This window comes from Paralichthys olivaceus, chromosome 1 (assembly GCF_024713975.1).
Source record: "Paralichthys olivaceus isolate ysfri-2021 chromosome 1, ASM2471397v2, whole genome shotgun sequence".
NCBI classification, from domain to species: domain Eukaryota; kingdom Metazoa; phylum Chordata; class Actinopteri; order Pleuronectiformes; family Paralichthyidae; genus Paralichthys; species Paralichthys olivaceus.
In genome coordinates this window covers 24,908,436-24,962,189 of record NC_091093.1, presented here as the reverse complement: position 1 = coordinate 24,962,189, position 53,754 = coordinate 24,908,436, and the positions used below count along the sequence as shown (strand labels likewise).

The window sequence follows — 53,754 nt, the reverse complement described above, 5'->3', positions numbered from 1 at the left end:
TTGTCAAAGTCATTCATTATTATCCATTCAGCCTTCACCTGACCCCTAATACCCTTGGCCATCTATCTCTTCACAAAACTTCCACATGTCTTCAGAGCTGTAAAATACAAACTTGACAGGCTCCAAGACTGATTCCCTCTCATGTTGGTCCAGGCCATCACTTGTTTCTTCCACCCAATGCTTTCCAAACAGCTGTGCAGCCTCCTCCTCCGTCCCTCATCTTCAGTGCATCGGGGAACGCCACCTTGGCAGAAAACACAAGCTGGTTTGCTTTAATCCCCTCCGCTGCCTTTTTGTTTTTTTACAGAAAAATCTACTGTCTCTCGTAGGGAAAATAAAAAGAGGAAAAAAGTTGTCTTTCTTCAGCATACTTTCTGAACCAACGGTATCACAATGTCTATTTACAGAAAACATAATATATTACAGTATATGTATTTATAATGGTCCTATATGTCATAGTACAAACACCAACTCAAATAAGATCAATTTAGAGCAAAGTCTGTTTAATTGTGAAAACGACATTTTCATCTACACCGAACAGCCTGAATAATAAACTTTTTATCTGTTATCTGGAGAACAGAACAGATGCACCAGCACAAATGTCATGTGTTTGAGACTATTATAAAAACATTCTATAATAAACAATCTTCTATATAGTCACCTACAGTAATATTATACAGGCACTACACTCTATAATACTGCACAGTCTTTTAATGTTGTTTGGTGTGATAGCGTTTCCCACCCACATGCTGCTTTTACACTGCCCTGCTGAATAACACACTGCAGCTGCCTTCATCAAACTATTTGATATAATCTCAAACATATTTCACATGTATGCTAGTTATTTACAACACATAACAATGTAAATAAAAAGGACAATAAGACACTAGCACTGTAGTGGACACATGTCCTTATATCTCTCTATGTGTATTGGACTTGTTTCTGTCAGGAGCTGTGTATGAATATAATCTGTTTGTCTGAACCATTCCTGATGTCAGTGGTTGCAGTTGATCGGCTAAACATGTTAAACTAAGGTGACGTTTATGATCAAAGTGGCTGATTTGGAATGTAAAATAAATAACCTCTAACCAAAAAACCCTTTCCAAAGAGATTTGATCGCCCCCTGCTGACTGGCTGAAGAATAGGTCATAAACTATGTTAGTGGATGGGACATGAACAAAATAAAGTCAATTTTGGTCATTTTCGGCCTCACACTGATGTATATCCACATTTTAATTTGTCCAGTAAGTTTTGCTTTAATTAGAAACGTCATGATTGACTTGCAGTGAGTTGATTATGTGTTGTGACAGGACCATGATTCATTCCCTGATCGCTCCGGCAAAGTTTCCAGCTCCAAATGACGTCAAAAGCGCAAGATCTGTATCTGGGATATTTTAGCTTCACTTTGTACAACGGGAGCAACTGGAGACACATTGTTCATCTCTATGAACACTCTTTGGTTTCACTGAAAAAAAAAGTTTTTGTATAAAGCCTCCACTGTTAACCCACACTGCACACACAATGATATGTTTTTCCATTACCGATCTCGACTTCACGACTTTCACTTTGCACTTTGTTCTCTGCAGCACTTGACGTGTTGAGTTTTAAAATCCAAAAGTGAAATGTGGCTAAAATAAAAAGCAAAGCCCCAAATGCAAACAGAGAAAGTGACTGCTGTGTGAATCACTTGTATGGATTACTGGAGTTGTGGTTGCAGGCAGCAGGAGAGGCCAGCGGGGGAGGCAGTGAGCGGGGAAAACTCCAGGCAGTCATGAGGCTCACCCCCTCACACACACTAATCAGCTGTCCTTCACTTCTGTATCAGTAAGGGCAATTAGTGAAAATATCAAGGAGACATAAAAGACTCATGATCAGAATTAGCCCCCCTCGAGTGAAAGGCCAGATAAAATTCCTTCTGGGGCAGAGCTCGTTTTGGATTCATCTGAAGTCCGTCTTAATCTTCTTTTAGCTACTGGCTTTAGTGGAGCCATAACCATAACACCCAGTCACTCCACTGCTCATTGGCTTCTGAGAGGAATGTCTGTGTCATGTGTTATGATAGAAGTAAACGAGAACCAGCGTTTTGTGATTTATTTTCATAAACCTCATTACAAAAGTCTGACAAGTTCATGGATTCATTAAGCGCTCACACACACACACACACTGCGCACACAACGAGGAGCGTATACGCAAGGGTTTCTCAAAACACGAACCAAAACAAATATCGTTTATTGAGTTTACATCTATTGCTTTCAACACTGAACATAATCTCAGTGGCATTTAAACGTTTATTTGCATCCACAAATAAATCTTCGGTCATGAGTGTTTGTCTAACTAGATCATTTATGCAGATGTCATGTGCAAGTCAATGCGAGGATTCGTGTGAGTGTGCGCAAATACTCGTCTAAGTCCATGTGATGTATCCATGTGGTTTTATTTTTGACAAGCAAAGCACTGCTCTTTGCCGTAGCCGTGCCTTTCAATCTCCGCTGTGCCGCCCTCTCTGTCTCATTGTAAGGATGGATGTGTTTTTAATGGTGTGGGTGGGAGAGGTAGAGCAGAGCTGGTGAACAGGAGCTGATGCTGGAAGAAGAACAGACGAGTTATCCCTGTGAATTCCTGAAGCAGGTAACTCGCCAGGAAGTTTCGTTCTCTGCCCCGTGTCAGGTGACTGGGTGATCACTTGGATATTTTGTCCTCTCACCTGGCTTTTCTCTATTTTGCTTTTCAGTGATTCCATTCATTATCTGTTGACCTTCATCTCACACTGCTCCGTGTCTCTAGCCGAGCATTTCTCTGGCATTACAAGAACTGCATAGAATTTCCACGCAATCGGGTCCAGGCTTTATCAGGAGTCTGCGTTTTACAGAATAACGTTGGAGTTTCTTCGGTCAGACACGTTCACACCAACACAGAGATCAGGACATGCCTTCATCACCAAAAGCTCTCAAATCTCGTTTATCAGTGCAGTGCCTGTCTGAAGGCATCTAAAGTTTTTACGTGTTTCATCGAAAGAAAAATTCTGGTATTTCTGAACCTGGGCCCTATGTTCATAAATGGGGCTGTTTAATTTAACTTATGAAAACCTTGAGAATTGACCCTCTGCTGGCAACCATGACATGGTGACTACAATGAAGTCTTATGGGGCAACTGCGTCAGTCCACAAAATGTCCACTAAAAGCTGTTATTTTTCATCAATAACAGGCTCGAATTGTTTTTATGGGTCTTTGCTAAGAGTCTGGGAACTGGTGGTGGTTTCTACAATTCTCAACCACGCAGAGGCTTGTTGTCCCTATTCTGCTTGTTGCCTCTTTGTCCTTGTTTGTATGAGCTTGTATACTCTGGCTCAAACAAGTAGGGACGCCTGTCAAAGTGAATCGACATTGTCCAGAAAAAGATTCAGCCACAACAGTTTCTCTTAGTTAAGTCCAAGCTCTCCGACTGTCTCACTCACTCACTTTCTCACTGAAGAGGTGTTTATCTGCAACACTGTTCGCAGGAATTTCGGGGACTTGCCGTGTAAGATTACAATGAAGACACTGTGTCGTCACTGCCAGCGTAAGTACCTTTCATTTACACTCCCACATTTATAAAGATAGAGCCCAGGTTGGAAAATCACTGGAATTCCCCTTGTAAGCCCTCCATCACCGGCACGGGAGGCCAGGAATTACCATAAATGGTGGAGAGTTTTGTATCCAGGGAGATGAACTGGAGTTTTTCGTGTGGAGAGCAGGTGTTGTCTGGCAGAAAGAGCCTGGTGCGTGTTGTATATGTGTACTTGTGCTTGGGTGCGTGTGTCCAACACATACCCTTGTGAGGCAACATGCATGCGAGAGACCAGGACACAGGCCAGAGGAAATAACTTTAAAAAACAGTTATGTCCTGAACTGGCGTGGTTTATGACCAAAGGTGTGCTGCTGCTGTCCACTTAAACAAAACAAACTGTATTACCTACAAGGGCAGCATGTGTTTCTGTTTACCTGTGACATCTGTTGTAGGGAATTAGTCATATAAAGCACATGGAACATTTACTTCACTGTCATTCTGCTTCACAACAAAGCAGGCAGAGTGAAGACATCGAGTGATATATCAAAACAATTACCAAATTACTCCCAAATGGACTACGCAATCAGTGTTTTTATTTTTAACCTGTGCATGATATTCATATCACATTAAATTAAAAAAGTAAAAGGTGAAAATTTGCACTTGTAATGTTGCTTTAAGTGTCCTCATCACACTGGTGAATAAATCTGTAACTTTCCACAGGTTACTTGTGTTATTTTGTTTTTTTTTACCAGAGGGTATTTAGCCAAAGAAATTGAATTACAGCAAAGATTGTTGGGTGTAGCTGCTGGTTGTGTTGAAACCCGCCTAACAAAGACTTGGAACATGTGCTTTACTGTACATAGTGTTGTATGTAGTGTGCTCACACTGTTTTGCAACATATTCCTAGTTGCACCAAGACAGCTGGTCCAAGACATGTTGCCCCTGTCTTGGAGCAACATGTCAAGCTGAGTGTTTGACACTTGTTTTCAGAATCTTTGGCTCATTCTCAAATAAACAGACAACCACAGAATGAAAACTGTCTGCTCCATCTTATCTTTTCAGTGAGTTTATGCCTTTTGCACTTCAGTGTTATGATATGACAGTGATATATATAGATGTGTGTGTGCCTGCCATAGTATATATGTATGTTCCTGCCATAGTATATATATATACATACATATAGAATTTCAGCTCTATTGACAGTGCAATCATGAGATGGGGAGAGAGAAGGGTGGAAACACCACTTTCATCACATCGACCATGGTCATTTCCAGTAATAAAGCTCTGAACACTTGTTTAATCAATCATTCACTTTTATTTTAATAATAATAATAATATTTTTTACTGATTGATCTTTAATGATTTCCAATAGAACACCAGATAGTTTAACTTTGGATATACAGAAATTATTCTGTGCATTTTGCAAAAAGAGGCATTTAGAAAGAACATGTCAACCTTCCCCGCAGCCTGCGTTCCTCTAAAACCATTTTCACTGAGCATGTCAGTGAGTGCAAGCGTCGGTTCTACAAGAACTGGTACAAGTCCAAGAAGAAGGCTTTCATCAAGTTTAGCAAACTAAAACAGAAATCCTGCTAGCAATTCTGCAGACTTAAGGATTTGAGTTTCAGGTTTTCACATGGTTGTGTTTCAGATTCCACTTTAGTGTGTAAACAATGGGTCAGGCCTTTAGTCTGGATACAATGATCTCTGAATTCACAAAATATGATTATCATTTTAAAATATCATTTCTCATAACAAATAAGGTTTAACTATTCCTCATTCAATGGGGACATTGGTGATCTTATTTTGCTCTGAAATACTAAGAGCAGTGATGCAATATTTGACACAACTGGTCCAAATATCTGCAATGTTCACATATTAGTCCTATAATTTTGCAAATGTGAATGAAATTGTAGATCAGAGTAGAGTTACTGTGGATTGTACCTCATTAATATGATGCTTTGGTAAAAAACATTCACAACTTGAATGAAAACAAACACTGTATTGAGAGTATGGGGGTCTGGCCATTGGTGCAATAATGTTATCTAGACGTTACTGACATTTAGATACTACATATGTTGTTTTAATGAATTTATTAATAGAACAAAAAATATCTCTATAAACTATATATGTCATTATTTCATCATATAGGATAGTACGAGTTAGTCCCCCTTCCACAGACTCCCAACCCCCCCACCTCCCCCCTAAATTATTTCAGCCTTGTACCCCTCGTATAGGAAAGCCTGGATTGCCTGTCTTCGGGGGCATGCTTTTCCCATTAGCCAAAGAGGACATTGTTCCCCTATTTGAGAAGATGACAGACTGAAAGGATGAAAACACTGAATAAACAGTTCTGTCCAAATGGAGGGATAGCATGAGTTTACAGATTAGTCCTTCCCACAGGGTGGAGGGGCCTGTTTCACAATGTGCTTTCACTCAGCCTGTATCTTGAGTTGCGTGAGAGATTTCCATATCTCACACACTCTTGTAAATCACAATTGAACAGTAGTAACTCAGAGAATGAACTCCAAATGCGTCTGCTTTTAATTTGGGTGCAGGGGTCCTGCCAAGGCTGGGCTCACAGACCACCCCTCAGTGCAGATTTACGGGCCTCATCACCTCATAGGGCTGCAGGAACACCTACCCCGCTCCTGTCACACACCTCACATCTTTGCAGCTGGGGGTGGGTGATGTAAAGCATGGTGCGTGTGGCTGCAGGAGTGGGGTCGCTCACATGGTGGGGTATTGAAATCCCATAAAAAAGATTATATAGATGGCATGCACGCACAAATGAGTTTAAAATTATTAACTATTTCATTTTCTCTTTCTTTATTTCACCTCCTTGTCTCTTTTTTTAATGTTGAAAAATATTGACTAGAAGCTGTTATTGACTTAATTACTGGATATTTTCTCATCTAAGACATAATGTGAACCACATACATGCATACCACTTCTTGGATGCACTGTGCGTTCTTCAAAATTCTGGCTCTATCTGATTTTACACATTCGTGCATGCTCACAGCTGTATCTTCCTTCTCCAGCCCACTACTGGACTAACTCAGAAATTAGACTCACGTTCGCTCTCTGGAGATTCAGATACTGCCCAGTTTAGGTCTATGTGATCCTGTAACATGAAATGTGTGCGTTAATCAGTTTCAGAGCTCATCAATATAGTTTTTGCTGTGTGATTTCGATATGGTTGCAGCACTCATCTCTACTAAACAGCAGAGTAGCTCTTCAGGCTATAAGTGAAAAAAAAAAAGCGAGAGTTTTAAGAAAAGTCTTGAATCCAGCTCGTTATCGTGCTTTGCATGTTCTAGAGGAAGACGGTCTTGGCTGCCATATCCCTGAAGGTGGTCTCACAGCTGTGGCCCGCACAGACAGCGAGCACAGTGCTGGATAAAACGTTTTTGGCAGAGGAGATGATGGCGTGGCAAGAAAGCATCAGGATGTACATCTGCAGGATGTGTAAGAACACATAAAAAAAAGACAGCAAGGGACGTGGTGGGGCAGGGTTAAGGGTTATCTTTCTGTTGGAGTTGTCAAATCAATTGCGTGGCTTGTTTGAAGATAATAAAAAATTGGGCAGAGCTGGATGAGACAGGGGAGATTCACCTTGTGGAAGTTCTATTCTGGTCATTTCAGGTGGACGCTCGTAAAACACAAAGTCTTTATCACCAGAGTATTGAAGCTTTTATGTTTGTTTATCTTTTAAAGGGACAGTGCACATCGTTTAACAAGCAAGCTTAAGTCCAGCATGCAAATGTGCCTGATTTAGCTGTAAAGGCCAGTTTTCATCTGCAGTCCCTCGTGGTTTGACGGTGAAAACCAAACAAATAACAAATACACGCATGTAAATAAAGCAGAGAAGGACACAGTCACAAGCAAAGGCATGTTACACACGGAAAGCACAAACACACTCATAACGACAATTGTATAAAGCAAAATAAACAAGAGGGGGGAAAAAATCTTATGTTCAAACAACAATTGGTGAGATTAGACCGAGAAAAAGCCAAACAATAGAAGCATAAAATAGGAGCTCCACACACCGATGACTAAAAGTCCCATTGACAGCAGAGTGTCCCTGTATAAAACTGCACTGAAAGGCTATGAAATCCACTTAAATAATCATGTGTGTCCTGGTGGCCAAACGGCTCACCCTGTTTTTTGTGCCATTTGGCATCTCTCTCCCTCCTCATTTCAGTCTCTTTTGGAGAACATGTAATAAGCAAACAATGGCCATAAAACAAACAAAACCCCCCATGATGCATTAACTCTTTTGCAGATGGATGCTGAGCTCTTAACCTTGTAATTGGTGTTTATGTGGGTCTAGTTTTACAGTTTAAACCGGCAGCTTACTTAGATTTAAAGACCAGTGCCATAACATGCTAGTATTTTCAACACTGATGCAATTGCTCTCTGGGGTGTGTGCCACTCCGTGTCCATACTGGACCGCTGATGCAATTACTTAGTAAAACAAATGAAAAAACAATAAAAATAAAGAATGAATCAACGTAGACAGTGAGTAGTGGTTGATAATTGTATCCTCTTCTCTCATCCTGATCCTACAGGATGTTTTTTTTAAAACTTGATATTAGTTTCACATCCACTCTGGTGGAGTCAGTCCTCTACGAGCGTGAGACCTCAGACATCCACGGTTTGTCATGGATTCATAGAAAGTAGCCCCATGTGTCTGGTGATTACATGCCCACCAGGGCCCTCGCAGGGATTACGTGTCATTGATCTGATTGAGACATTGGCTGTTTACAGAGCAGATTCCAAAGCACTGAAACATATTACCACTGCATTATAATATTTAATTTCACTTTCTCTGTTGTTCAGCAATGGAATTGTGGATCGCTAGACAAATATAAGGCAATTCCAAAACCACAACAATTGTTCGACCAGAGAAAAAATGGAGGCTGGTAGAATAAACATAGTTAGTGGTCAGGAGGAACCACGCACCAAAACCATGAGGGATGAGAGAAGAGTTTGTAGAAGCACCCAGAATGTGATGTTGTGTTTACTGATACACACAAAACTTTTAACGGCTGACCGGGTTAGGGTTAGAGGGTTAGGGTCTCATCATACAGACCTGGGTCACTCATGTAAATATTTGTCAAAGATGTATCTTCTCTTCTTGGCACGTGACCCCACTCCCCGCAAACAACGTCTGATTCCTCCATAGCTGTATTACATAAAGACAGCCAGTAATAAAACAAACTCACGCTCTGCTGGTGCGGCCATTAAGGGATGGGAGTCACATGAAAAAACATGACAGAAATTTCTAAGAACCTGAACAATCAGCTTACATTGGGCCTAAGTAGGAACAGAGGGTGGTGGACTCATGTTTGCTTTCCATTTTCAGCTCTGGCACAGATTCAGGCCACCTTGAAGAATCTGAAAACCATTATCCAGGACCGCTGGTCAAAAGTGCAGACTGTATAGGATATCACAGCACTGCGCCTCACAGAGAGACAGAGTGATGAGGATGAAGATGGAGGGGGAGAGAGGGGAGATGGGGCAAGGGAGGTATCATGGATGAGATGTCGTGCGAGAAGGGGAGAAATTGAGACTAATAGAAGTTCAACACGCCTTTCCTGCACTGACATCTCAATTACAGCCAGTCTGCCATGTCATTCGTGTGGATGTGTTTGGTTTCACAGAAACAAAGGCATCCTCACAAAGCGGTGTAATTCAGCATGGCCGTTTGTCCATCTGAAGTTTCCTTCACGGCTGTCTGACACACCACCTTTTGCATGCAACGGCAGATTAGGTATAGATGAGCTGGCAGACAGGGCTTTCCCCCTATTGTCTGTTCCACACGCACCCAACGAACATGCACACAGAGGGGTCACGCACATGGAGACTGCATCCTCTTGTGGCTCTGAGGGAGCTGCTGACTGATGCCCTTTAAAATACGTAAAGAACGAAGGTGTGAGTAAATGCCGGTCTGTGAGTGTGACGTGATGTATGCATTGTTGTGGGTTTGGCTCTGTAAATGTGTTTGTCTGCAGGAATGTGTGACTGTATCTGGGACACAGGTCAGATGGTGTCATCTGGAATTTTTTTATACACCCATTGATATATAATGGATTTTATAACATCTATTTTAGATATTGATTATTCGTGATATTAGTGGATAAGAAGAATATGTGGGCACAACAGGGTTAAGTAGTAATGTTCCAGGTCTACAAATGTGATGCACATTTGAAAGCTTGTTTCTTCAAGGTCGTATGTGGAGTGTAAACCCAGCCCTCACACATGGCTTTCTTTAATCTTCATCCCAATTAGCTTCCACCATAAAAGGCTAAACAATAAAATTACACATTAACGTTAACGCACCGGCGAAGAACATTCCCTGTATCCCAAAGCACAGTTATATCTACATGGGATTGTTCTATTTTTATTCCAGTGTCTATAAAAACTTACTTTTGATCATTCTCATGTTGATGGTTATGTTGACAGTGATGATGTATTACACCAAATGACATAATTACAGTAGCTTATTGTGACAAGTGGGTCGCCATGTAAACTGAATACAGCAGCTGTAGAATATTTGTTCATTCCAGTGGTGAATTTTAGTCGTGTGTTTCAGTGATTTTGTTTCAAATCTGTCTAAGTGGAGTTGAAAAGGAAGAAATTTTAGGACAATGATGAATTCTTTACAACATAAGACTGCTATGCTCTTCACCATGTAAATCCTCCGGTTCTATAGTGGCTAATTTAGTCTTGTCTCTTTGTGTTAGCTCTAATAAACGGGTATTCCTGAATGTTTCCAATTTCAATTGATTATATTTCCTGGAAATCCTCTGATATGTGAGGATATTGTCCAACATTCTCCAGGGACCAGGAAAGGAGTCCAGGTTGATTTTAGAAGGCAAAATTACCCCCTTTAATAACAGGAGAGCAGGGTGATATCTTTTCAAATATTAGATCATTAAATGAGATCATCTTTAAGTAATCATCCTTTGACAGCAACCGTGACAGATCCTCAGCAGTCTACCTCTGACTCTCACGCTAACACACTGATGTCATTTAAAGCCCCCCCCGTCTGAAAGGATTGTTGTTTGTAGACGCTGTGACCACAAAAGATTTTTATCACGATATGGTACATTGGAAAACAAGCAGGTATAAAAACAAAGGAAACAAGAAGATGATGTTTCTAAATCAAGTAATTCAATGCTGGAAATGAGAAACTTCACATTGCTTTTGACAAGTGATGATTAACCCTCCTCTCCTGCAAAAAAAAAAAGCAAGTGCAGAGCGGTCTCCAATATGTTTTCAGTCTTTTTTGTTTCATAGTCTGACCACCTGCAACTTACATATGTCATGCTAGTGCCAGTTAAGACATAAAGTAAATGAAAGCCAGACCTGCGCTTTGGGGTCTATCGAGTTGTAAGTACGACGTGTAATGGGAAAGCAGCACACTCCCACTGCACTGTACACAACAGTCATTAGGCAACCCATCTGCTCAACGCTTGCATGCTAAGCTGTAATTTTCAGGCTCTGGTGTGTGTGTCTGTGTTTAGGTGTGTGTGCTCGTGTGTGTGTGAGAGGCCAGTGGTGGCGGGCACAGAGAAGAGGAGATGCCTGTGCATGTATATCTGTTGGGTGTGCATGGCAGTCTGTGTGTGGTGTGTGTGTGTGTGTGTGTGTGTGTGTGTGTGTGTGTGTGTGTGTGTGTGTGTGTGTGAGTAAGAGTGTGTGTGTGTGTGCGTGTGTGCGTGCGTGCGTGCATGCTATTATCTGGATGTCATCATAACCACAGAAATCAGGGACTGATAGTATCTTCCCCACCCCCTGCTCCTATCCCCAGCCAGAGTCACGAGAGCCAAGGTTCTCCTCTGACCACATGCATACACACACACACACACACACTTGTTAACACACACATGCCGATACCGACACATAGACACTGCATCATGCTTCCACGTTTTGTAGGTAAACATGTCCAGATTGGTGAAGTGGGATGGAATTCCCGCCTTTGTGGGAATTATGCCCAGAACCATTTGTAAACCCTCTTCTCCGCCGCCTCCTAACTCTTTACAGATTGTAAAACTCTGAATTTCTATATTAGGTTACTCTGCTAAAGTTGTTGACCCTTCTTTCTGTGGTTTATGACAGACCAAAAGAAAAAGGGGAAAAAAATGCAATCACACAAAACATAATATATTTATCTTTTTATCTGAAACCTCACGCTTTAAATCTAAGGTATTCGTTTGCATGGTAGTTTGAGAACATACCCATGCCATAGTCATCGCCCATTGCTTCTGTGTAAATATGTGGTCAGCAGACTTCAACAAAACATAGACAATTTATGTGTAGACAACACTGTGAATGATATAGATTTACTGTATTGAGCCTACGAGTTTATTCTGGGGGTGAAGTGTTTGCATGTCTCCCTTTTACAAGCGTAAGAGTCTGCCATCGCATGGAAGCGCTGGCAGTCGGCCAGTCTTTCCTGTGGTCATAGCTAAACCTGAGCCATATGCCTCATCTAAATCAGTAGTATGTGTAATAACATTTGTTTTATTATACTTAGCACAAATCTTGTGCTCATAAGAAATATTTTGGCAATCGAGTTTGAGTTCAAAAACGTCTGCGTGCAAAGTCTCATCTGATGCAGCACTGGCCCCGGTCTCCCCCGCCGTAGCCCCACCCCAATGCCTTGGACCCAGTGTCAGCCCCGGTCTTGCTCCAACTTGTGCCATTCTCCAGGCTCTTCTCCGTTCTTTAGCCTTATCTCCGGCTCAGCAGGCCCTGACTCATCTGGAACCACAGAGGAAAAAAATGCTGAATGCCTAACTGCTATTTGTCCTTTTCTTTCCCCTCCTTATGGGATTGCCCAAATGTTGTCAACCACACCATCATCTTTGGTAGTTTATGCGTGCATCGCATGCACTGGGGAAACATTTGTGGTTTTCATCATGCTTCTTGTTAAATAACTCTGTTTACAGTAATCTGTGAGAACGTGACGTATTTCTGTGAATTAATATTTGCTAAACTCGCAGCAGTGGCCAGAGCGTTGACAGCTGTGTATGTCACCTCTGCAGCAGCTCTGCATCTTGTATGAGCACTACATTTTAATCAAGTGCAGGAAATGGAAGATCACAGTGCACCATCTGTATCTAGGGACATTGTGCAACCTGGCAGTGATGCACCAACTAACGTGTGTGCACCAACGGACTCAGATAGACACATAACATGGACACTTGTCTCAAACATAAACAGGACTAAAGCCAGTGAATGGCCGTCAATCGACACTCCGATGAAGAGGTTTTCCTCCCACTCAAATATCCGGTGCCTTTCCAAGAGCTATAATTTGTTGCTATTTAACACTGAGGGCACTAAGGGACAGATACAGTACATCAAAGTAATCTCTCAGCACGGACTTTGGTTCCATGCGATGGAAAGTTACTATTTGTGACTGACTGGAAAATCTCACATGCCTCCCTGATAGTACCGCTACAATTCTCAGTTTAGGATTTGGGGAACTCATGAGTGGGGAAATAAACAAAGTGGATCCTAATGGATGAAAGTAGCTGCTTTTAGGGGGATGCTCTTAGAAAGACACTGGAGTAACAGCAGGTCAGAAAAACTTGGCTTTAACAGCCTCTTTAGTATATATACCATTTACATTTACATTATAGTCACTACATTATCTGTGTTATTGCCATTTTACTGCATGGAAACGGGAGCTTTGGCTGTTCTCAACAAAATCTTTGGCTGTCTCTTACTTTGGCCGTGAACTGTTTGAAGACATTAGTGCAGAGGGTTGGTTCATTGAGATGAGGCCATGATCATTCCTTGACCTGCACCAGTTTGCTGCATAGATGGAGGTAGATTGAGCGATCATTGTCAAAGATAAGCACTCACCTTAGAGAGACCATCCAACAATGACCCATCCAAGGTCCGACTTCTGGGTGAATGGGGCATTCTGAGGCCCATTGATTTGCTTCCCAACTTTCATCTCTCTGTTTATTTCTGCTGAGCAATAGGAGTATGTCATATTTAATATCTGGGGGGGGGGGGTTATCATTCAGTAAGACTTGCAGAGAGACCTCTTGTATACACGCATACATACACTGCACTGCTGACTCACTGATAAATAAAACAAACAAGATGAATCGTGAGAAACTTATGAGGACTCCTCTCTTTGTTGCAATTTTGAGCCACTTCTAACACTCAAATTCAATTCTCCCTCTTATTTCAAATCAAACACAACTGTTGTGCACTCACTGGCGATGACATTTGAAACATTTGACTGGTTGTCAGCCATACAGCATCGAGAAGCTCCAAAGTATTGCTGCTATTAGCAAATAACTGCAGATGTTGCATCCACAAGATTTCCACAGAATCTTCTCCAGCCTTTTGTTCTTTTCCTGTGAGAGTCTCAGCTACGACAGAGAGAACAAGAAAACTATGACAGCTGTGGACCAGAATGAGACAATAGACAGAAAATGCAACTCCAAGGTGAATCTGCACGGAAAGAAACAGACCCTGAAGAAGAAAATAATCCAGCGTTAGAAGGCTTCCTGTCCAGGTACGTTTTTTGATCTATTTTTACTGGACGTGGAAGCTGAAGACTCACTCAAGCAGATGTTTTATTACTCAACCTCTGACAAGCACTTTCACAGCCATGGGTCCTCAGAGCTTGGCTGTCAGTTAAGGGCATGAATCACTCTGCTTTCTCTGACAGGTCAGCGCAGTGACCAAGGACTCACTCTGCAAAACCAGCATCCTGCTGTTTTCACATCAATCAGGTCTGGATATTGTCCAGAGTTTCCCTTTTCACATATGTGGCAAACAACTAGGAGATGTCTTTGTGCATCTCCCCTGCGCCAAATACTCCATGTAGTTTCGGTGAGGGGTGGCACCAGAGCAGACTACACAGGAAACCAGAGTCTTATAATGCATGAATGGACATTCTGAGAAACATCATCAGCATGCTGTAAATTCCCTCGACTGATTTCTAGAATAATTCAGGTTTGAGATATTTAACATCAACAACACCCTGTTTAATAAATGTTTCTACTTAAGGTTTCAGCTTCTTAGCTCTCATATCAATCTTTCCAAAAGTATTTGTCTTTGCAACTCATCCAGTTAAGAATGTTTTGAGCTGTAATCACTCTCACCAATGCTCTTTGATTTCTGTGATCATTTCAAACTATGGCAAATGGTGTTTTCCTTCAATGAAAAATGAAAATAATTTGTTAATTTGTCTTGAAAATTGCAACATTCTGCCTCTAATTTTGTGTTTGTTTTTTTGTAATGTCGTAATAATACTTGACACATAACAGCCATGTGTGTGTTCACCATGACCCGCAAAGTGTTCAACAAGAAGAGACCACCCTGAAGGCCATGTTAATCTAAAATGTGTTGTTTTCTTTTATCACAGAAAAAATTGATTGCTGCCATGAGAATTTCGTTTTGTAATTCTGAATTTTCCTTTTTTTTAGTATTCATGGTTTTCCTCGCAACTCCCAGACTGGATCAAACTGTCTGACAGGCGTGATCGGCCAAGAGGCCAGAGGTTCCCCACCCCTGCTCTATTGTTTTAGTTCTGTTCTTTAATTTTGTTTTCAAGCACTTGCAACACTTGCACACATGGTTTGTTTGATAAGTGAATCCTTTTCCTTGAAAATGGCGTGTCTCCCACCTTTGTAATGGCCTTTTCAGCCAGGCTGTGACATTATATTGACGTTATCAGAGCTGGATTCACAAATCACCTTCTCTAACAATTGGACTTGGGCTGTATGCACTGCACCCAATTCGAAATTGTAAAGTTCAGTAATTCTGAAGCAGATTAAAGGGAATAGTCTGTCAGGCTGGAGCTGAATGTGGTTCTGTTGCTTTGAATGAATTTGACAGAGGAAACCACCAGTCCCATAGTTTCAGCCATGGCATTTTAAATATGTAAGAGCATCTAAATATACCCTGTCTCCTACTTTGATTTTCTAAAACCAAACCCAAAGGCATGAACGCACCAGGCGAGATGGAGGGGACGTGAAGCGGCAGAGGAGGAAGAGAAAGGAGAGGGCAGGAGGAGTGATAGGGTATTTCACAGAGACCCCTCCTGCACTGTGCATCCAAGACGTGACCTAAATGCCAGACATCTGTTTTTATTTTCATCTGCCAAAGAGAATAATAAAAACAGGACATCAGCTCAGAGCTGTTAGCCTGCCATTGTCGAAAGGGGAAGTCACATCAACGAGTGAGGGAGGGTTATTCTGGTGCTCTGTGGTGCAGGGAAAGCTTTGGCTGACTGGACATTTCGTGACATGTCTGCAGTTATGAAAGAATAATTAACACATGCCATCGTCCCTTGTCTTCAAGCAAGTCATTTTATTAAATCAATGATTGTGTGAGATGGTTTAAACAATGTTAAAAGAATCTCAGTTGACAGTAACCACAAATATGTCTGATATCACATTTGTTACGTCTTTAAATGGGTGCTGAATGTCATCCTTAAAGGAGTAGTGCAACATAATAAGAAACAGGTATTTGCAGTTACATTCAAGAGTCTTGGGGCCACAGTTTCTACAGCTGGCCAAGAAATAGTCTGAAACATAACCCCTCTGTAAAACTAAGTTTTGATTTTACACCAAGGTTTTTGCACGAATTAAACAAACATGATTTAGTGTGTTATGTGAGCTGTAGGGGTGCTGATAGATAGTTTTTCCCCCTTTGCTCAGAGCCAGGATAGTTTGTCCCTGCTTCCAGTCCTTATGTTAAGACATGTACTGACACGAGAGTGACATTATTCTTCTCCTCTAACTCTTGTCAAGAAGATTAAAAAGCATATGTTCCAAAATGTCAGTATCTTCTAATTTTGAGTTTTGCATATTTATTCTAACACAAATTGCTAATTGATCCTTAATTGATTTGTCCTGAGCACTGTATCCGCAAGCTAACCCAAATTAGAAAAAAAGTTTTTCAGACCTCAATTCATTTATAATGCAGACAAACTCAAGAAAAAAAACACGAAACCCCAGCCCACATACCACACACATACCACATTATGCTAGCGTGTGATGCAGGAGGCGTGCGTGTGGACTTGGCTTCAGCGGCTGTTTCAGCTCTTGGAAATTGGATTTCATCTGTAATAACACCCCCACTTGATGGAAGTTGTTGCATAAAATAGAGACACGCTTTTACATACCTTGTAAAAATGAAAACAGCAACAAAAAAAATAAAAAGAGAAAAACAAACCGGCTAGTCACGCATCTTGCACAAGTTGAGAAGTGAGAACAGCTTTGATGACCTCAGGGTAGGTTGTACAAGGCTGGCAACTGTGCAGGTTTTTAGGGCATTTAATATTATGTGCATGCACAGGCACACATGATCAAGCAGGTGTGTATATTAGAGCATAAATATACTGTATATACATGACATGAATAACTATGTGTGTGCCTGCGTGTGCATTTGTGTGCGTGCATGAGTAATGATCTAAAGGGAGTTGGCGGCAGTACAAAAAGGATTAGCACCCTTGTGTGAGAGCTTCAGTGGTGAGAGCCATTTATGTAGAGTATAAAAGCCGACAGCCCGCTGAGAGAGGTACATAGGCTTATGCTGCCAGATGCCACGCTGGAGATATATTGAAGACCCTTGTCTCATGTTTAAGGAACTGTCAGAAACTAGATTATATTAACTCTATTAAGGTTATTAGGTTCGGCATAAAACAGTTTTTGGCAACCAAAGATTAAACGGATTATAAAACCCAGTGTATACATTCAAGCCAAAGGAATAATATAAATGTACTAATTTTATCAAATGAATCATCAGAGATTATCTGAAAGAAGAGGGGCTTCTTGAAGGTGTTTATAAGGCTTTGTGCCACTCTTTTCAATCTCTTCATAAGGTTAGTTGGTTTGATGAACTTGTGTTTATCTCCCTGGCACAGTCAGATAAATAAAAGTCTTTGGCACTAAGTGTGTCTGTTAGATGCTTGGGCTGGGAGGGTTTTCCCGTGCACGTCAAGTACAGCAACATCTCCCCACCAACACTGTGAGATAAAAGAGATTGTGAATGTGTCGACAGATAAATCAATCTGTGGCTACAATGGTGTAATTCCAGTTATATTCCGTGTCATTTCAGGGGGGTGTGAGGATGTTGTGATGACAAATCAGGGTTTACCAGCACCCACGTGTCTTTTGTCTCAGATCAACAGCTTGTTTTTGGTGTTGTTGACTCCGGTAGAGAAGCACTGCTTATTTGTTCAGACTTTGTTGTTGATGCAGTGGACGCACCGCCGCGAATGAATGATGCATCTTACACATGCAACAAATGGGTGTGCATGAGTCACCAGCTCTGATGCAGAGCAATTAGAATATTTGCATGTTTCTTTGTGAAACCAGTCGACACCCGCAGCATGGCTTTATGTAAGAGATGCAATAAATCTGTCAGTGCACACATAAAAGATAATATGAGTGAGGAGCGTGCACTGTCTGTGACACTTCTTATTGCTTTTAAAGTTACACGTCAGTGTGTGAATCCACTCTCCCCTCCAGAATCAGTGTTGGTGATTCATGTCTGAATATTGTAAATATTATGGCCACAGTGACAACGTAGGATGATGGACTTGTGTTTTTGACCCCCTCTCATCACTTTTTGGAAATAAACCTATGAGACATAACTTGCTGACACAAAAGCCGATTGCGTGAATTTTCGGAACAGTAAAGTAAAGTCTTCAGTAATAAAATCTTTCATATGGTTGCATGTGGGATGACCCACAGTGAGGCCGTAGAGGGATGTGACGCATGCCGATGGTCTCTGTGTGGCCAAGACATTCTTGCAAAATCCATCTTACAAGAGTCTGGTTCACACAGGAGTTCATGGGATATTTCCAGTGGTGGAAATGAACACGTTTACTCAAGCTCTCTATATAAGAATATTTTGGAGCAATTTCACAGTAACCTACAAGGGATATTCACCATCTTGTCCTATATTATGAAAAATGATCTACTCCACACTTCTGAGGGAAGCACTGAGCTTGACCTGCCTATTGACTTAGCTTTTGGAAACTGTTCACACCTTCAGTGAGTCAGATTCAGACCCTTAAGCACTCTGGGTTCATTGCAGGTGTGCAGTGTTTGTGTTTGTGTGAGCGCTCTCTGCTTATTTCTGGTTTGTCATTGAATGTATTCCCGCTACAGTTTCTGAGGTAGTGGTTGATATTGATAAGCTCTATCTATCATCATGTTACTTGAAACGTTACTAACGATATTTTTTACTTAAATTAAATATTTGATTCCAATCACACCACTGTCTCAATGGAAAATATTCATTACATTAAAAGTCCTATATTCAAAATTAATCAAAAAAGTACCTAAACTATCAACAGTCATCTTCTTATTATGCAGCAGAGTAAAAATCATTTTATTATCACTGATCTGTAAAATTTGCATCTGGATGCAGAAGATTATTGGTGTTTTTTTGTATTCATTTTTTTACATATATGTAAATTATTTATTATTGTTAATAACATAATATACAATAATATAATTTATAATCTTGTATAATCTGGCAAATAACTACTAACTGCAGATGTCAGATTAAAATATAGAGAATGTATAAATTGAGGCCAAATTTATACATTTTACTTGAGTAAAACTACTTAGCAACTTTCCTCCACTGTTACATATTGCAAGTAAATGTATATCATTTTATAGAAATATTATTATTCTCTATGCAGGTAAACATTTATAAAAGAGATCTTATAGAAATATCACACTTCTACAACCAGGTAAATTAATATAAAAAGACATTTTATAGAAAAGTCATACTTCTTCGTGCAGGAAAACTTGTATAAAAGAGATCTTATAGAAATATCACACTTCTACATCCGGATCACTGCAGCTGGCGAAACCTGTTTTAAAGTCGTAGCTTGTTATTATCTGAGACGATCCAACAGCGCCATCTATGGACGTGAAGCGGCTCCTGCGCCTCTGAGCCCAGCCTGACACACCGTCCTCTCACCGCCGCTGCCAAACACAGCACAGGCCGGGGCCAGCGTCTGTCTCCGCCGAGGGATAAGCTACATCGCCGAGATGTCTGACATGGAAGACGATTTCATGTGCGACGACGAGGAAGATTACGACCTGGTACTTACCGCTGAATTCAAATGGAACCTCCATGTTTGTGTTTCGCTGGGCGCTAACTGCACAGTGCGGGCTGGGCTAGCTGTTTAGCTAGTTAGCCTGTTGGCTAATATCAAGCTGAGAGCGGGGGACTGCCGTTAGCCAGCTAGGAGGCTAACGGCCAGTAACTATCGCTGCTAGGTACCAGGCTAATGTTAATACACAGCAAGCGAGCCGGGAAGCTAGATTAGGGTTTGTGCTTTTAGCCGTTTATGTGTCGTTGTTCAGTCATCAACCGCAAGCTGGTTAACAAGCCGATGTAGTGACAGTAAGACTTTGTTTGCTACGATTAGCCCTGTGTTAGCTAGCTCAGAGTTGCTGGTGTGTTTTATTCACGAACGTGCATGTGCTCCAACAACAGGAATACTCAGAGGACAGTAACTCGGAGCCAAACGTGGACCTCGAGAACCAGTACTACAACTCAAAAGCCTTGAAGGAGGATGATCCCAAAGCAGCACTCAGCAGCTTCCAGAAGGTGGAGTGGTGGTGTCCCTTAACACAACATGTTGTCTGTCTGTGTGTGTCTGATATGACTTGTGTTGACATCTCTCGAACCTGTGGTTTGCTCAGGTGTTGGAGCTGGAGGGAGAGAAAGGAGAATGGGGATTCAAAGCACTGAAGCAGATGATCAAGATCAACTTCAAGCTGGTATGCTGTGCAACATGTGCCGGTAGACTGAATTGTTGTGTTATGAGTGATTGTTGTTTTCTTGTACTTTGACCCTGCAGACCAACTTTCCAGAGATGATGAACCGGTACAAGCAGCTCCTTACATACATCAGAAGTGCTGTCACCAGGAACTACTCAGAGAAGTCTATCAACTCCATTCTGGACTATATCTCTACCTCCAAACAGGTATAAACATGAGACAGAGTCAAATCCAGCTGACAGTTTCATGTGTTGTGTCCTAGAAATTTGGAGAATCAACTATTTGAAATGCTTTATCGTGTTTCCTATCTTACTAGATGGATTTGCTACAGGAGTTTTATGAAACCACACTTGAGGCATTGAAAGATGCAAAAAATGACAGACTGTGGTTTAAAACGAACACAAAGGTACACAACAATTCTTCACTGTTTCCAATTGATCTCACATTATCATTTCCCTGGAAGACATTTGCTCAGAAATGTTATTTTTTTGTTCCTCTGCTGCAGTTGGGGAAGCTGTACTTGGAGAGAGAAGAGTATGGGAAACTGCAGAAGATCCTGAGGCAACTTCATCAGTCATGTCAGGTAATTGGGCAATTTTTTTGGATTGAATATGCAGTGACATCTTGCTTTAAACTGATATGAATATTTGCCTCAAGTATCTAATAGGTGATTGCTCTGTTTTTATATCAACTACAGACAGATGATGGGGAGGATGACCTGAAGAAAGGCACACAGCTGTTGGAGATCTATGCTCTGGAGATCCAGATGTACACAGCACAGAAAAACAACAAGAAATTGAAAGCCCTGTATGAGCAGTCACTTCACATTAAATCTGCCATTCCTCACCCGCTCATCATGGGAGTTATCAGAGGTGCGATGGTGTACATACAGCTTTGTGTGGTGTTAAGTACTGTTATGGCTGTTTGCTAAAGGACTTGTGCTTGTTTGCTCCCAACCAGAGTGTGGTGGGAAGATGCACCTGAGAGAGGGGGAGTTTGAGAAAGCTCACACAGACTTCTTTGAGGCCTTTAAAAACTATGACGAGTCTGGAAGCCCAAGAAGGACAACATGCCTGAAGTACCTGGTCTTAGCCAACATGTTGATGAAGTCAGGAATAAACCCTTTTGACTCTCAAGAGGTAGGAAATTTGTTTTACATGCTTACTTAAGCATGCACTGCATTCCTTGTATGCAAGAATATGAAACGGGGGAGTTTGCAGCCTGCAATTTTGATAAAGCACAGGTCAAATGTGTGTAATCAGAATGAACTGCTGAATGAACATGAAGGGTTTTGTGCTCAATTACTGAACATTTTCTTACATTTTTAAGTTCCATTTCTATTTTTCTTCCTATTTTTTTTCCAAAGGCCAAACCATACAAAAATGACCCAGAGATCCTAGCAATGACAAACTTAGTAAGGTAAGCATGCAGTTAGGTAAGATGGCATCTGTTCATAACACAATTATTCTCCTCTATATGTTGTAACATTTCATACTCGGCATTGGGCACTTGACTGTGCATCTTCATGTCACAATCGAGTTGATGAGGGGTGTCATGTTATTGTTGACGGCTGAGATCATACAAATGTACACATAATGTAAATTATGTTTTGAATGGATTATTTATCTCTGACATAGATTCTTAACTTTAATGCCATCTGTCAGCATTTCTGCTGGGCTTCTCATTCCCTTTGTCCAAATTGCATATTAGTACTAACAGCTTGGTGTGTGCAGATCAACACATCTTATAATGCCTGCCTAGTTATTTCGGAGCCAGGAATCCACACCCAAAACTGTAATAAGAATAGTGTTTACATACAAGTCTGATATTTTTCGATGTGTTTGGATGAGAGTTGTTCAGTGGGTCACGGAGACACAATGTATACACTATAACAACACTGGCTGTTTTTCTTTCCAGCGCCTACCAGAACAATGACATTACTGAATTTGAGAAAATTTTGAAAACAAATCACAGTAACATAATGGACGACCCCTTCATTAGAGAGCACATAGAGGGTGAGTGGCCATCGGGACCTCAGTCTACATGTTTGATGAATCTGTTGAAAAAGTACTGTCTTTTTTAAGTGTGGCTGATCATGTGATGTTTTGTTGCAGAGCTCTTGAGGAACATTAGAACTCAAGTACTTATCAAACTCATCAAACCCTACACAAGAATACACATCCCTTTCATTTCTAAGGTAAGTCTAAATGTCCTGCACAGTGACTGAAGGCCACGTGACGTTGTGGTTTCATTGAGATTTCTTTATAATTATGAGATTGGGTGTTTTTTTTTGTTTTTTTGTTGAATCTTTCTATAAATAATGCAGAGATATTTATGAGATAGATATTAATGCTTTTTCCAACACTTACTTTACATACTTGCATGGTTTACTTTCTCCATGGGTCTTTTGTTAATACACCTTACACAATGTCAACCACAGGACTTGCAGTGTGTTGAACTCTAATGTTAAATCAGACTAGTTGATCTACTTCTTTACAGATTTGAGGATGAGTCTGATTTGTTGTTGTGTTTCAGGAGCTGAACATTGACGTGTGTGATGTGGAGAGTTTGCTGGTGCAGTGTATCTTGGATAAGTACGTTTCTCCCTCACATGATTTCTGAGAAGTCTGAGAATTAATAACTTCCTTCCTGTAAATAGTGCTGTTTCCTCAAAGCAGCCATCATTTGACCCTTAAGGGTGGCAGGTGTTATGACAGGACAGCTTAAGTGACATAATTTGCTTGATTGTTATCTGGTACTCACTGCTTCAGTGAGAAAAATGTCAGATTACTATCACTCCATCTGAACTGAAACTGTTGAGAGAAATGTTTACCTAGTCATTTTTCCATCATGCTCTGTGATGTTGATGGGATTGTGTTTTTCATTAATATCATTCATTTAAATGCAGACAAATACAAATCCCTTGTTTAAAAAAAAAACCCACAAGAAACTTCTCTCCCGTCTGCAGGAACACATGTGTCCAACGTCTCTGTTGCTCTGTTTAAATACTTGTCTCATAAACTCCAGACCGAACCAAACAAACTCAAAGCAAACTCTAAACACTGCACGGGTCCCAAGAACCTCTGACTAGTGCAGAGTGGGGAAGAGAGGAGGGAAGACAAGCGACAGGGTAATAATGTGCGCCTGCCCCAATGCAGAAACAGCGGGGGCAACCATCCTGTAGCGGCGGGTCGGTATTGTTGGGTACCTTCTGTACTGTAACAAAACAGTACCGTGACAGTTTTAAAACCATCAACTTGGTACCTAAGTATCGGTTCTCATGACACCCTGACATGCAATACTTATTATAATATAAATGTAAGGACGTATGAAATGCATAAATGATAATTAAAAATGAATTTATACAGTGTAAACAGAATATACACAGTCTGAGAATACATACAGAGAGGAATGGATTGCACATAAGCCATTGAATTGCACAGACAGAAATTCTTTTTGCAGTTCAGTGAGTTAAACCCTCACTGAACTGAGTCGTTGCAGTCGTGTGCGAGTGGTTCTACTGTGAGCAGTTCAGGTTGTACAGTCTTACTGCTACCTGAAGAAATGTTGTTTGTTTACTTTTCTGCATTCTCACACATTACAGCAGCCAAATAAAAATTTTGCTGCTTTCAGATGTGCACTGAACTCATAATCTCCTGACATTCTCCAGAGTGTCTCATTCTAGCCCCCTGAGCAAAATCTCTTCATAATGTCAAAGTGAAATCATGTCAGAACACAGCAAGAAATAATCTTGAGGATTCACCGTGAGAGATTTGGCAGGTTGATGACATTTCTAGCGATGGATGCAAAACTGAAAAAAGAAAACTAATATCTGTGGATGAAAAAAATGAGCCATAAACCCAGAAGACGAGACGTCAACTTGAAAAGTTAATATTCAACAGGTGTGGCATCGCCCCTCACTCTCTGTTCTTTTCTTTCTCAGCACAATCCACGGCCGAATTGACCAAGTTAACCAGCTACTAGAACTGGACTACCAGAAGAGAGGAGGGGCTCGCTACACAGCTTTAGACAAATGGACAAATCAGCTGAACTCTCTGAACCAAGCCATCGTTAGCAAGCTCACATGATGGCATGTAAAGTCGGGAGACAAGGAAAATGGCATGTTTGAATACATCCATAACGTATGCTACTGTGCTTCTTCCAGTATACCCTCTGAGACAAGACACACAGCACAGGTTTTAAGAATGCCAACAAGTTGAAGAAGACTTGAGAACCACCAGACGTGTGTTGTTTTGTCCCGATGAGAAGAAATCACCGACACTTATTTTTGTTTTTCATGTTCCTGATTGGCAGATCCATGTGCAACACACAAACGTTTCAGTTCTGTTAAAAAAAAAACAAAAACAAAAAAAAAAGTCCAAATGTGTATGAAAACGTGTACACAGTATTTAATGTATACTGTTGGTAATAAACAGATTTCTCTCAGCACTAAAAGGATTCAACTGCCTTTAAACTGTGTGACGGGATGAACATGGAGTTGAATAAAAACTGTTTTTAACTGATAAACGAGCCACGATGACACCTTCTTTTCGTTTGACTTCAGTCCATGTGTCTCGGATGTTTTGCAGCCACTCACGACTCTCTTGCATTTTCTGAGCCAATTAAAAAAAAAAGAAAGAAAAAACACAACAACGCTTTCTGGGCTCGAGCGGCTTCCGTTCCAGGTGACTCCCATTTCCACACTGACAGCAGTTTGCTCCGCGGCCACAGGCTGGTCCGAGCTCCGCCAGCTGACGCAGCAGCATCTAGCAACAGTTAGCAGGGGGAGTCCGATCATCGAGACCCCGGTGATCACCACCACCACCACCGCTCTTATTATCATTTCTGTCTACAATGAAGAAGTTAAAACGACCCAGCTCCTGACGTCCACACTGTGGCCGATGAAGGTTTGCGGCGGCGGCGAGGCTGACTGACATGGACGCTAGTGACAATAAGGTAAGAGTTTATTTTAAAATCCTTGTCTTTCTGTTGGGGTCTCGCTAACGCGTTAGCTTCTGGAAAAAGTGACGATAACGTTGGTTCAAGCTGACGAGGCCCAATTTTGGATGGTCGTTAATGTCATTTATACAATAACCACTCTGGTAAATGTGTCTACAGATGGATGTGTTTCTCAAATAACAATAAAATCAGCTCTTCGGGTCATTATAGCTCAACAGGGAGCAGCGACACTGTTATTCCATTTGGCTAGTAAGCTAACATTCAAGCAGCTAACGGTAACCGCAGCTCATGATGTAAAATAAAAAATGGATAATGCATTTATTTCCAATCGTCACGTTGCATTTGTGTTTTTCCTTTATTCTAAAAACGACTCCAATGTGTTTTCATGACAATATTCACGTGAGTTAAACCCTTAAAGCCAGTCCGCGTTTAAACGTTAGCTTTCTCTGCTAGCTTGCCAGCTAGCTGAAGCTAAACACCCCAGCTGTCATGTTGACGGCGCAGCTCGTGTATGAAGCGGCTCCACGGATGTTCACCGGCCGTCCTTTTCTTTTGAATGCTACCTTATGGAGACAGTTTGCGGAGGGAGACTCGACAGGGAGGTTTCAATCACGGTAGGAATGTGAGCAGGAGAGAGGTGTCAGTGGGGCGGAGAGGTTTCATGACCGTCACAGGAGGAATGTCTGGTTCTTCTGCATGTATGACATTCCTGCGACGCTGCTCGCAATGTAGAAAGTTTGGTTGTGCTCGGTTTGTGTCGTGGCTCACGTCCAACATGATCAATCACTGTGTCTAAATACAGGACAGGCTGCACCTAAACGTGTCTTATCTACACTCAAGTGGTAGATTATTAACTACGTCCAGCTCAGTGTAACAACAACAGTTCTGCAGCATGGAGATGACTATGTCAACTGTGTTTATTATTGTTGATTCTTGTATTTTTGCACAAAATTAAACCGCATTAAAAATCACATTCCTCCAAAAATGTTCATGAATTTGTGCCAACCCCTCTCAAACTTAACCCTGCAGCCTCCATGAAGGTAGGAGTTATTGCAGGACTGTTATATCAGACTGCAGTAGTTTTTTTTTGCTAGGTGTTCCCAATAAACTGCAACTGCATGGTCCTGTACGTGTACAGCCCACCCTGCAGCTGTTGTACAGGAGCACATAGTGTAAGGTGGTGGTGGTGGTGGAAAGCAACTGGTGTGAAAATGCTTGGACAAACAGAGGCTTGTGAGATCAGTAGCTCCCAGTTGAATCTCTCCCGAGTTCTGTCATACCCAGCGGATGCACATCTGGGTCTGACCTCATTGTCTTTTTCACAATCGCAGCTATTCTCACTGACACAGAGATGCACAAAGACTCATGGTTGAATCAAGAGATTCATCCTAGGACCCGCACTTGACCCCTTTCTTCAAAAATCTATTTCTCTACATGGTCAGATTTCTCCATCAGCGTTCACAATCCAAGATTCACCTGTGCAGGAGGCCTCCATGTTGTGGCTTGGTATTTAATTTGCTTATCCTTTAGTACTGTCCCTACTTTATCCTCTCAAACATAATCCTATAACAACCTATCAGCCATACTGGACCATCGTACATGTTCAGACCAACCGCTGTGGCGTTAAATCCTAGCAGCCATACATCAGTCCAAGCATGGAGGCTGTTATTAATCTTTGGGAGTTAAACATACCTTTATTTATATTTGTAGTTTCTTCTTTTTTACTGAACTGGCAAAACAGATTCCATTCACCATCACCCTTTTTTTTTTTTTATTATTATTTTTTTTTTTAGGTAGGATGGATCCTATAGATCACCTAAGGAAAACTCAGGGATCCACCCACAGTCAGTAGCAGTGGAAAACAATAGCTGTCTGTGTGACATCCACTGGCCGCACTGTTCCTCTATTCATGCATCCCGACCACTGTTTCAGAAGTGAGGGGGCGTCTTTGTACTCTAAACCCTGTCACCTCTCCTCATCCTTTGCAGAATAGTAGATTATTTCAATGGGAGCTCTCGCATAGAGCTGCTACCTTGGGGTAGACCATGTGAGGAGTGTCAGATTAAAGCAAACATTATAGTATATTGATTAGAGGCCAACTGATATGGAGTTTTGGGTGCTGATGTCGATATTAGGGAGTTCAACATTTGTGATGATGATATATCGCCGAATTTATAGATACAAAAATGATAATGATTTCTAAGAAGTCATTGTCTTATCACAAAGAAATGCGATTTAGGCTTGATATTTTACACTTAAACTATGAACTTTATTATAAATTACTATATACGTAACGGTTGGGGGCTAATAAATCCCCTGGCCTCTAATGTTGATAATTTGACTTTCGAAGGATTGCTATTTTAAAATATGTAGTAATGCAACATGGGAAGTGCTATTCTTTCAGATCTTGCATATAGTATACATAGAACAAACGCCCATTTTCTGATTTGATTTTTGCTTGAAAAAGTGTCATCAATAAGCAATAACCTAACAATTTGAAGGCCATGTCTCTACTTTACTACAGAACAGTAGTCTGAAGTCCCTGGTTGAGCTTGGGTTCCGTCTGTATTTGAGTCCAAAACCTCAACTGATCTTTAATCTTTGATCTTTCTGTCTGCTGTATCATTTGTTTCACCACAACAGCTTCAGTGTTGACTTGATATGATCAGCCTATAAATCTTGACAACCATAAAACTAGACTGAATAGAAGAAGACCTTGAGTCAGTCCACAGTGACATAATGAAGCCATTATTGTGCCTTTGTCGTTTTTGGCTTTTTGACTGATTTATGTTTTTTTTTTTATTGGATATGTTGTGATTCACCAAAGTTCCATGATACCGGCAACTCTTTATAAGGGCTTCAGAAAGAAATATACTCTCTGCTCTAATGGGTCACTACTGTTGATTTATTAATAAATATATATAGTTTAAACTCCATATGGTAGATGTGAGGGTCTTCCGTCTCTGTCCAGTTTATTAAAAAAAAACAAAAAACAGCCAAGTCCTTCATATGATAAAATAACCAACAGTTTATGTCAGTTACTTAGAGAGAAGTTACCAAACAAAATATGTATCTGCTATCACCTTATCAGTTTTCATTGCAGCTACAGCTAAGCAGATTTGACCATTTATAAAATGAAATCTCTCTCCTTTTGGCTTTGAGGTACAGAGTCTCATGTCACCATATTAAAATGAAGCCGCATCGATGACCAAAAATGTTCTTGAACTTGTTGTATGCTTTGTGGTATGCCTTTAATAAACTCAGAAATGTTTTTATGTCCTTGTTCTTTTTAGTGATGGCCCTAGACACTTAAACCATCTGTAAGCAGACTGAACAAACTGGAACAGTATGAGGAAACACATTGCTCAGCTGTGATTGCCACTAAATACGAGAGGCTGGTAGACTATGTACAGCTCTCTCTGTCCCTGTCTGTCATTCAGGACTAAAACATTCTTGGGCTCAGATAGATTGTGCAATGCTGTTGTTGTTTTAAGTGATTTGAGAGGTGATGTTGGAAAGTTTTGTCTTTAGACCTATTTTTATTTAAGGACTATCTGACTAACTAAAGCCAAGACAAATTACTGCACCCTACAACTGTCCCATTTGTTAGGTAAGGAATGGCGATAAGAATAATAAAATACTATCATATGTTGTCTCATGTGGATAGATATGGAGAAGGTAAAAAAAGGTCTTGAAAAAAACATGCAGAGTGTTGTGACTCATGTGAGCAACTTTATTTCAGCAATTTGACAAATCTGTGCTCCTTCTCCTAATGTCAGCTGTGATTGGCTCCAGCCCCCCCACAGCCCTCAACGGATAAGCAGTGTAGCTAATGGATGGATGTTCTGTGCTCTTTGCCATAGACCCATTCTCTCTCAAATGCACCACGGAGTCATTCATTTGGCTGCCGATGCTCATGGTGTGATACTAATGGCTGTTCATTTGTCTCTTTGCAGGATGTGAAGCTTTCAGCCGAAGTGGAACCGTTCATCCCACAGAAGAAAGGTCTTGAAGGAACCCTGGTCAGCATGAGTCTTTCTGGAGAGGCCAGTGGTGGAGGAGGCAGCGGAGGTATTGGAGGAGGAGGAGGAGGTGGTGGCGGGGTGGAAACCACTCCCATACCAAGCTACCTCATCACCTGCTACCCTTTTGTCCAGGAGAACCAAGCCAACAGGTACTGTTTCTCTCACAGGGGGAGATTAGGGAATGAGTGGCATTCGCTTCTACTCCATTAACTCTGGTTAAAGATATTAATAGATTTTGCCAATGCTTTCAATTTAGGCAAAAATATAGCCATTCCCTGAAGCATTGTGGGAAGTCTGGTGCCCCCATTTTGAACTGCCCAAGAACAATCTTCTCTCTTCTGGACCATTCTATTTCCAGAATAACTCTGTGTACTATGAGAAGAAGAGAACGCTGTGTCCCTGAGGTTAGGCCTCACTGAAGAGATCATGATCACAGCCTTGAAACAGTGTACTGAGTGAGAGCCATTCGATTGCTCTGTTGTTTAAGACTGCTTAATTATGAATGGAAACCTCCCCAGAGTTACAGAGTTTACATGGAAGCAAAGTTTGTGTTTCCAGTGGCTCTTTCTTTGTCCAGAGTGATCTGCTGTATCCTGCACACATCCGCTCCTTTGTTTCCTTCCCCACCATTTGAATGCAAGGAAATAACCCACTATAGTAAACCGGCTGTGAAAATATCATCTGGATCCTTATCAAGCTTTCTCCATACTACGTGTCACTCCCTAACTCACCAACCATCACACACATGTTGGGCACAACCTCTGTCTTCCTAAATCAACTAGCATTTTGTGGAGCACAAAAAAGTCTCCCACACATTATTGTTGTGTTTGTGTAGAAGAATACAATATAAAAAGTGTTTTGAATAAGTAACACAAAGTTTAAGAAACCTTTACTCAATGCTGTGATTTTCATTCAGGATTTTGTAATCATGTTTTTCTTAACGCCATGATGCCTGTTAGTAATGACACTTAACGTGTGGGGGGGGTTTTCACCCTGAACGTCACGGTCATTTTCAAAGCCCAGTATTCAAGAAAAATTTGTCGAAATTAATTTTAAACTCTATTGCTTTACAGGCAACATCCTATGTATAATGGAGGGGAGCTGCGCTGGCAGCAGCCTAACCCTAACCCCGGTGGACCGTACCTGGCCTACCCCATCTTGTCTTCCCCCCAGCCTCCTGTGTCCAACGAGTATGCTTACTACCAGATTATGCCTGCTCCCTGCCCACCTGTCATGGGCTTCTATCAGCCCTTCCCTGGCACCTACACAGGTCCTGTGCAAACTGGAGTAATCAACCCAGTCTCAGCAGATGTCGGGGAGAGGCCACTGCCTCTGGGACCAACATATGGGATGGCCAGTCAGAGGGGGAGAGGCATGGTCAGACCTAACGTTCTCCCAAAGGTACAGAATGTCAACAGCCTTATTGTGATACTGTCACATTTACATCATAGGTCATTTATTTCTTTTCATCCAGCTTATTTAGTGAGTAACCCTGCCTTTCCCCCCCCCTGTAGCAACAGTTGGGTGTGTGTCAGCCTTCAAGAGGTCGTCGGCCTCCAACAAGGAATGTAGCTGTGCAGAAGGAGGTGTGCACCTTGGGGCCCGATGGTAGAACCAAGACCGTCATGCTGGTTGATGCAGCACAGCAGACCGGTAAAAATACTGTGGCAACAAGTAAATATGCATTTTAGTGCCTCTTTGTAGGGTGTGTACAATATTTTGACAAAAAGTTTTGTTTTATTTCTTGTATCCTGTGGCTGAAAGGAAGTTCGGGCTGCAAACATTCATCAGACTTTGTTAAAATTGGCAGCCTTTCCTTTCAACAAGAATTATTCCTGTCATTGAAGCACAATGCAGATAAGAGCAGTGTCTGGTCTTACAGGTTGATGATGCTTGTGCCTAAGTTCATGAATGACCTGGAATGCAGAGTTTCCAGTCAGAATGGTTAACACGTGCATCTCTGCTTCCGAGAAACCAGAGCCTGTGTGAATACCTTAGGTATTGCTGTTATGGTTATGATGTCACTTGAAAAACATCATACAGGTAACTCGAGGTCAAAGACTGAGTTCAGTGAGTCTCTGTGGATTAATCTCCAGTATGCATAATTGTTTTTTACTTACTTTGATGTTAAATGCAGTATTATTCCACTGTGTCACACCGTGCAACAAGTTTACTTCATGTCTAGTTTCTCCTCCCTTGCCCTCAGATTTCCCAGGTGAGGTATCAGGGCGATGTGCTGCTGAGCGGGCCAGTCCTCTGCTGTGGAAGAACCGAACAAAGAGAAGACGGGCGTCCCATCCAGCTGAGAACTACAACGAGCAGGGCACCTGTGAGGCAGATATAGACAGTGACAGCGGATACTGTAGCCCCAAACACAACCAGGCCACTGGGGTAACACAACGAACAACAGAGCATACAGCAGCACCTACGGTATGTTAGCTACTTAGTCCCAGTTTAAACACATTTTGAAGATATTGTTTTGCCTAATATTCCTTTAAATACCTTATGCTTCAGATCAGAACTGTCTTCATTCTGGTTTGGTTCAACGCTGAAATTCACAGTTAAAAACGTGAAGCATAAAATAAGGATAATTTGGCAGGTAGCAAGTCAGGGAGTAGAGTGAAAGGGATCTAAAGCCTCAGTAATGCGACGTATTCAGACACAAAACAGAATATGTGGACATTAGTTAAGAGAGAAAATTAATTCAAATCCTTGTGAGTGTGAAAACTAAACACCTCCACCTGCACCTCCCTCACCTGCAAAAAACAGTTAAACGAATAATTTGTCAAAGATGAGATGTCAAACACAGATTTGGAAATGTAAAGTTTTTGCTCTTTAAGCAGCAAATAGTGTGGTTTTGTGTGATGGGTGGACTTAAAAGGTGTGCCCCAATGGTACCCCAGACTTTTTCTGGGTGTGTCTAATTGTAGGTAGTACAGACAGCCTGTATTTAATTTCTGGGGTAAAAGACACCCCGAACGTTTCTTTATAATACTTTTAAAGAGTGTTGTCATTTCCACCTGTCAGAACAACTAGGACATACCACAACACACAAGTCTTCACTTATGGAGCAACAGTAACTGGTGTTTGATTTAATCCTTAAAAATAGTTTTGTCCTCACATTGTTACTAGCAGGTTTAACATACACTAGATATATTAACTTGACTCTACCCTTTCTATGTTTTTCTGTGTGTCGTACAGGGAGTAGAGGCTGGTGTCATGACATGTAAGTTTGAACAAGGTGTTCAAATCTTTCCTTTCCTCTTATCCTCACATCATGCTTTCATAGCCATAGTTATTATTCACCCTGTATCTAATGTCTTACAAATTCTTTTTTGTACCTGACAGTTGTTATTTTTCTTTTTATTTGGTAGCAGACACCTGGGTAAATGTAGCCTCTCAGGCGACACCAAAGTCCTGGGGGGACAGGAACGGCCAGTTTCACAGAGCAGAGCAGAGGAAGAATCCTGAACAGCGGAACTTCTCACAGGTACAGTGCATCCCACTGGAGGGGATACTGAGTAAAAGACTGAAAGTCGCACAGCAAGTCACCATTCAGCTGTGGGGAGCAGAGTCCAAATGATGATAGTGGGGTTGGAATAAGAAATAAAAAATAAACAGCAGTTTAGACAATCGTGTCAAAACAATTAGAAGTGAACGAGCACTGAAGTTTAACAGTTGAACATTTTCCTATTGTGGTTTTGACTTTACAAAGTGATGTGCAATATAAGAATACCTTGCTTGCTTTAATTATAGATGCTAATTCATGTCATCATCTGACAACCAGTTCACACATGTCTTACATAAAACTATAAGTTTAACTCAAACATAGCGGTAAACAATTAAACAAAGCTACTAGGATTGTCTGTGTGACATCATTTGCTTCAGTGTTTGTCTCCTCTCCTACAATGTTGTAGTCACCAGACACTATGTGCACAAATCAAATACACAGAGGTTGTTGAGTAGCAGAATCTTGTCTGACTCCTCTGTTCTCTGCCTTTCAGGATTTCCACAATGGTTATCCAGGGCGTTTGCCACCCAACCAGTCCGAACAAAGACTTCAGCCAGCAGCGGTCACTGGCACTGAGCTCACTCCAGAGCCCCTCTACTTTGAGGTCAGAGAAGGTTTCTTGTGAATTCCATTTGAATGACTCACTGTTAACATGAAAAGTTTATGTTAGATTCTAGTATTTTGTTGTGCTTAAATATTTGCTACTTTGTCAGGATGAAGATGAGTTTCCAGATCTTGCTACTGGAGGAGCCATCCAACGTAGCACCAAGCCAGAAGCTGCTCCAGCTCAGACACACACGCAACCCAAGCTGCCCAAAAACCTGGTAAGAGAAGTGCCTCCTGAAAACGTCTGTCTTTGAAAGTTCTCGGTATCAATACTGTTTGCAGTTGATACCAAAATTTAGGTTTCGAGACTGATACCAAGTCATGAATTTCGATACCGATACTAAAAAAAAAGAAAAAAAAAAAAGAGTTGCTCTGTCTGAGCCAGTGGCGTCAGACTTCTGTAGTAAAAAAAAAATGGGTTAGAAAAATAATGGTAATAAAAGTTGTTAGAGCAGAGGGTTTTAGTTTGTGAGGCTACCAGTAATGTGCAGGCTAATCCTAGGTTTGAGCTTCAGCACCATGAAATGTCATTTATGCTCATTATATCCATGCTCAAAAAATCCCACAGGAAATATACGGCTCGTATAAAATGCAGCCAGTGTGAACAACTGACAACCGTTCTGCAGCCACTGTGCCCCGGGCGTCATTCATAAAGTATTGTTACTAATAAAATTAGTTATTGTACCATTTTCAACGGCTGGGTATCGCACCTTTCTAGTATTGGTATACTGTGAAACACTATTGCAGAGTGTGTATATTTTAATTGATATGACAACAGAAATGTATCTGCCCAACCAACAGAAGTAAACACAGGCGTCGCTCCACTGTATAATTCTTGACTGATTGCCAAGGAGGCGAAAATTGTTCTGAGTAGGTTTTTGTAATACCTCAGTTTTAAAGTCGGTGTACTTCTTTTTAATAATGCTATATTGGCACATGTCCCTTTTAAATAAAGCATCAAAAATCTTGAGTGACAGCTTGGAATTAGCATTAGCTGCCAGCACTAACACTACTTGTGTTGACTGCTCCTCCTGGCAACTGTACTGTTCCCTGCAAATGGTGCCTTCTGAAATTAGTAGCAAGGTGTGTGATGAACTGGCATATTGTGATCACTGTGGATGGAATCAGGCAGGTCAGTCAAATCATTGACCCTTGGTACCTCTAGACCCATTTTAAACACTCATTTCTGTCTCTACGTGCATCACAGCTGGATAACCTACCAGAAAACTCCCCTATCAACATTGTGCAAACACCCATCCCCATCACCACGTCTGTTCCCAAGAGGGCCAAGAGCCAGAGGAAGAAGGCTCTAGCTGCTGCCTTGGCCACTGCACAGGAGTACTCTGAAATCAGCATGGAACAGAAGAAACTACAGGTATTTACCTGCACTGTGTCTGTTGGTCATGAGGGTTGGGTTCACACTTAACAGTTTAAATGTTACGACCTGCTGATGCATTTCTGTGCCTTGTTTTATCAGTTCCTCTCTGTCCATCTTGGCCTATGAATTGATCTCCAGTTGTATTTGACTGTTTCAAGGTAGTGAACATGTTCTGTCAATTCCTTCCTTGCCTGGCAGGAGGCATTCACCAAAGCAGCAGGGAAGAAGAGTAAAACCTCTGTTGAGCTGGACCTGGGAGACATGCTGGCAGCTTTGGAGAAACATCAGCAGGCTGTGAAGGCCAAACAAATCACCAACACCAAACCACTGTCCTTTACAGGTATTCATAAACTCTATCACACATTAACGATTGATTTTAACATTTTAAAATACTATATCCCTGCATTCATTTACAATAATTGGATACACTGTCTGTAAAGTAACTTTGCTAACTGTGACTTAAAATAGCCTGAATTACCGCTGCCACAGAGAAGCCTGGAAATGCACACAGTCACATTCTGCTAACTTTATCATCCTTTTCTCCAGTTGGAACCACCACTCCATTTCACAGCTCAGGCTCGACCAATGTGCCCTCCATGTTGAAGGGTCACCAGCAGCCATACTCAGCCCCACATAATGCCCTGGATTCCACTGCACCCCGCATCAAGAGAGGGAAGGAGAGAGAGATTCCCAAAGTCAAACGGCCAACAGCCCTGAAGAAGGTTGATGATTTCAGTTGACGTTATAGATGTAGGAGCGGTGGGAGGATGATGCTATTAAGATGCTTTTTAAGAAGTCTTGTTTTTTACCTTCTGTTTTGTACGATTATTTTCTAGATTATCTTGAAAGAACGTGAAGGGAAGAAAGGCAAGACGAGTGTGGAACAAGAGTCCTCAGGCCAGGAGGAAAATGGAGATGAGTGTCTCCGTTTTACTGATGATCTTACACAAGAGCCTGCCTCCCAAGAAGGTGAAGCAGATTCATTATTAAGACATGTCGTACCTATATCTTTTAATCCACAATAACGGTTTCTAATTATTTCTGGTCTGTTGTTTTTACCACAGAGAATGGTCTGAGTGTGCCCAGTGATGCGTCCCTTTCCCCAGCCAGCCAGAACTCTCCATACAGCATCACTCCAGTGTCCCAGGGTTCTCCTGCCAGCTCTGGCATCGGGAGTCCCATGGCATCAAATGCGATCACCAAGATCCACAGTCGACGTTTCAGAGAGTAAGTTCACACTCGTATCCCATTTGGAGTGAGAAACAGGACGTTGAACAGGACAGACCTTTTGTAGGAATCCCTGGCATTAGTCTGAAAAATGCAGAATGTGGTGACAGAAAAATGGTTTGAGAAGCACATATTTGTCCCACTCAAAACTCACAGAGCCTTGGCTGTGAGTAGCGTACACTGAAAGTTAACTGGTGTTTTTAAGGGCGGAACTGTACAATAAAGAATTGTCGCATACGACAAGGATGCCTAGCACACTGTCCCTTCTCAGCAAAAATGTATGCCAGTGGTCACAAACACAGCTTTGTCCTTCTGTGTCCTCTGTTGTAGGCCTTTTGTCCCAGCCCACCCCTCTCGAACTGATTTTGCATTTAAAGCCTCCAAAAAGCTTCAGTAGCCAAACACCGCCCCTCAGCTCTGAGCAGCCGGACACTCAGACCGCTCTATGTCAACATTGTGATAAATGTTTCATTTACTACAAAGATAGTGGAACATTGTTTTCCTGTGTAAACTCTGTATAAATGTGGTGAGACACAAAGATCGAGTTAAAACAATGATCATAATATATCATCATCATAGTGATGGTTATTTTTCAATTACTTAATTGGTCTATGAAAACTAAACTAAAATAGCAGATTCTTTCAATAGCTTGTTTTGATGAGCCCACACTCACAAAACCTAAAACCTATTGAAGATGAAAATCAACAAATCACAATTATGAGCTACAGAACACATGAAGTTCGGTGTTTCCCAATAAATTACTTACACTGTGGCACCCTGTCATAACATGTTTTACATACCTCCATGATTTTATTTTCTGGGCCCTCTCATGTCTTATTTTCTCCACAGGTACTGTAACCAAGTTCTGAGTAAGGAGATCGACGAGAGCGTGACTCTGCTGTTACAGGAGCTGGTTCGCTTCCAGGAGCGGGTCTACCAGAACGATCCCACCAAGGCCAAATCCAAACGCCGCCTGGTCATGGGTCTCCGAGAGGTCACCAAGCACATGAAGTTGCACAAGATTAAGTGTGTCATCATCTCTCCAAACTGTGAAAAGATCCAGGCCAAAGGTGAAAAATGTCACAAATCTACCGCACCAGCTCATGTTATTGATCAAATTGTCTGAGGTCTGGTCAACTGTGCTGTAAACATGTGTAAAGCTGAAACGTTTCATCTGAATCTGCAGCTCTCTGTGACTTGTTTTCTGAGCTTTTGAGCGAGTTGCAGCAGCTTGTTCAACATTCCAGCTTCATCAGTCACATGTTACTAGATGCTAAGTTCTGCAGCCCTTTATCCCATTTTAGAAATTTCACTGTCAAAGTCATTAGCTGTTTTTTTTCCTACATTGATTTTTTCCAATATAATTCATTTGAGTCACTAATTATTTTCTGTGTTTCAGGTGGTTTGGATGAAGCTTTGTACAATGTGATTGCCATGGCCCGGGAGCAGGAGATCCCATTTGTGTTTGCCCTGGGCAGAAAAGCTCTTGGACGCTGTGTCAATAAACTAGTGCCTGTGAGCGTGGTTGGCATTTTCAACTATTCTGGAGCCGAGGTAACGCAATGCCATCCACTACAAGTATAATTTTGATGAATTGCTTTCCATCCATCCACCCACTTAATCGCCTGTCTGTCCGTCTGGTGAACTAATGTACTACCTTGGAGAAACTTTTGTTTTTTATTTATTAAAATACACTGAGGAGGTTGTTTTCTCTGTCTGACATTTTTACAGATTTCTGAGGAAATAATAAACCTCTTTTATAAAACATCTGACTTATTAAGAGCTATGAGTTTTTTACAGTTTGATGCAGTTTATTTTTTCTATTTTTTGCCTCTTTGTAACTCGATCAAATCCCTCTACCTCCTTCAGGGTCTCTTCAACCGTTTAGTGTCTCTGACAGAAGAAGCCAGGAAGGCCTATAAGGACATGGTGTCAGCTCTGGAGCAGGAGCAGGCCGAGGAGGCGCTGAAAAACGACAAGAAAGTCCCACACCACATGGGGCATTCCCGTAACCACTCTGCTGCTTCTGCAATCTCCTTCTGCTCTATCTTCTCCGAGCCTATTTCAGAAGTCAATGAAAAGGAGTACGGTAAGCTCCCTCATTTCTGTTTTACATCATAGATCTTAAGGGGGATCTTTAATCAATTATTCCAATTATTTACTATAAACTAAAATTGTATGGATTGGATTATGTGTCCCAACTAGTCACTGAAGTTTGGACTTCTGGTTTATTTGGAATCTTTATTCAATTTAGACATTTTATATAAAACCTTTGTCTGAAAAGTAATAAGCAACTACAGCTGTCAGACATACGCTGTGTAAAAAGCTCATCCCTCTGACATGTAGCAGACTAGAAGTATAAAGCAGCCGGAAATGGAAATAAGTGTAATTTTTTCAAAATTGCACCAAAGTACAGAATTTGAATACATGTCCTTTGCTTCCACCACTGACTGTAATTTAGCTGAGATAAGAAAATTGAACCTAACAAATGTATACATTTCTGCAGAGACCAACTGGAGGAGTATGGTGGAGACTTCAGATGCTCCAGAGCCTGTTGAGGCTGAGCAGAGTCGCCCTGCACCTCCCACAGCCGGCCAGAAGGACACTGAGCCTCTGGCAGCCACAGCCAACGCCGCTCCGTCTACCTCCACCGCTCCGCAGTCCAGGGCAGGGCCTATGACACAGGGTACCGGTGAGAGAGATGAGGTGCGGGTGGACGATCGGCTGGAGCTGGCCTCACAGCAGAGCACAGAAACGGGCTCGTTGGATGGAAGCTGCAGGGGTCCGCTGAACTCCTCTATCACCTCCACCACTTCCACCCTCGTCCCTGGGATGTTGGAAGAGGCGGAGGAGGAGGAAGAGGAGGAAGAGGACTACACTCCTGAACCTATTTCTGTGGAGGTGCCCACCCTCAGCAGCCGCATCGAATCCTGGGTGTCAAAGACCCTGGAAAACCTGCAACTGGGAAAGAGCCAGGAAAGTACGGAGGACGAGGAGGAAGAAGATGAGGAGGAGGAGGAGGAGAGAGGGCAGAGTGAGGATGAGGAGGACCTCGACTCAGCAGACATCACAGAGACGACGTCGGAGGACAAAGAGCAAGTGGAGGCTAAGAAGGTCACTGGCTGAAACCGCTTGTCCTCCTCCTCCCTCTTTTCTTACATACAGTCATTCGCTCTGTCCTCTGGCTCTCACACATCCCTCTTCACAGCAACCAGCAGCTTTTCTCCTCTGTCTCTAACCCCTGACACTAGACATAATCTCAGGTATCCAACCAACTGACCAACACTCACACGCAGCTTGTTAACGTGTTACGGAGAAACTGACCAACTTACAAACACACAGGCTCGCAGACCAACCAACAACCAACACATTTTGAAGGATAGTAGTGACATTTATTCTGCCCATAACCTGCTACACTTGAAACAGAGAGAAGCTTTTGATTCTCCTCCTCTCTAACTGAACTCTTTTAGAGCCGAGGACTTTTCTGGGAGCAAGTGATGAGCGCTAAAAATGTTGCTGTCAGTAGCTCACAGAGAAGGAAGGTTGGAACCTTTCAGCTCCCATCTTACTTTAAACAGAGGTTTACAGCTCTGCAAGTGTGTGTGTGTGTGTGTGTGTGTGTGTGTGTGTGTGTGTGTGTGTGTGTGTGTGTGTGTGTGTGTGTGTGTGTGTGTGTGTGTGTGTGTGTGTGTGTGTGTGTGTGTGTGTGTGTGTGTGTGTACGTACACATGTAGTTTGCTGTGTTTATTAGTTTTATTCGTGTAAATAACTTGTTTTCCTCTCGTCACTGAGGGCAGGAGAGACGTGCTTATCTTAAGCTACATCCATACCACGACATTATCGTTTGAAACTCATCCCTGCTACAGATCCACCTGGCACCCACACTGCTCTGGCATTCTAGAGCCGCTAATACAGAGGTTTGGAAATGCTGCTGTCTTTGTTTTAGAAAACTCCACTGGAGACAATGACGCAGATTGGCTCATTTCTGCCACAACGTAGCTTTTGCTGATTCCTTAGGCTTCTATCACATGACCCCCTTGTAGAAAAAAACAACCGGCATTAGCAACATTGATAATCAATTACATGTTACATGTTGTCTTTGCTAAGTCGGTTGTGCTTCATTTTACACATTACGACGGTCGTGGATTCCTGATTACTCTGGCAAGGGCGTGCCCAGTGTGAGTGAGTGGTGATGTCATATGCGTTTTCAGGCATGTTAGCATGGACAGGGATTAAAACTGTTTACAGAGCCAAAAGGTTTGTGTGGACAGAGATCCTTTTAGCTTGAAAACGTCCTTTTCAAACTTAAACGTTGTCGTATGGATGTAGCCTGTATCTTTGCTTGGTTGGTATTTAATCTTCCTCACAGAACATTATAGTGTCAGGGGTTCTGTCTTTCTACCAAAACCACTCCCACCCATCAGTCTTCTGAGAGTGTTTCTTTTTTTTTTACGTTCAAATTAATTTGTTCCGTTCTGTATTCAGATGATTCAACTGACTTAACTTCCAAGAGGCGAAACAAGCTTTGTGTATATATAACCTCGTCTCAGTGGTTCTACTACAGTGTGTAATGGTGTGTCATTGATTTGCTAATTGTGAAGCTGTTTGGCGTTTGTTTCCTCTGACTGGGATTGTCCTCAGTTCCTACATGCTGTCTGTGCTTCATAAAAAAAATTATCTTCCCTGTGGTGGTGATTGTTGTCTGATTAGGGCGGAGCTCTCAAGCTGCCTCTCACCAACCTTACCTGATTCATCACTGGTGGCACGTCAGTGTTAAGCACTGCCTCCTCACAGCAGGAAGGTTCTCCCCAGTTTATCCGGGGCCACTCTGTGTGGAGTTTGCATGTGGGTGTACGCTGCCTCTTGCTCAAGGTCACATGGGATTGGCTCCTCCTGCAACCCTTCAAGGACAAGTGGATCTTTTTAAGTCAAAGAAAGAAATTGCAAATGTTTTGATAAAAATGCAGTTTGTATTTAAGTTGCTCACTTGAGGCATTAACAGCATTATGAAAGTAGTGGGAAAAACTAACACATAAATCAAATTAACCTAAAGGACAAGCTTGTGTTTAATCATCTTGATGAAGTTTACAAGTGCCCAAGCCTGTAAAATCTGACATGTCTGGTTAAAAGTGCAGTGAATCCTTGGAGAGCTCTATGGACTCACACTCAGATTTTGTCGGCACCCGGCTCAAACCTCCAGTATTAAATCATGTCGCCACAGCTGAGACGCTCTCTCCTCAGGGCAGAGTCACCAGTGTCAAGCAAGTCACCCCACAGTCATGCACATGCATAAACCCTTGTAAATACAAGTGTACAAAAGAGATTTTGATTTTGCATTGTATCAAGAAAAAAATACAGTCGTCCTGTTCTTAAAGCCATTTGATAGTTTTAACATTTTAAGAGTTGGAATCCAATCTGATAAAGGTATTTGATAGTGAATCGTGGTGAGATTAAAACCTGTCTATGATGGTGCGCCGTGTAAATGCAGTATGATGGGCTGTATGCAATGTGAAGCCTGAGATAGGAGATGAAGGTGTACTGAATGTCATACTTGGGATTATGAAAGTATTTCTGGTTTGATTCAAAGTACGCTGTGTGTAGGCTTTTTGTTGCCATGACTTCCATCACAGTGTTTGAAGTATGTTAATTGACAGCAAGTGTGTTTTTTGCACTATGTAAATATAGTACTGGTTAAGGTCTTGTAACTAATGTGAACAACAAAAACAGACAACAAAAAAAAAACGGTTCAATGAAGTACTTTTTTCAGCGTGTCCCTCGTCTTTATATGGATATTTAAGGCCGTCTCTTCTTCAGACTGTACATCACTACCAACATTGTTAGAGGCTGTTTCCCATAATCCTGTTATCGCTCTTAATCTATATGAACAGGTGATTAACATCATTAAAATGTCTGTTTCAGTACATCACCAGATTGATGCCTCGTGCTTTGTTCACTCGTGAGTTTCATTCAGCAGGTTCAGAAATCAGGTTTCACTAAAGCTGAAACAAAAAAATATATTTTAGTCTCATTTCAATGAAAAAAATTAAATGTGAGGTTTTGAAGCTGTTGCTTTGTCTCAGAGAGTAAATTGTGTGTTTTTCTGTTTTGGACTTTTCATAAAACAAGTAATTTGATTAAATCACTGTCCCCCTTTAAAATCTGTCTTCAAGATCCATGAATTATCATGAAATTTGAGGAAAATGTCAACAAAACCAAACTATAAAAAGTGGATCTGACTCCTTATCTGGATCCACACCAGAATGTAATGGGTTCTTCTCTGACCCATACTGCATGTTTCTACCAAGTTCTGTGTCAATCTGTCTGGGAGTCTTTGCGTAATCCTGCAAACAAACAAACCAACGCAGATGAAAACACAACCTCCATGGCGGAGGTAACCATGGTAACGCTGCTTAATGGAGAAAATAGGTTTAAGATTAATTGATCCTAAAATGAATTATTTCAGGCCCAGATTGCAGTTTTACTGAACGACCACAAGGAAGTGACAAAGCTCTGCTGCACAGAATTGTAATGCACTGATATCTTATTGTCTTATTTACGTCAAGTTACCTGTAATTACGTTCTTGTGGAGAAGAATCCAGTAATACTTATTCATGCTGAGTTATATTTGTGAAAAATGTATCTTCTAGTACACCCTCCCTCCTTTTTGTGGATGGAAGATAATATTTTAATCAAGAATAAGTGCAGGATGTGAAACACTTTGCTTGGCGTCAGTTATACTGCTCTGATAAATCATGGGGAAATGCAAATGTCTCAGTTAAATCCCTTCCTCTTGTGCTCTTTCAGGTCATTTGAATATTACATGCGTTGGGTTCACTCTCCTACTGTCACTAAATCTCTGAAATTAACAGGAAACATTATTTTGAGGGTGAAGCAAAGCTAGTAATGTATTAATAACCCACTTCAACAGCATCTCTGAGGTGCAAGTGATGTTAGAAGAGAGGATTAAAGCGCTCATGTACTCTATTGGCTCTACTTCAGTTTATGAAGAGTGTGTGTGCGTGTGCATGTGTGTGCGTGTGTGTGTGTGTGTACAGCATGAGTCACCCTACCCGCCTGTGATTGGATGGCCATGTGTGGGTGAGGGAGGGGGAGAGAGCGTTAGGGGCCATCTGTCAATCTCCCCTCCGCTCCATTCACACATTCAACTGCGTGCACCTTCATGGAGAGACAGAGGAAGTGAGCAAGAGCCTCTCATTCATAAAAAAAAATAAAAAAAGAGAAAGTTCATTCACAAAAGCTGCACAATTCTCTGCTGAGCCTCAGAGGGAGAGAAGACGAGTGGATGTGGAGGTGAAGCAGAGCTGGAAGCCTGGAGACTGACGGAGAGGGTGAATGAGATGGGACCGTAGAGGGGAGCAGCCTGGACTTCAGACTACACAGGACATCCACAGTCACACGCTGGTGAGTAGGAATCCCGTTTGATAATCTCAGGACAGATAATCTCCCAGTGATCAGCTGATTAATCAAACTGCATTTTATGTTTCTTATTTATCTGCAGTCTCCATTAAATCCTCTGTGTGTAACAACAGTGTGTCATCTAATTCCTGGCAGGGTTTTTGGTTTTTCTTCTCTTTTACTTCCCAGTGCTCCCGTCTGTCCAGTTACTTGATTATGAGACAGCAAACCTTACCCAGGTACACATCACACTCAGGACTCTTTGCAGGGAGCTCATCTCTTTTGCAGCGATTACAATTTCATTGTGACACTTTCACCTCCCGCAGGCATGCTCAAGCGCACCAAATACAGTCGTCTGCGCAACGATTCCCTCACATCTCCAGAGGATCGGCCCCAAAGGATGCCGCCCCTGAAGAGGGAACTCCCCTTAGACTCTGATTTTGCTCAACTGGACCCCGGGACACCCTCACACCACGGGCCGTCAACCCTGAGGGACTTCATCCCTCGAGTGGCCAACATACGACTGCAAAGTCCCTTCCCTCTGCCTGGCCTGAGGGGACAGAGAAACGCAGCAGGGGACCGAACCGTTGATGGACACGCTGACAGACCCTGTTCAGGAACAGAATGGGGATCAGGACCCGAGCAGAGAATTTGTAGCCAACCCTCCCTTCATGTGCCGTTATCCAGTGGCCAAAGCCAAAGTCACTTAGCCCTGCTTTGCGCAAAAAGACCCATCACGCTGCATCGGATGGCCAGCCTCCCCTGGACCCCCGGCTGTCCTCGCTGCCCACAGCACAGAGATGGTCGGTGTTGTGTGAAGACTCCCTCTGCAGCAGATGACTGTACAGTGGTGGGGACGGCAAACAGAGCAGTTCATCATAACATCAAGGTACCGATCACCTCATGCTCACCAGTAACAGTGCAGCAGACAGCAACTCGGACAACACAAGAGTTTACTTTCCCAAGAAGCCTTGTGCTTTTCGCTTCGACTAGAAATATGAATGTAACTAAAATGTTGAACATGCGTCCGTGCAAAGATTCATCACTTCACAAATAAAAGAAAGTGAAGCTAATGTCATATCCAGGGTCCCAGCAGAGAGTTGTGGCACACACACTATTATCAGTACCAGTGCCAACGCACACACACACACACACACACACACACACACACACACACACACACACACACACACACACACACTATTATCGGTACCAGTGCCAACACACACACACACACACACACACACACACTCACTCACTCACTCACTCTCTCACACTCACACACACGCTCCCTGTGCTCTATTCACACTATCACACTCCTTTTCGTACATTCCCCCCTCCCTCTCAGATGGAGCTTCCTGTGTAGGCAGTAGTGACTCATCCTGGCTCTCTGCTCCTCTCTACATCAGCTTTGCTTGCGTGTGTGTATTTGAGTGCATGCGTGTGTATGTATCCGGTATCACTGGAGCCCATGCCGTCCTAGAAACCGGAGGTGTGTCCGCATGGGTGATCAGGAGCCGGGGGCCCTGCGAGCTGACCACTGATGGAAATGAGAACGGACTGTCTGGTTGTCCTCTACAAACAAGCGCACATACATACACTGCTCTCCTGCACGGCCACTCCACCGACACACACATGTATTGATTTAAGTCTGGTCTCCATCAATGGACTTACTCATCCTGCCTCCAGCCTTTAGAGTCTGCTGAAGCTAGAAATGTGACTGGCCGAGCGTATCTGAGCACATGGCCTAAATGATGCCTGTTTGTGTTAAGTGCTCCTGCACCCTCCTCGCCTCTTTAGTATCAAAACTATTTTTTAGGACCATGATTCTGGTTTAAAGACCATACTGTATATAAGTCGTCTCATTGGTGATGTCCTGACTGCTCTGCTAGCGCCACCATGAGGTTGAAACTTTGTATTATTTTGTATTAGTGACTTGATGAAACCTCATTACTAAACATCATCTGCCAATCAAAGTTTTCTTATTCTGTAAATTATATAGGCTTGGAAATATTTGAGCAAAGGTGAAGTGCTCACTAACAGATTTAAACAAATTAAGCTTTTACTACGACTTTTACCTCGTGAAAAATGGGAGTTAAAATAAAAGTGTTACATTCCTCATAAAAAATTGTAACAACTGTTGGCTTCATTTTCCGTCTAGTTTCTTGGACGTACAACCTGAAAATCTAACGACAGTCATTTGACCGGGGAGCTGAATCCAATCCCTTTGAAAACAAAAGCCAGATGTTAGCTGGTGTTAGTGGGGTTTTAGTGAAAAAGGTGATGAACATTACACCTGCTACTCATCATTTCCAGCATGTTAGCGGGCTTATGACAGGAATACTAGCATCGCTTTGGAGCATACAGATGATCACATTGAGGTCTCACTCGCTAGCATCAGTAGCTTTAGCCTCTTTGACTAAAGGAGCTGGATTCTCAACGAGCCGCAGTGTTTTTACTGATTTTATTGGCTACGACAGCCAATGACTAGTGCCCAGAAGAAGCATGACACAAAGTTTTATTCAGAAAAGACGTGATGTACAGTTAACTGTCATCTGCATAGAGCCGGATAGATCAAAGCCAAAGGTGAAAAGTTTGTATTACGTTTATTCTGCAAAATTAAATTCTACAAATTACACAATAAATCACTGATTTTCCAACTTTGTATCATGATCCTCTCTTGAGACAGTTTTTTGTTCAGGGAGTAGAAACCTACAGTACAATGAGGTTTCCAGACCTTTTGCCTTTTTATCGCTTGAAGTCAAAATGTTAAATCTGGGTCATGAACTCTACAACAGAGTCATTTTCCTCTTCACTTCAATGTACATTTTATAAGAGCGAGGAGGGAAAGTTATTTGGATGTAAATCACACTGCAGGCTGCAGAATAAATAAGAAAAGAGGTCACTCATGTCTACTACACTGTATTTTTTTTCTTTTTCCTTTTCTGTTAATTCTCTCTCAGTCTGTCAGATTTATCTTTCAGTCCCGTGGGGACACTTAAATTAAGGCGGAGCAGGACGGAAACAGTGCCTAATGTAAATCTGCACTCTGTCTGAGATCAGTTAAGACTTTTATCATGACTGTTTCTAGATGAATCATATTACATCTGAATAACTGGTGTTTTCTTGTGTTTTTAAGTACATGGGCAGTGTGGAGGTGACCCAGTCGATGAGAAACCTCGACTTTGACACGAGAATGAAAGTCACACGGTAGGATGTCCCTCCGCCACCACCACACTACACACAACATGAAAATATATATACATATAAATACTTTACATATGAGCACTGCTGACACAGTCATCATCATCCCAGGGCAGGATGCCAGTGCACTGATGTACACAGCAACTTCTGTTCATAGCAATGTTCCTAAATGATCGGGCAGAAAATCTAATTAGGTGAAATTCCCCCAAATGATCTTCCAAAGTCTCAGGATTTCTGGGTCCATCACTTACAATTTGTTTCCAGTGAGAAGAAAAGCACTTCCTGCCTTGTTTTCTGGTGGGATGTTAGGTCTCTGTGTGTTTGTGTCTTTTGACCTCTCTGACCCAAGCGTCCGCTCCCTGAAGACGAGCATGTCGGCTACTGCAAAGCTCTGAAGACTACGACTTATTATGCGGAATAACTGCAGTCAGGTTTTTTTTTACTCCATTGGGTTTTACTCTATTACTATTTTTTAGACCATTTCTTGGTGTAATCTGGCTCTTTGTTTGTAAAGAGACCAGCATCAAACAGAACATGACACACAGAGGTTTATAACATATAAGACAAACTTCTAAAGTATTACATCAAATATGAAGTGTGTGTGTGTGTGTGTGTGTGTGTGTGTGTGTGTGTGTGTGTGTGTGTGTGTGTGTGTGTGTGTGTGTTTGTGTGTGTGTGTGTGTGTGTGTGTGTGCAGAGAGGCGATTAGCAGACTGTGCGAGAGGACATCAGCCAAGACAGCAGTGAAAACCAAAAGGGTATGACACACACACACACACACACACACACACACACACACACACACACACACACACACACACACACACACACACACACACACACTGAGTAACAGTGATGTTTATCCTCATCAGTCTGTGTACAAGGGACCGTCTGCTGTTCTTGGTCAGATCAACCTGCAGTTTTCTGGGCGCAGGATCACCGTCACTGTGTCCACAGACAGTGTGACTCTGATCACTGCCTCCTCCTTACAGGTGACAGCTTCAACACATGAACCAAATTATAACTGTCCGGCATCAGAATTATTGAGTGAACACCATCCCTGTTTTTTCCCCCTCCTTTCTTCTCTTCCTCAGAAGATCGCCCACCATCCCATGCAGGCCATTTCATTTGCCTCGGGAGGAGACCCGGTATGTTCCTATCCTCACATGTGTTTAACATGGGCAGACACACACACACACACACACACACACACACACACACACACACACACACATAATTTGATTGTGTTTGATTACGGCTTGGTTTGTTGCCATTTGTTATGGATTTATTTTTATGTCCGTCCTCTTGATCTTTGTAAGCTTTTATTTGGCTCTGCAAGATCTGAGTCTATTTTTATTGAGCAACTAAAAAGGAAATATTTGACTTAAGTGGAAGATTTAAGTCCTGATTGCAAACTTAAGAGAAGATGTTTTGCAAATTTCTTTGCGATCTAAAAATGTTCTTAAAGTTAAAAGAGCGCCAGATGTTGAGAAGGAAACAGATGCAAACATGCACCTTCTGTTGAAAATTAACTGTAAAAGTAATCTGTGTTCATGATGAATAATAATAGTTACCTGAGGCATTATGCATAATCAGAATAGCTTTTGTCTTCCTTTGAATTCTGTTTAAACATTTATTCATATGTTACATCATTCTCTTTTATTGCATTTATGAGGATGAAAGGAAACCTTGTTGGAACCAGGGTTATTATAGTTAACGAAAACTAAGACTAAGACTAAAACTAGCAATGAAAAATAATTTAGTTAACTGAAATAAAAATAAAAACAACAATTAGACAAAAAACAAAAACTAAATAAAAACTACAATGAACAATGCAAAACTAACTAAAACTAAACTGAATTGCAGAAAAATTCAGCTTCCTTTTTGTTGTCGTTTTGTTTTCTCCCTCGATTACTGCCTGTCCTGCAGGTGATGGTTAGAGAATGAAATTAAAGGACTTGATAAACCATATTTGGTGTCACACATTGTTTCATCCTTTTTCAGCTTCTACAAGTCAAGGCTTTCTCTTAATACCTGGAAAAACTAAGACTAAAACTAAATGAAAACTAAACTGAAACTAGTCAATTCCTCAAAATAAAAACTAAACTAAAACTACAAAATCACTTGTTGAACTAACTAAAACTAAACTGAAATAAAAAAGCAAACTGAAAAACTAAATAAAAATAAAACTAATGAAAATTTCAAAACTATAACAACCTTGGTTGGAACATAACAAATTTACAACAAACAGTTTTCCCAGTCTCACTCTCTCATTTTCCAAATACTGCGTATTATAAATATATCTTATAAATATAAAAGATATAAATAGTATTTGCAAAAGAAAGAAAATACATATTATTAGTCTCATGAGGACTTGAGTTGAGGAATGTTTACAAGTTACGAGCAAGTCACTTGATCATTTTGTCTCATATATCTTTTATACTCAGTTAGTGTCGGCTCTATTCTTGTTGGCTAATCGAAGCATTCGACAAATACGTGATCAACAAATCGTGAAATCATCTCTTGTGACTTGATGCGACCATCAAAGCCGTCGCGACTGTTTCGAACTAACAACTCTACTGTTCTGCCTGCTCCCTCCAGGCCCACATTAATTCCATATGACAGAACTTGCGTTTTTCATCCTCATGAATGAATACACGCTCTGTGGGAAAAAACAGAAAATCAATGCAGCTCTGTTGATGCAGCCAACAGGAAGTTTCAGTTATTAGCTGCTGTCTGGGTCAAACCCTGATAAATAAACAGTTTGGATACTGTGAGGTTGCAATGGACAAAGATTAGAGGGAGCGGGACGGTAGTTTCTCTTCTCGGGGAACAACACTGGCAAAAGCTCTGGATGGGATTATGGCTCGCTGTTTAATTAATTAGCCGAAATAATCTTGTCGTGTGCTCTAAGCCTCGCTCAGTTGTGTCGGACGCTTGGAAGATAGAGAGGGAATTAAAATCAATCTGCCACCGAGGCTTTATGGTGAAACAGCTGACTCTGCTCTTGTATCGGAGAACCACTGATAAGGAGTGAATTCATCAAACAGTGATTACACAAGAATCACCAGTAACTGAAAATGTCCGCTTTGTTTTTCAATGATGCTTAAATTATGAATGGAGCGGCTGATTAAAGATGCCAGAGCCCTTGAGATGTACAGGTTGTAAACTGAACTGCACAACAACACAGTCGGGAGGTTTATTAGTGACCACAGACACAGACGAACAGAACAACACATTCATTCTTTTACAAATGAAAAGTTCTATTCAAAGGGCAAAAAAACCAACCCAGCTCCATTTATTATAGGAAATATTCACAGTTTTTGATCTGGTGTGACCATAGACTGTGAATAAAGACAGACATGACAAAACAAGTGGAGCCAAAGTGTCACAATCAAAAAACCTTCTGAGGTTTTGTGATTTTATGAGAAGTAAAGCATCATTTTATGACAATAAAATGTTATTTTACAAGAATAAAGTCAGATAATACAAGAATTTCTCGATAGTTGGAGAAAGTGGAGACTTGTCGCCCATCTTCATACACAGTCTGTGGTCTGTGGCCTCACAACAGAAATATTATATTATGATATATATAATAAATGTTTCTATTAGCAGCTATAATTCTGTTTATTACTCCCATGAATACAGACTTCATCATGGCTTCATGTCTGAATAGTGGGAGAGGCGTCGTCCATCTTTATTTACAGTCTGTGAATGTGACCTGTAGCTTTTCTGACTTGATTCTTATTTACTTACTTTTCTTTACAGGACGTGGTCAATTACATCGCTTACGTTGCCAAAGACCTCACCAATCAGAGAGGTAGGCCACAGTTTGGTGCTCCTCTCAAAGTTCATCATTAGAATAAATTGGGCGTCCGTTGGATTTGCTGATTTTGTCGTGTAACTGTAAATTCCAATGACACGATATTTCTTTCTCTGTCAGCGTGTCACATCCTGGAGTGTCCGCAGGGTCGGGCCTGTGAGCTCATCAACAGCATCGGTCAGGCCTTTGAGAATCGTTTCCACCAACTCCTCAGCCACACACCTTCGCTCCTCTGCACAGATCCCAGGTCGTCCCTCTGTGTACTGTGGCTGTGTCTAATTAATGTGACACAATAAACAAACACACATTTAAAGCACTGCATATTTCACCCCTCTGATCAGAGCTGCAGTTTAGTAATGCATCACCACATATTAGTTTTGTAACATCATGTGACTCGCTGGTTGCAGGTCAGCAGTGAGATTCAGTAACGACTGGACAGAGGGGACAACAACAGAGCAGGAGGTCAAACAGGAAGGTGAAGTCCATGAGCACTGTGACTATTACAATGTGATCCCTGGAAAGACGCCACCTCCTGGTGGGATAGAGGACCTGCGCATCACAAGGGAGGAGAACAAGCAAGATGCTGACATTCAAGAGGTATGAAAGAGTTGGTGCTTTAAGTCAAGGGTGTAACTGTGGGTAGAACATTGCAGGGGTTAGGGTCAATGCTTGTTTATTGGGCTTTATACAATTTAGAAATGTAAAAACAATTACAAATAAATGTTAAATACGACTAAGTAGCTAATAGGTAAAGTAGCTGCAGTAAAATCAGAGTGAAAAAAGTTATTGTCGTGCTGCAAATTAATTTCAATCGAGAAAACAAATCACTTTGTCATAATCACCTTATTTATAACGGTCGATATTTTAAATTCAGTCTCACAGTGTGATTATTGGGGTGTTATACACACACACACACACACACACACACACACACACACACACACACACACACACACACACACACACACTCACAGATCTGTGTCTTGTGTGTATGACTCATCTCGTGCGGTTGCAGGTTTGTTTGCCTCGGCCTGTTTCACTTTATGAGAACTGCTCCATCACTGAAGAAACTCCAGCTCCAACTAAAGGTAACAATCATGGATATAATCCCAGTCCAGACCACAACATCTCCTGTACACTGAACTGTATCTGCATAAGAAAACAGTATAAAAAATCATTTAAATCTGGATTTGTAAAACTGAATAAATATTTTAATAAAGTGAAATACAGAGGAACCTCAGCCCTTTGCTTTCATACTTAATTCCGTCTTATTGAATAAAGGCTAAATGCCCAAAAACTGTTTTACAAAAACCTTTTTATTTAATTATTCTGATTTTGGTGCAGGTTTTTTAAAATCATTTTCTTAAACATTGTGAGATGTGCCAGGGAAAGATTTATAGCTCTTCATAAAAATAATTTGACATCAATGAGTGTTTGGAACTTGGTCCTTGTTGATTGAATATGAGGGGACTGCTGGGCCTTGGCTGTGATATGATCTCTACTGAGTGATGTTCTATTTAAAGATATAGTAAAACAAACCAAGATAAAAACCTGGTTGGTGCGACTGACTTCCTTTGTCTCCATTACCTCAGTGGGGTGTGAGGTCAGTGGACGGTGCTCTCGTCTCTCTGAGTCACTGATCCAGGACCTGATCCAGGAGGAAGGCTGGTTCCACGGCAGGTATGAATAACCAACTTGAACGTGTCTGTCTGCTGGTGTTTCTGTCACTCTTCCACTCTCAGTAACGCTGTGTCCTTCGCCCCAGGTTGGGACGAAAGCAGGCAGAGTCCCTCCTCACCTGCAGTGGGGATTTCCTGGTCAGAGAGAGCAGCTCTGCGTCTGGTCAGTACGTCCTCAGTGGTATGGAGGGAGCCACCGTGCGGCACCTGCTGCTGATCGATCCCCATGGACAGGTAAAGGTGTGAGTTTGAATGCACGAGGACGGTAGACCAGCAGCTGGCTTACGCTCTGTGTTTTCTGTGCGAGCAGGTGCGGACCCGTGATCAGGTGTTTGTGAGTGTCGGTCACCTGGTGCGATTCCACATGGACAACCAGACGCCCATCGTTTCTGGAAGCAGCGAGCTGCTGCTGAAACAGCCGATCCTGCAAACACACTGACGCACATCCATAGGCTTCATAGTCCCATGTGCAGACATTAGCCTTCAGCACTGCTGGGTCTCAGTATTTTTGAAGATGAGGGACAATGTACCAAAAAAAAAACCTAAAACCTTTAAACACTTTCAGCTCCTTGACAATTTCAACATGTGAACATCCAGCACTTTCCACAGTATTTTATTAATCGGCCATGAAAACACATATGTTGTATATGTTCGGTGAATAGTTCCTGACGTTTCAGTAAACTTGTGCCTCTCCCTGTGTTGAGAACAGCTGCTGGCCTGCAGAGCATCCTCTCTCTGTCTCAGGATGAATTTGCTGGTGTTTACTCAAAGTCCAAGCACAATCACTGGTGTCGGGAGGAAATGAGCAGAATGTTGGCAGTGTTTCAGATTCACTTTTTCTACATTCAATGCATCTTTTATTCGTTTTGTTTGGATTTGTTATTGTTCTGTGTTTCTGCCTTTTTTGACACGTTTCATTCCACTTTTTTGTTACTTTCAGAATATGGAATTCAAATTCGTTTAGTAACCAGCTGCAGAATTACAGTCTAGTCTCAGAAAAGCTGGTAAATGGTGAAGTTTTTGTTCCCCATTCATTGTGCTCAAATACATCTTTAGTTCTGTCTCACAATAACTGATATTTCTCTCTTGTTGTCTCTTCTCACACACGACTCTCACACAAACTCTTTTAATGATTCTTCACATTACAACATTACACAACTCATAATATCATCAAAAAATCATCAGTATAGTTCACAAAGACACACATTAAAACATCATGACACAAAACAACTCAGGTGACATATTAATAGTATTGGTTTATCTCCAGTCAGAAAAAACTGAGATGACATAAACATCAAAATCAGTTCATGAGAAGAAATGTCATCAAAATTCTATTCACGCTCAAGCTCTTAATTAGTCAGTGTTTTTATTTCACGTCCTGTGGAGACATTACAGTTTAATTTGTTGTCTTATTTATTTGAAAAAATAATTAGAGGATAAACACATTTGCACCATTTGGTTTTCAAGGGGGGTCCTTAAACTCATCAGTGGCTCCTCAGTCCAGAAAACATGGCGGACACAGCTGAGCGAGGCTCAGCAGCTTCTGTCTCTAGTCGGCCTCAAATAAAACCTGAGATCCACTAGACTGGT

General features: G+C 41.6%; 3 protein-coding genes across 13 annotated transcripts; all 3 read left to right on the top strand.

Annotated features, from left to right (window-relative positions):
* Window positions 1-19,480: 19,480 nt before the first annotated feature.
* cops2 (COP9 signalosome subunit 2) lies at window positions 19,481-24,863 on the top strand. Of its 2 annotated transcripts, none has more exons than XM_020099469.2 (13): window positions 19,481-19,652; window positions 20,050-20,163; window positions 20,259-20,336; window positions 20,408-20,542; window positions 20,653-20,742; window positions 20,842-20,919; window positions 21,034-21,208; window positions 21,297-21,475; window positions 21,703-21,755; window positions 22,254-22,351; window positions 22,451-22,533; window positions 22,872-22,930; window positions 24,280-24,863. In XM_020099469.2, the coding sequence occupies exons 1-13, from the start codon at window positions 19,599-19,601 to the stop codon at window positions 24,422-24,424; spliced, it is 1,341 nt and encodes a 446-aa protein (XP_019955028.1). In that variant the 5' UTR covers window positions 19,481-19,598; the 3' UTR covers window positions 24,425-24,863. The 2 variants fall into 2 exon arrangements, with proteins under 2 accessions (XP_019955028.1, XP_019955029.1); XM_020099470.2 differs by having other exon boundaries at window positions 19,483-19,652; window positions 20,417-20,542.
* Window positions 24,864-25,008: 145 nt separating this feature from the next.
* secisbp2l (SECIS binding protein 2-like) lies at window positions 25,009-41,965 on the top strand. Of its 8 annotated transcripts, none has more exons than XR_011242752.1 (19): window positions 25,009-25,292; window positions 29,252-29,469; window positions 30,394-30,721; window positions 30,835-30,973; window positions 31,527-31,750; window positions 32,522-32,546; window positions 32,695-32,810; window positions 33,325-33,435; window positions 33,545-33,655; window positions 34,645-34,812; window positions 35,014-35,155; window positions 35,362-35,537; window positions 35,652-35,784; window positions 35,880-36,042; window positions 36,892-37,112; window positions 37,442-37,596; window positions 37,912-38,131; window positions 38,549-40,843; window positions 40,881-41,965. XR_011242752.1 is itself a non-coding variant. In XM_069525837.1 (19 exons), exons 3-19 carry the CDS (start codon window positions 29,324-29,326, stop codon window positions 39,166-39,168), a joined length of 3,198 nt encoding a protein of 1,065 aa, XP_069381938.1. In that variant the 5' UTR covers window positions 25,039-25,292; window positions 27,089-27,229; window positions 29,252-29,323; the 3' UTR covers window positions 39,169-41,965. The 8 variants fall into 8 exon arrangements, 6 of the variants coding, with proteins under 6 accessions (XP_019955023.2, XP_019955022.2, XP_019955021.2 ...); XR_002203249.2 differs by having other exon boundaries at window positions 25,030-25,292; window positions 30,835-30,994; XM_069525837.1 differs by adding an exon at window positions 27,089-27,229 and having other exon boundaries at window positions 25,039-25,292; window positions 38,549-41,965.
* Window positions 41,966-43,322: 1,357 nt separating this feature from the next.
* On the top strand, window positions 43,323-53,236 carry LOC109637245 (SHC-transforming protein 1). 3 transcript variants are annotated; one of them, XM_069525838.1, is made up of 14 exons: window positions 43,323-43,464; window positions 43,648-43,697; window positions 43,785-44,347; window positions 46,598-46,668; window positions 47,360-47,420; window positions 47,535-47,654; window positions 47,760-47,810; window positions 50,431-50,482; window positions 50,606-50,732; window positions 50,893-51,082; window positions 51,501-51,573; window positions 52,078-52,165; window positions 52,251-52,398; window positions 52,475-53,236. In XM_069525838.1, the coding sequence occupies exons 3-14, from the start codon at window positions 43,787-43,789 to the stop codon at window positions 52,601-52,603; spliced, it is 1,671 nt and encodes a 556-aa protein (XP_069381939.1). In that variant the 5' UTR covers window positions 43,323-43,464; window positions 43,648-43,697; window positions 43,785-43,786; the 3' UTR covers window positions 52,604-53,236. The 3 variants fall into 3 exon arrangements, with proteins under 3 accessions (XP_069381939.1, XP_019955025.2, XP_019955026.2); XM_020099466.2 differs by having other exon boundaries at window positions 47,757-47,810; XM_020099467.2 differs by having other exon boundaries at window positions 43,326-43,464; window positions 43,615-43,697; window positions 47,757-47,810.
* The last annotated feature ends 518 nt before the right edge of the window (window positions 53,237-53,754 follow it).

Coding starts and splice junctions, on each gene's coding strand:
- cops2 (XM_020099469.2), top strand. CDS start 19,599: ATGTCTGACATGGAAGACGATTTCATGTGCGACGACGAGGAAGATTAC. Junction 21,476..21,702: donor ACCCTTTTGACTCTCAAGAG/GTAGGAAATTTG, acceptor TTTTTTCCAAAG/GCCAAACCATACAAAAATGA. Junction 21,756..22,253: donor GCAATGACAAACTTAGTAAG/GTAAGCATGCAG, acceptor TTTTCTTTCCAG/CGCCTACCAGAACAATGACA.
- secisbp2l (XM_020099461.2), top strand. CDS start 25,272: ATGGACGCTAGTGACAATAAG. Junction 35,785..35,879: donor AGAGCCTGCCTCCCAAGAAG/GTGAAGCAGATT, acceptor TTTTTACCACAG/AGAATGGTCTGAGTGTGCCC. Junction 36,043..36,891: donor CACAGTCGACGTTTCAGAGA/GTAAGTTCACAC, acceptor TTTTCTCCACAG/GTACTGTAACCAAGTTCTGA.
- LOC109637245 (XM_020099466.2), top strand. CDS start 43,787: ATGCTCAAGCGCACCAAATACAGTCGTCTGCGCAACGATTCCCTCACA. Junction 47,811..50,430: donor TTGCCTCGGGAGGAGACCCG/GTATGTTCCTAT, acceptor TTTTCTTTACAG/GACGTGGTCAATTACATCGC. Junction 51,083..51,500: donor AAGATGCTGACATTCAAGAG/GTATGAAAGAGT, acceptor GTGCGGTTGCAG/GTTTGTTTGCCTCGGCCTGT.